Source organism: Ruditapes philippinarum, unplaced genomic scaffold (assembly GCF_026571515.1).
Source record: "Ruditapes philippinarum isolate M1 unplaced genomic scaffold, ASM2657151v2 ctg3813_1_1_1_1, whole genome shotgun sequence".
NCBI lineage: Eukaryota > Metazoa > Mollusca > Bivalvia > Venerida > Veneridae > Ruditapes > Ruditapes philippinarum.
The window spans coordinates 1-72,089 of NW_026857040.1; the positions used below are offsets into that span (position 1 = coordinate 1).

General features: G+C 32.2%; 4 protein-coding genes and 1 long non-coding RNA gene across 6 annotated transcripts in view; 4 read left to right on the forward strand and 1 right to left on the reverse strand.

Moving 5' to 3' along the window:
• Positions 1–822: 822 nt before the first annotated feature.
• LOC132748605 (tetranectin-like protein) lies at positions 823–8,957 on the forward strand (the record flags this gene model as incomplete). Its single annotated transcript, XM_060738219.1, is given in 6 exon segments — positions 823–867; positions 1,391–1,519; positions 3,151–3,242; positions 3,600–3,687; positions 7,046–7,262; positions 8,872–8,957. Coding segments are annotated over 6 exon segments (572 nt in total), but the record flags the coding sequence as incomplete, so codon positions are not given.
• A 12,393-nt stretch (positions 8,958–21,350) lies between these two features.
• Positions 21,351–25,509, forward strand: LOC132748606 (uncharacterized). The gene is made up of 3 exons (XR_009628287.1): positions 21,351–21,489; positions 22,429–22,486; positions 25,432–25,509. It is a non-coding gene; the product is annotated as an uncharacterized LOC132748606 (long non-coding RNA).
• A 27-nt stretch (positions 25,510–25,536) lies between these two features.
• Positions 25,537–29,213, forward strand: LOC132748608 (lithostathine-1-like). The gene is made up of 5 exons (XM_060738220.1): positions 25,537–25,541; positions 26,156–26,246; positions 27,361–27,490; positions 27,900–27,993; positions 28,956–29,213. The coding sequence occupies exons 2-5, from the start codon at positions 26,159–26,161 to the stop codon at positions 28,980–28,982; spliced, it is 339 nt and encodes a 112-aa protein (XP_060594203.1). The 5' UTR covers positions 25,537–25,541; positions 26,156–26,158; the 3' UTR covers positions 28,983–29,213.
• A 7,347-nt stretch (positions 29,214–36,560) lies between these two features.
• On the reverse strand, positions 36,561–41,834 carry LOC132748611 (uncharacterized). The gene has a single exon (XM_060738224.1). The coding sequence runs from the start codon at positions 41,832–41,834 to the stop codon at positions 36,561–36,563; it is 5,274 nt and encodes a 1,757-aa protein (XP_060594207.1).
• Positions 41,835–64,947: 23,113 nt separating this feature from the next.
• The window catches only part of LOC132748609 (fibropellin-1-like), an 8,703-nt gene continuing 1,561 nt past the window's right edge, over positions 64,948–72,089 (forward strand). Inside the window, exons 1-8 of one of the 2 annotated variants that reach the window (XM_060738222.1) lie at positions 64,948–65,099; positions 68,914–68,954; positions 69,299–69,376; positions 69,580–69,655; positions 70,109–70,210; positions 71,105–71,218; positions 71,402–71,476; positions 72,023–72,089. The exon at positions 72,023–72,089 is cut by the window's right edge and continues 1,559 nt beyond it. In XM_060738222.1, coding sequence (XP_060594205.1) covers positions 65,030–65,099; positions 68,914–68,954; positions 69,299–69,376; positions 69,580–69,655; positions 70,109–70,210; positions 71,105–71,218; positions 71,402–71,476; positions 72,023–72,089 — 623 coding nt within the window. In that variant the 5' untranslated portion in view covers positions 64,948–65,029. Of the gene's footprint in view, positions 65,100–67,625; positions 67,884–68,913; positions 68,955–69,298; positions 69,377–69,579; positions 69,656–70,108; positions 70,211–71,104; positions 71,219–71,401; positions 71,477–72,022 lie in introns of those variants that run through there. The other variant, XM_060738221.1, reaches the window with a different exon arrangement.

The window sequence follows — 72,089 nt, forward strand, 5'->3', positions numbered from 1 at the left end:
CCTTTTTTAGAATTTTATGGAAGAATGTGAGACAAATGTGCTTCGAGTGTCCTTTCTATTGTGTGTCGACCACATCTGTCTCATTTCCCATTTTTCGAAAACATGAATGTTTACGAACACATCGGTCACACCTCGTGAGACAAATGTGCTCCGAGACAAATGTGCTCCTACAAAGGCCATTACCAGCCGGCACAACCGTGTCACCTTCATATTGTGCATATTTTAAATTGCCCCAAAGATAAATGTTTTTTTTTTCCAGATTATGCGTGTATATTCAACAATATTTTTAAAATAATTAACGTGGTAAGGGTTAAAATTATCTTGTAAGATTTCAACCGTAGTTTAATTAAAGGTCCATATTGCCCCGAAAATGTTTTATTTTTTTATTTCTTAAAAGCTTTTTGGTGTTCTGTTAAAAATTCAAAAACGTTTCTCATTGGCCAATTATCTGGAAATATTTCTTTTGCTTTTTTTTGTTTCAGTACAGTATAGTTATAAGGAATTAAGTATATTGTATGGAAGTAAAAATGTTGTTATACTACCTTAATGGTATAAAGACTACTTTCCTCAGGTGACAGTCATCTTACATACTCTGAAACTTTTATTTAAACGTTATAAATATCCTATTTACCCATTCTAAAGAAGGAAAAGTCTATTCATTCCTGAGGCATAATGTACCTTCAAGGATTGTTACTAAGTTAATTATAAATTTTTTGTTATTTTTCATGCATGTAATCATGTATGTATTCATGTATGTACTAAGTTACTAAGGTTGCATGTATTATAAGCGTTAGTGACGTGCAATAAATATTCGTATTTCAGGTTGTCTGCTGGTCGCGGTTGTATGTCTCACCTTTACTAACGCTGGTAAGTTAGAACCTTCATGTATAAGATTTTAATTTATTTTCTTTTTTAAAGCTTAACTAAGTGAAACAATAAGACATATGAAAATTACAATAAAATCTATAATAAATTTTAAACTATGTGATTGAATTGACTGTTTTAGAAACAAACGCAACATTGTAAATGTTTCTTTATATCTATTCTCGTTGTGAATAGGAAACATATTAATCTAGTATTATGTTATGATATTCCAAATTCTATAAAGATTATACATTTAACAAGCATATATGTAGCAAAAATAATTAAGCAAACTAATAAATCGTCACATTGAAATAACTGCTAATAACCAATTCATAGCCTTGTCTACGAACATTGCGGACAACCCTCGTATATGTTAAACTCTAAAACTGTCATATGTGTCAGTAAACCGTCTTTATGTATGGCACTAATTAAATTTTCATCAAAATCTGAATCACTGTTCAGGACACATCATTATATAGTCATCTGTAAACAATAAATTATCGCAATAATTCTGGTTCAATTTTAGCGGAACCGGAGCTCCCAACGGGTACGACTGCATGGCCGGAGATTTGTCGTGTAATGGCACTGTACAAAACGTGTGAAGATGTAACCTTCCGCGTAGCCTGCAGCTATTTGTGTGCGGATGCTGCAGAAAGTAAGTGCTTCATTCCGATTGCAGGGAAAAAGATAATAAAATTAATTTTGTTTTAATACTCAATCATGTTTTGAATTAGCACACACACACATAAATCATTTAACGCCACATACTCCAAAACAAACGAAAAGCAAAATATGATCTCGGAAAGTAATCCGAAACTTTGTCGGAACAGACATGTAAAGCAATTCCACATTGACATTGCATTTATTTGCATATTCATTCATTCATTCATTCATTCATTCATTCATTCATTCATTCATTCATTCATTCATTCATTCATTCATTCATTCATTCATTCATTCATTCAGTCATTCATTCAGTCATTCATTCATTCATTCATTCATTCATTCATTCATTCATTCATAACTTCATAACTTCATTCATTCATTCATTCATTCATTCATTCATTCATTTACTCATTTATTCAGTCATTCACTCATTTATTCATTCATTCATTCGTGCATTCATTCATTCATTCATTTATTTATTTATTAATTAATTAATTAATTTATTTATTTTATTCGTTCATTCATTCATTCATTCATTCATTCATTCATTTATTTATTCATTATTTATTTATTTACTTATATATTCAATTATTAATTTATTTATTTTTTATTTATTCATTATTTATTTATTTATTTATTTATTTATTCATTCATTTATTCATTTCATTCATTCCATTTATTCATTCATTCTTGCATTCATTCATTCATTCATTCACTTATTTATTCATTCATTCATTCATTCATTTATTTATTTAATTATTATTTATTTATTTATCTATCTATTTAATTATTCATTTATTTTTTTATTTATTCATTATTTATTTATTTTTTTTTTATTTATTCATTCATTTATTTATTTATTTATTTATTTATTTATTTATTCATTTATTTATTTATTTATTCATTCATTCATTCATTCATTCATTCATTTATTTATTTATTTACTCAATATTTAATTATTTATTTCATAAATTATAAATTTATTTATTCATTTTTTATTTATTTATTTAATCATTTATTTATTTATGTATTTTTTTATTCATTCATTCATTCATTTTTTTATTTATTAAATTATTTATTTATTTATGTATTCATTCATTATTCATTTATTTAATTATTTATTTATTTATTCATTATTTATTTATTTATTTTTTTGTTTATTTATTTATCTAATTATTATTTATTTATTTATTTATTTATTTATTTATTCATTCATGCATTCATTCATTTATTTATTTATTTAATTAATTATTTATTTATTTATTTATTTATTCATTATTTATTTATTTATTAATTTATTTATTCATTATTTATTTATCTATTTATTTATTTAGGAGGATACTATTACTGTACAGATGCGGATGTCTGTAAAACCTTTTTGAAAATGTTTTAATTTGAAGCAACATTTAAGAAAAAATACAAAGTTTGAAATATGTACATTAACATAAGTATATGGTCTTTTTTAACAACTCATACAATTACGATCTAACTATAATTGTGATAATTCATTCGCAGATTCAGTGTTTTTTTTTCTGTTGTAATTTTCTACATACATGATGCGCTAAGAAATCTGAGTGATATATGACAAAAATATAATCAAAATATTTATTGATATTACAGGTTGTATAAGCAAGAATATGATATATATACCGTCTAAGGGAAAATGTTATGGAATGACAGTGACAGCCCAAAACTTATGGGCATTTGCTTGGGTAAGATGTTTGTAAAATACTTTTTAAATTACTTAATAAAAATACATAGACAATACTGTTTCCAATGAAATAACATTAACAATTTTCACGGACATTAAATATGTATATATGTATATATTTATATCTTGAATTTTTGGTTAGTATACAAACATTTATTCAAGAGCAAATCATATTTAAGACTCGTCTTGCGAATAATCCAAGACACTTTATAAAAATTAAATTTGTTTGTGGTACCAACATGAGCAGAATATGTTTCATGATTTTTTATTATTATCATAAATTATCATAATAAATTGCAGTTGAGGTATAAAACCTTTAATGGTACTAATTGATGAATTTTTACATATTTTATTTAAGGATTCCTGTGAATGGTATGGAGCAACTTTGGCCACGCTTAAGGACGCTAAAGACGCAGAAGTGTTGGCGTATTTGAAGACTAAAGTCGGTAAGTAAAGACAGTGATTCTAGAATGTCAGTTTAAAGGCGGACCACTAAGGGTAAAATTCTCAAAAGAAAAAGTTGAAGTTCTTTCATAGATTTTAATGCAAATCATTTGAGCCGCGTCACAACAAAACCAACATAGTGCGTTTGCGACCAGCATGGATCCAGACCAGGCTGCGCATCCGTGCAGTCTGATCAGGATCCATGCTGTTCGCTATCAGTTTCTCTACTTGTAATAGAGTTGGTAAGCGAACAGCATGGATCCTGATCAGACTGCGCGGATGCACAGGCTGGTCTGGATCCATGCTGGTCGCAAACGCACAATGTTGGTTTTGTCGTGACGCGGCTCATTTATTGAAAGGAATATATCTGTTAAGGATAATGAAACAAATATGTTCAGAATTATAATTAAAAAAATCGATTTTTGTGTCATTTTTAGCCAAAATGAAACGAAAAGCGATCCCACGCTTTACATTTTTGGGTCATTTTGCACAACATGAGTGATGTTCTTGGGACATTCGGATTACGAAATATTCTGAAAATATGCACACAAGTTATTGATCAATGTACTTTAATCTTGGAAAAATATATCTAGTTCGTCATGTTGAAAAAAATACCGAAAAAAGTGCAGTCATATTAACGACCAATCAAGGGCATTACTCTCGATGTATAGAATCTTTGATAAAACTCGTGTCTGCTTCAACTTTGATTAAGTTTCGTTACTTTTTACGTATGAAAATAAAAGTAAAATATTGAAATTATGTAAATTTCTTGAAAAAGCATTCGCATTTAGAGTTTCTGTTTAAGAAAAAATTCAAGAATATAAATTGTATATGTTTTTAGCATTTAATTGAAACATTTTTGTGTGATTTGTGTGAACTGATTATTTCAGAGAATTATGGACGATGTACATATATTGCCAAAGGCATAGGTTTTGCCGACAAATACATAAAAATTTGAATGAAAAGAAAATGAATTGAATTCGATTGTAATAATTTTTAATGACGTCTATTATGCCATCATCAGGCAATATGAGGTCAACATGTAACAAACCACGAAATACAAGGCTTGTCCTTTGTTTGTCAACTCCTATCACATTGAGCTTGTTACAATTCAAATAAATAATGTTTTAAATAATCTTAGGACATGCTATACAAGGATTTTAATTTTCCTTTTCTTTCTTTTTTTCGTCCTTTTTTAAAAATAACTGTCAACATCTAGTCAATATTTTCAAATTTAATTTGAAAAGACAGTTATTAAATGGGTACATTTTTGTTAAATTTTAAACGTATAACTATGACGCATGTATTCATGTTACACATATTCAACGTATTGAATAAATATTGTGATTTTTGACGCCTTTGGCATGCCATAAAGGTTGCACACGAAATACACACATTACTTTGCAATATCACATTTTCTTAGATATTAAAACTCTTATCTTATCTGGAACACCATTGACTTTATTATTTCCTTTTCATTTTACTTGCATATGTTTATATATATTGTATATATTCGGGAAATAGGTTTTATCTATTCGAATAAGCTAATGATTCGACTTAGATTTTTTGAAGTTTATTTGTTTATTTGTGATGTACTGCATTATGATTCGTTATAACTTAAGGATGTACATTGTAAATCAAAAGTTTCTGTACATAGCAGAGAAGAACAGCAAATCAAGATCCACCATTTGATGTACACAAGTATAATTTTTTTATGTAGCTCTGAATTAGTAATAGATATACCATTGCTGCGTTGACAATTTCTGGGTTTGCGTAAATTATACCCTAATCACGTGACCTTTCTTATGCCTTAACCTCACGAGACGAAGTCGAGTGAGGTCGCATAAGAAAGGTCACGTGATTATGGTATAATTTACGCAAACCCAGAAATCGCCAACGCACCAATGGTGTATCTGTTTTAACCTATTGCTCCGCCCAGAAACACTTACTCCTTCGATCTTCAAAACTGAAAATTATACCATAGTCTGGGTATGGTATAATTTTCGGTTATTGGAAATTATACTTGGAAGAATTTTACATAAGAAGCGCTGAAGAGCTATAGGTTAACTAACTGTAATGTTTCAGATTTTAAGTAATAGTTAACCTATAGCTCTTCAGCGCTTCTTATGTAAAATTCTTCCACGTATAATTTCCAATAACCGTAAATTATACCATACCCAGACTATGGTATAATTTTCAGTTTTGAAGATCGAAGGAGTAAGTGTTTCTGGGCGGAGCTATAGGTTAAAACAGATACACCATTGGTGCGTTGACGATTTCTGGGTTTGCGTAAATTATACCATAATCACGTGACCTTTCTTATGCAACCTCACTCGACTTCGTCTCGTGAAGTTAAGGCATAAGAAAGGTCACGTGATTATGGTATAATTTACACAAACCCAGAAATCGTCAACGCAGCAATGGTATATCTATTACATATAGCATTGCTACGTTGACGATTTCTGGGTTTGCGTAAATTATACCATAATCACGTGACCTTTCTTATGCCTTAACCTCACGAGACATAATCACGTGACCTTTCTTATGCCTTAACCTCACGAGACGAAGTCGAGTGAGGTTGCATAAGAAAGTTCACGTGATTATGGTATAATTTACGCAAACCCAGAAATCGTCAACGCACCAATGGTGTATCTGTTTTAACCTATAGCTCCGCCCAGAAACACTTACTCCTTCGATCTTCAAAACTGAAAATTATACCATAGTCTGGGTATGGTATAATTTACGGTTATTGGAAATTATACGTGGAAGAATTTTACATAAGAAGCGCTGAAGAGCTATAGGTTAATATCTTTATACCCAATACATGTTTCTTTCATAAAGAATTGATATATACATTTATCAAATTGGGCAATTTTCACTGAAAATCATTCTCAATACATTTAGCTCAAGTGAATTATTTTATACTGCGGGCGGGGGATACCAAGATTCAAGATTCAAAATATTATATTTGGTGACGTAATCATGACGTTTCTTGCTCTATACCAACCCATATATACAATGATACAATATAACTTGTCAACAGTTTTATAGATAAATATATCAACAGAAAATATGATACATATAGTCGAAACAATACAGAAAAAGGAAGATAAAAAAAATGATGAACTTGTATCAATTTTGAAATTGTATACTTTTGGACATACTAAATCACTGCCATAAGAGATCAAATATTGTTCGCTATCAGTTTTTCTACTTGTAATAGAGTTGGTGAGCGAACAGCATGGATCCTGATCAGACTGCGCGGATGCGCAGGCTAGTTCGGATCGATGCTGGTCGCAAACCCATTGTATTGGTTTTGTCATGACACGGCTCATATATAAAGTTTTATTTTAACCACAGGTAATTCGCAATCAAAGATTATAGTTGGAGCAATAAATGCTGGAAAAAGTGACGAATGGGTACATGTAGATGGTACGTTGGTGGACGATTCGTTTTGGGTTTCCAGTAAACCTACTGGTCAATCAAAAGTTAATTGCATGTATTCCGACACTGGGAGCCAATATAAACAAGGAAGTGACGATTGTGGTCAGAACAGAGGTTTTGTATGCGAATTTTGGTAGGCATTTTGTGTTTTATAAACATTTTATGTATTATTATGTACTGACAAGCGTCATTTTATGTATTATCATGTACTGACAAGCGTCATTTTATACATTATCATGTACTGACAAGCGTCATTTTATATATTATCATGAACTGACAAGCGTCATATTATATATTATCATGTAATGACAAGCGTCATTTTATATATTATCATGTATTGATTAGCGCCATTATATATATTATCATGTACTGACAAGCGTCATATTATATATTATCATGTACTGACAAGCGTCATTTAATATGTTATCATGTATTGACAGGCGCCATTATATATATTAGCATGTACTGACAAGCGTCATTTTTCATATCATCATGTACTGACAAGCGTCATTTTATACATTATCATGAACTGACAAGCCTCATTTTATATATTATCATGTACTGACAAGTCATTTTATACATTATCATGAACTGACAAGCGCCATTTTATATATTATCATGTATTTACAAGCGTCATTTTATACATTATCATGAACTGACAAGCGTCATATTATATGTTATCATGTATTGACAGGCGCCATTATATATATTATCATATACTGACAAGCGTCATTTTATACATTATCATGAACTGACAAGCGTCATTTTATATATCATCATGTACTGACAAGCGTCATTTTATACATTATCATGAACTGACAAGCGTCATATTATATATTATCATGTACTGACAAGCGTCATTTTATATGTTATCATGTATTGACAGGTGCCATTATATATATTATCATGTACTGAAAAGCGTCATTTTATATATTATCATGTACTGACAAGCGTCATTTTATATATTATCATGTACTGACAAGCGTCATTTTATATATTATCATGTATTGACAAGCGTCATTTTATACATTATCATGTACCCACAAGCGTCATTTTATATATTATCATGTATTGACAAGCGCCATTTTATATATTATCATGTACTGACAAACGTCATTATATACCTTATCATGTACTGACAAGCGTCGAGTAATATATTATCATGTACTGACAAGCGCCATTATATATGCTATCATGTACTGACAAGCGTCATTATATACATTATCAAACAATGACAAACTTCATTATGTAGATTATCAGGCACTGACAAGCGCCATTATGTATATTATCATGTACTGACAAGCGTCATTTTGTACATTATCAAACAATGACAAACTTCATTATATAGATTATCAGGCACTGACAAGCGTCATTATATACATTATCAAACAATGACAAACTTCATTATATAGATTATCAGGCACTGACAAGCGCCATTATATATATTATCAGGCACTGACAAGCGCCATTATATATATTATCATGTACTGACAAGTGTCATTTTATATACATGTGTATTAACATGTTCTGAAAAACGTCTTTAATAAATTGATATTTCTTATAATCAGAACATTTTGATTTTTGTTCACAAAAGTAAAGATGTCACTTTCTTCAATTTTTTTGGACAATTTCAACCAGTCTAAGATTTGAACTATCCCTTTTTTCTGTTGTCATTTTGACATTGCTTTCAGATACATAAAGAGACAATGGTGAACTTATGCACATCTTATTTTACATTTCAGATTTGATTATCTTTAGAAACCACCAATATAGCAATGCTTACAGTTTCATGTAATAATGTATAAATAAAATCTGATCAAAAACATTATTCCTTTGTAGTCTTCTTTATATATAATATACTATATATATATAAATGTAAAAGTTTATTTGCATCTCATGATTAGATTTCAGAGTCAAATATGCATACTTGTGTAATATAGATACATTTTGGTAAATTTCGGTGCACTATCGGTTATAAACGATAAGCTGCGAATGGTACATGCCGTTAAAATATGTATCCCGAGACTAGATGGGAAAAACTCACATTTGCCGCTTTCAGGATAACATATTCTATTCTCCCATGTATTCTCCATTCCCTAAAAAGAAACTTTCAGAAAAAAACAAACAAAAAAAAAAAAAACAAATACTTTCAGAAAAAAAAACCAAAACAAAAACAGATACTTTCAGAAAGAAAAACAGATACTTTCAGAAAAAACAAAAACAGATACTTTCAGAAAAAAAAACAACAAAAAACAAAAAAACACAGATACTTTCAGAAAAAAAACCCAAAAAAAAACCAGATACTTTCAGAAAAAAACAACACATACTTTCAGAAAAAAAAAACAACAACAAAAAAAACAACAGATATTTCAGAAAAGAAACAAAAACAGATACTTTCAGAAAAGAAACAAAAATAGATACTTTCAGAAAAAAAAACCAAAAACAGTTACTTTCAGAAAAAAACCAAAAACAGATAATTTCAGGAAAAAAAAAGAAAACAAAAACAAATAACACATTGGGCATAAAATTTTAAATCTCCAAAAAAATATATCGCTAGACTCAGTTCTGTTCTGCAGTGTATTTATACCATTCTTATGTACTCTAGAGTGTTCATTATATTTACTGATGTACAACAAATCATGGTCTACTAACACAACGTTAAGATAACCAGATGCTGATTTTCACAGAAATAATCAGATTTCCTTTCTTTCTTTTGGATTGTCTGGTTAATTATAACGCTATAATAAACAAATAAAATAGAGAAAAACAGACTCCCCAAAGAAAGTCCAATACGACAAAATTGAAAATGTTGCAGACAAGGTTTGATTGAGACTGTTCAGATACGGTACTGGAAGGCACAATTTACCGTCCATGCTTTTCAGTGTCCCATCTTTCATCATAGTGAGTGTATTGCATTTCTGGTCGTTTTGTTCAATGATTAAATAACATTATTTCCGATGACTCGATCCTTATATTTTCTTTTTTTCTCTGAATGCGTTTTTAAAAATTCAGATACCTTATTTGAAACAATTTTGTTAACGATCATATAAATAGCCGTGTATATATCGGGAATTCTGTGAACATTATGAAGTACTGGACTGTGCCATATAGATAGATGTGCGAATTTATAGGTTCAATTTCCGATTTGGTGTCATATAAATGCAAAGAATTTCATTTTAACAACGATAAAACCAATGACTTTTTAAATATTTAGAGACGTGCCCTGTAACACCGCAGTTTTGGGTCACTACCTCAAAGAGCTTTACGTTCTTTGGGAACTGACCTCAAAGTGCGTTACACAGGTACAAATGCAATTTTTAAGTTCGAACATAATCGACCGCACTTTGAGGTTAGCAAAAATAGTGCAATCAAATCATGATTTTTTTTCTCAAGCTATATTTAAGGGAGATATCATTTTATATTAATAAATCTTAGTTCGTTCTCTTTTGAACTTTGGTGAATGAATTCAGCCGGAGCTAACTGCCTTCACTAGGAAAAAAAAAACAACATTCAAGATGGCTGCCTAAATGGACACAAAATTATTAGTTAAATTATTTTATTGCACAGTGATGTATCTAAGAATTGATCCGCGCAGTGTGATCAGGATCGATGCTGTTCGCTTACCAACTCTATCACAAGTAGAGAAACTGATAGTGAACAGCATGGATCCTGATCAGACTGCGCGGATCAATTCTTAGATACATCACTGTGCAATAAAATAATTTAACTAATAATTTTGTGTCCATTTAGGCAGCCATCTTGAATGTTGTTTTTGGTCTGGATCCATGCTGGTCGCAAACCCAATATGTTGGTTTTGTCGTGACGCGGCTCATATTGATAATTGAATAGTTAAAAGTTAACAACTGATACAGAAGTCTATCAATTTCATCTAAAGAAAGTCTCTATTAACTAAATAAACTGCTTTTTCATAATCTATGATTTATATGCAATATAATTTTCCATTTATATTCCAAAGCTTTTTTTTTTAAATAAAAGAATGCAGCATAAAAATGCATCAGTGGTAGACCGTTCCTAGAGTATCATACAACACACTTCTGAAGCATTTTTTTTTATGATAAAACATCAAATGAACTTACTAAAAATTTTAAAATCTTAAAATCGTTTTTGAAAAAAAAATATAAGAAATTAGTTGGGAAAAACAACAAATCAAAATAACTATTTCTAATTATAGCATAAAATCGGCTATTTTTCCCTCTTTTGCCCATGTTATAACGGGATCAAAACCATGTGTTAACATGGTCACGCGCTGTAGGAGCACATTTGTCTCGGAACACATTTGTCTCACGATGTGTGACCGATGTGGTCGTTAACATTCATGTTTACGACAAATTGGAAATGAGACAGATGTGTTCGACCAGCAATAGAAAGGACACTCAAAGCACATTTGTCTCACAGTCTTTCATAAAATTCTAAAAAGGTAATACTTAATTATGCTCGTCCATATACCGACTATCAGCAATTGTCCTGTGTTTTCTGTATTTATAATACCGTTTTTAGGTCACTTCCGGTCAATCAAACATTTCCTGCCTCTGCATAGGAGTCACATATAGAATATCCCTGTTCTGTATGTCACAATGAAAATTTCTTCCAGTACAGTATCCAGAGCCCAAACACATATACAGAGTGTCATTTCTTATCGTTATTGATTGTGGATGCTTTAAGCTTTATAAATGATTTAAAAATAGTCTAAGCAATCTACGGTTGCATAAACGGGACATAGTATTGTCTTATTTATTACGTGCGCAAGCGATAGCTATAACGTGGCCATCCGATACTAATACTATTACGTGCGAAGCGATAGCTATTACTTTCTAAAGGGATAGTTATTGCGTGTGCACGAGGATAAGTACATATTCCGCATTTGGGCTTCCTCGCATGAATAGTTAGACGCCCCAAAGGAGTGTCAAACCTACAGCGGTAAGGGTGAAGTGGTTTTTTGAAATCACTCGGACACGGAGGCCACTTCATGATCTCAGGAAGAAAAGGAGAAAATCATCCCATACATATTTTGTTTTCGTCAGATAAATATATCGCTATTTTCCGACAGATCTGCCATTGAAAAACCTCTTACAACAACGTGTTAGAGTCCCTAAAATAATCCGGGTAATGCAATAATTATGGAATATCGGCATCGCATAATCGGGCGAGACGGGAAATTCCGACGAGACACGAATCGATGCACGATATTGTAACACGAGATCTCGCAATGTCGAAGTATCCCGTACCACGAGATGTCAAAGTAGAATATCGTGCCTCACGTCATGTTTTGTCGAACTTTCGCTCTCCATGTCGTGTCTCTCGGTAGAATATCGCGCATCGCTTCGTGTCTGTGCTTCTCAAAGGTTTGACTATGGAAAAGGAACCAGCGCGGAGCCATCTGGCCTTGTCGTAATGGACACAATTTTTTCTCTTAGCATGGCCACAGACGTCTAAATTTAAGCTATTTTCTGTTTAAATTTCATCATTGATATCTTTTTGACATTTTGGTAAAATTGTACTTGATAAAGTGAATTTCAATTTTAATATTGGAGGTTCTTCCACGTCATAGGAGATTATGTAAGTGATTTCATGTTAACAAATTTGACGCTAGACATTTTCTTAAGAGATGCATGACTCCTACTTTTATCAGTTTTATCATAACTCATGATTTGTTCTCTAAAATGAGTCTAGCTATGTTTTGTAGATCTTCGAAAAACGTCCGTTTTATATAGATTATAAAGGGAATACTATTTAGCGGTATTTGGCCTCGAATGATTTTCTTGTCTCACGTCGAAGTACGAGATGCAAAGAGAGGCGCGAGATTCCAGCGAGATGCGAAACGAGTCACGATATTGTATCGTTTAAACATCGCCTGATTACGTTGTTTCGTTTGGACATAAGCAACAACTTTTGTCTCTCTGATCCACTATGCACGAGGGTACAATTTTGAAAACGCGATGGTGCGATGATGAAAACACCACGGTACTATGATGAAACAACGATGGCAGGATGGTGAAAATACGATGATTCGTTGACTTGATGGTGTAAATAATATCGCATTTTCATCATAATGTCATTGCAGTTTCATCATCTTACTAACGTATTTTCAACATCGTAGCATCGTGTTTACACCATCGTACCATCACGTTTTACCATCGTACCATTGTTGTTTCACCATCATACAATCGTTGTTTCACGTTCGTATCATCGTGTTTTCTCCATCGTACCATCGCGTTTTCATCATCGTACCATCGTGCCATCGCACTTTAACCATTGTACCAAGGAATGTCGTGCTTAGGTTTAGCCAATCAAATTTCTTGAATTAGAGGTATTAAAATACATTGTATATATAGTTCCACTGTAGGTTTTAGGTTTAAGATTTTATATTAAAACATTTGCAAACCTATTTATGATGAAGTAAAACGGCGAACCTCGATTCTAAAACAAAATCTACCGTGGGAAAATATGTGACAAATAATTCATAACAAATGACATGAGACAAATGTGCTTTCTTGTCCCCTAAAAAAAATGAGACAAATGACAAATGTGCTTTTTGTTCCCTTAAAAAACTTGATCGGAGCACATTTGTCACACAAATGAGTGTTTTGGGGTAGACATTTGAGGTCCCATTTGTCTCACGTGGGACAAAATTAATGTGAACGCATCGGTCTTACGTAAGACAAATGTGTTCCGAGACAAATTTGCTCCTACAACGCGCTCTTGTTATAGCCCTGTTTCACCTATGCGCAATACATACAGGGCCCAGTAAACAAACAAACAAAAAATGACGATTTGGCCTGTTTGCCAAAGAGTCATGCGCTCTTTTTATATTGAAATTTATTGATTCGAGGGCCCAGTCGTAAGTAACTATGCCGGAAAAACGGCGTATAGACATCCGTGCTAATCTTGGTAGTCGCCCTTTCTAAGAAACGGACAGTTGTCAATGTAAACAAATACAGTAGAATCTACCTGTCACTCAGTTTAACACTCCGATTTACTTATAAAACTAGATAACACAAAATTAATATGAGAAAATGTTTTTTATTTATGTTAATGTTGATAAATGCTCATTATATTTCTTTGAGAGAATAATGCTTAGTGCCTGATTTTTTTTATAAACTTGTTTGCTTGAAATTCTGATGTCACTGATCTTTTTTCTACCGTCAATCTGAAATCATTCTAAGAATTTCTGAGGGTCGGGCACCAACCGTTCCTCGGGACTCTGCAGACGTTATAACACATAAAAACGTGCGTTAACCCTATATAAATGGATAAATTTTCAGAAATGGTTTACGTTAATTAACACTGTTCAGTCACTTCCTGAAAAAAACAGAAATTTAAGTGACTGTAATGATTGGATGAATTTATCATTTTGCACCTCAGTTACCGTACTAAGAAGTGACACCTTTAACTGCCTTTTTATACACATAAACATTAGTCATACCAATGCATTGTACTGTACATATGTTATAACATTTAGTGAAAGTTTTTGTTTAAATCTTGAAAAAAATCTGTTGAAAATCGTTAAATAGACTGCTGTGAAATTTTCTACTATTTTTAGTAACCCTGATTTATCTAGAACAAATTCTTCAGGGGTGATTACACTGCTGTTTGAATTTACGATAAAATTTTCCTGGCAGTGAGCCCAGTGGGTCACGCATATCCTTTTTATTATTTTTCTCAGAAAGATCAAGACAGGTTGAAAATGTACCAACCGTAAAATGAATAAATGTTGATATCTGAATTTTTAGCTAAAAAAAAGTTAAGGCAAAATTTTCCCTTACATTTATTATTGCCTAAAACAGCTTAACTAATTGAATATTGGTTGTTCCGGAATATTTCATGAAATGATTTAAATATTAAAAAAGGCAGAAACATATATGAAGAGAGATATGACCGTATATGTAACATATGTGAGGTTCCAGTAGAAACAGAATATGAGCCGTGTCATGACAAAACCTACAGAGTCGGTTTGCGACCAAGATCCATGCTGTTCGTTTACAAACCCTATAATAAGTAGATAAACTGATAGCGAACAGCAAGGATCCTGATCAGACTGCGCGGATTCGCAAGTTGGTCTGGATCCATGCTTTTCGCAAACCCATTATGTTGGTTTTGTCGTGACACGGCTCATATCATTTACAGCCTATGAAAAAAAAAGAGAATAAAATACTTACCAAGCAACATTTTGTACATAACTTTAATATCTTAATGATCTGTCAAGCTGAAAATATAATAAATAATTTGGCATACTTTGTGTTTAGTGCTTTTCAACAACAACAACAACAGCAACAACAAAAAAGATTTTTAAGTGTTATAACTTAAAATTGTGCAATGACTTAATATCATGAGGTCTGCCATGGTATAGATAGTAACAATATTTTACTTAAACATAATTTTACTTGTACAATATTTCACTCCATGAAAATGTTTTAATATGTATATGTTGTTTTGAACTATAGGTCTTGTATCAATAAACGTTTTGTCATTGTCAATGATGTACTGGTGATACATATGATGATGATGTACTGTTGATGGTGATGATGATGATGATAATGATTAAAATAATGATATGCTGATAATAATCATGATAATTACGAACTAGTGGTGATGATGATGATGCTTTTTTTTCAGATGATGACGATTTATGATATATTGGTATTGTTGTTGATGAAAATAGGGATTATGTATTGATGTTGATGATCCGTTGATAATAATGATGATGATGATCTGATGATGGTGATGATGATGAAGATGCCCCATAATAATTAGCAATTTGCAATTTGAACTTGTGTCGCGCCTAGGCTAATTTATCATTTGCCGTAGACTTTACAATATTCAACTTATTTTTGGCGAAACTCAAAAGATGTTTAACATGGAGTCATATAACTTTACAGGACTGTTGGCCAGCTTGTGTGTCTTGGATTTTGCTTGTTTTCGTTTACTTTTAAGCATTGTAACACTGCACTTTGGGGTCAAACTCACTTTGGGGTCTGACCCCAAAGTGCGTTACGTACTTTGGGGTCCGACCCCAGAGTGCGTTACGCACTTTGGGGTCCAATTTCGACCCCAAAGTGCGTTAAACAGGTACATATGCATTTTTTAACATCAGGCAAACGACCGCACTTTGGGGTCATAGAAAATAAATGTTCATTATGTTTTAAATAATATATTGTAGTCGAAGCCAATGGTAAACAAAAAATCAAGATATTAAATAGACACAAACATGTGCTCTCATCAATAGGGATTTAGATAGTCTTGATTAGTCATGTTAGTAAGTGAAGAACTTTCACCAAATTAATCACCAAATAAAGAATTTGTATCAATTATTAAGCTTAAAATTATTTTTTCTCAAATTTTCCATTTATTTTAAAAGAATGTACACCTTTCATTAAATCCATTGTTTTTAGCTATATGCATTATTTTCCCGTTTTTATTTACACATTTTATAGAAATATGATAGTCTTAGCAAAGACAAAGGTATAAATTCTGAGAAATCTTAGTAAGACATTTCAGTAAAAAATGTGCCTGATAATATGTTGAAAGAGCCATTAATTCAGCTAAATTTGACATATAAGAAACTTGACTAGGTGTAGATGCGGCTTTAAATAGTAGTCCGTACTGGCAGTACTAAAAATATCAACTATTTAAGTAGACGCACATTAAGAGCGGAGCTTTAGAATAATGTAAAATTCTCACTGGGGTATAGAGGGGATTGTGGGGTATCGATCCCCCCGAGTGTTAAAAATAACGTTTTAAAGGCCCATTATGCTTTTATTTGATTTTCTTTAAAGCTTTTTCATTTTGATGTTCCTCTATATTATCCAAAAAATACACATTGGCCAATTACCTGAACCATCTTTTTTCATCTGTTGTTTTTTGGCAATGATGAGTACAGTTATAGTGAATTAGTATTTTATATGGAAGTTAAATACTACAGTGTTTTGACTTCTTTATGACAAATAATTTCACATTTATCGCTACTTTTATTCAGGTGACAAGCATCTTGCATTTCTCCAGATGCCATTATTTTAACATTATAAAAATCATGTTTGCTCTTTCTAAAGAAGTATGTAAGATTTCCCATAATAAAAGCCCTCTGGCGAACGGTTGTTACGGAGCTTACAAAAACCCTTAAGTTTGTTGATAAGCCTAATAATGTATTTGTAAAAAAATCACTACATGTATTTATAGTCCGATCGAAAAAAACTTGATGTTTCACCAAAACATTGCAATAGAGTATATTTATAGTTCTTTGGAAAAAAATATTAACTGCATTTTATTTCATTCCCAACATATTTAAAATGGGGCTCAATATGGCACCAAAAGTTATCAAGTAAATGACCGACAGAAAGGGATATTTTTCGCAGCATCTTTTAATTCTAGGAATACACAATTTCTGTACTAGAGTATTTTGAACGGTGGCATAAAAGTGACATTTGTAATTTTTTTGGATACTTTTTTTGTTTTTGTACATATTTTTTGTTTGTTTGTCGTACATATTTTTTTAGTTTTGAATACATACTTTTTTTAGTTTTGCATACAAATTCTTTTTTAGTTTGCATACATATTTTATTTTAGTTTTGCATACATATTCTTTTTTAGTTTGCATACATATTTTATTTAAGTTTTTTTGTACATATTTTTTTTGTTCGTACATATTTTTACATGACGCCATTTGCAAAGTAGAGGTTATGATAATTACACCATTTGTAAAACACCATTTTCAAACACTTCGCCATCTGTAAATTACAGTACCCCATTTGCAAATACCAACATTTTCATTTTTGGAGGTATCAAAAAATAACAACACTTTAGTATATATATATAAATATATAGTTCGCGGTAACCCAAAGAAAGGTTCTACATATGGTCAGGATGTGGTTAACATTTCTCAAAAGGTGCCTCAAAATCCTTCATGGGGTTTCGGAGATGAGGAGCGGACATGAAACCCAAGTCTTTATCCTTTGGACTGAAGATGTGACCCGACCTTGAGCCGGCACACCTGGCATATAAGTTCTGCACATTATCTAGATGTGCTAAAGAACTGACCTAAGTTTCATAATTCTCAATTCTCAGGGGGTGGGTTGAGTGGTGCATATTCATGGAATAATAACTGATCACCAATCAACAGCCCTTTCAAAATAGACACTTATATTATAGTATATAATAATAAAAAACAATAATTATATAAAATCAAATAATATAAAAAAATCGGCCGAAAAGGGTCGGCCGAATCCAGACTTGCACGACCGAAAACGACTGGGCCGATTCCAAAAATGGGCCGAAATGTGACCAAACCTCTGTGCTAGTTTTATACTCACCTGTGGGCTGTTATGAGATTTGAAGGCTGTTTTGATTGGCTAAAATATGTATGAAAAACAAAAATAAAATATGAATGCAAAACTAAACAAGAGGGCCATGATGGCCCAAATGGTCGCTCACCTGTATATAGGCCCCCCAACCCTCCCCTCCCACCCCCCCAATGTTGCAGGGCCAATTTAACCCAAGGGCTTTTATTTGCACAAACTTGGTAGACACCCATAAGAAGTTGTTTCATGCTAAACATCTAAGCTCTAGCTCATTGGGCTTTTTAAAAGAAAATTTTTTTTAAGTTTTTACTATACACATTATAGTTGAAAACAATGACACCCCTGGGGCCGGGCCAGTTTTGACCCTAGGTCTTTTATTTGAAAAAACTTTGTAGACACTCACTAAAAGATGTTCCATGCTTAATATCTTAACTCTAGCTATTTGGGTTTTTTCAAAGAAGATTTTTTAAGTTTTTGCTATACACATATAAGGAAAATCAATGACCCACGGGGCGGTGCCAATTTTGACCCCAGGGCTTTTATTTGAACAAACTTGGTAGACACCTATTAGAACATGTTTGATGCTAAATATCTTAGCCATAGCTCTTTGAGTTCTTTAAAAGAAGATTTTTTAAGTTTTTACTATATGCATATAGGGAAAATCAATGACCCCCGGGGCGGGGCCAATTTTGACCCCAGGGCTTTTATTTGAACAAACTTGGTAGACACTTATTAGAAAATGTGTCATGCTAAATATCTTAGCTCTAACTCTTTTGGTTCTTTAAAAAGAAGATTTTTTTAAGTTTTTACTATATGCATATAGGGAAAATCAATGACCCCCTGGGGCCGGGCCAATTTTGACCCCAGGGCTTTTATTTGAACAAACTTGGTAGACACCTATTAGAACATGTTTGATGCTCAATATCTTAGCCATAGCTCCTTTGAGTTCTTTAAAAGAAGATTTTTAAGTTTTTACTATATGCATATAGGGAAAATCAATGACCCCCGGGGCGGGGCCAATTTTGACCCCAGGGCTTTTATTTGAACAAACTTGGTAGACACTTATTAGAAAATGTGTCATGCTAAATATCTTAGCTCTAACTCTTTTGGTTCTTTAAAAGAAGATTTTTTAAGTTTTTACTATATGCATATAGGGAAAATCAATGACCCCCTGGGGCCGGGCCAATTTTGACCCCAGGGCTTTTATTTGAACAAACTTTGTAGACACCTATTAGAACATGTTTGATGCTCAATATCTTAGCCATAGCTCTTTGAGTTCTTTAAAAGAAGATTTTTTAAGTTTTTACTATATGCATATAGGAAAATCAATGACCCCCCGGGGCGAGGCCAATTTTGACCCCAGGGCTTTTATTTGAACAAACTTTGTAGATATCCATTAGAACATGTTTCATGCTAAATATCTTAGCTCTAGCTCTTTGGGTTCTTTAAAAGAAGATTTTTTAAGTTTTTACTATATGCATATAGGGAAAATCAATGACCCCCCGGGGCGGGGCCAATTTTGACCCCAGGGCTTTTATTTGAACAAACTTGGTAGACACCCATTAGAACATGTTTCATGCTAAATATCTTAGCTCTAGCTCTTTGGGTTCTTTAAAAGAAGATTTTTTAAGTTTTTACTATATGCATATAGGGAAAAATCAATGACCCCCGGGGGCGGGGCCAATTTTGACCCGAGGGCTTTTATTTAAACAAACTAGATAGACACTCACTAGAAGATGTTTCATGCCAAATATCTAAGCTCTAGCTCTTAGGGTTTTTTAAAAGAAGATATTTAAAGTTTTTTCTTTCGGTTGCCATGGCAACCAGAGTTCTGCATGGAATTAAATTCTTTGAACAATTTTTAAAGGTGACAACCAAAGGAACATTCCTGTGAAGTTTGGATGAAATTGGCTTAGTGGTTTATGAGGAGATGTCATATAAAGTAAAAGTTTACGGACGGACGGACGGACGGACAACGGACGGACGGGCGGACGACGGACGAAAAGCGATCACAAAAGCTCACCCTGTCACTTTGTGACAGGTGAGCTAAATAATATGTATGCAAAACTGAAAAAATATGTATGCAAAACTAAAATAAGATAAGTATACAAAACTAAAAACAAAAAAAATTGCAAATGTCACTTTTATGCCACCGTAATTTTGTTATATGAACACAAATTTTAGATATTTCAAGTGGTAAAATTAGTGAAACTTTTATCACTTAAGCATCATACAGTATTGACCGTCATCTTGAACTTCACCTCAAATATTCCAATGTCGCAGATAGAAAATAGGTCAGTACTCAGTATTTAAGCAGAACTCAGATGACACCTTTAGACCTCTTGAACCCAAAGTGCGTTGATATGTAGCATATTAACGCACTTTGGGGTCAATTTCTCGATTTTAACCCCAAAGTGCGTTGGGCCCCAAAGTGCGGTGCGAAGTTTAACGCACTTTGGGGTTGGACCCAAAGTGCGGTGTTACAAAGCATACTTTGGAATATTAAATTGAAAATTGAAATTTTATTTATATTGAGGAACATTGGAATATAATTCGATGTCGTATTTATGTCCCAACCACTTTGAGTAAGGGTATATGTAGAATCTCCTTTGTCCCCCTGCCATGGTGTCATGATGTACGTCATTAGACTGACATAACAGCTGGTGTTTGGGCATTCGTGTTGACACATTTATAGTTTATGTAATAAAATTATGCTTTCGTTGGTAACATACAAATAGCTACATAACTGATAAGAAAACTTCATACATGTCTACAAACGTGTTTTATTTTTCAATACTTTATTAACGTTACTGTTTTGATGTTATCTGTTCATCAGACATATACAAAAAAAATGTAATTACTTTCTCTGATAAATCAAGAATGACATCACTTTAATTAAATTTTCAAACGTAGATAAACAATAAAGATATTGCCTCTGGCATAACCATTTTGTTTGATAACTTGTGAATCGTCCATAACAAAATAAAGTTCAGATTTAACAGTAAATTATATTTTTGAATTATACGAAAGGTTCCGGCGATTGAAAAGGTACTGTTTATTTTAACCTAACTATATTGTTATACATTTCTTTTTACCAGAATACGCTTGCATATTGATTGTTGATTTGAGTATTTTATTTTTTTTTTACTGCTGGTAAAATTTTTTTGATGACAATCATAAATTATCAATGTACACAGAGATTTAGATCTAAAAAATCAACAACACAGAATTGAGATATTGTTTATTATAGTGACAACATTAAACTCGTCGAGAAGTAATCTATTTCTTACAAGAAGTAATAATCGTGTTAATGAAAAAAACGTTAATCATGCTTTCAAAGGGCTTCTCGGAAAATACAAAACATTGTGCACTGTAACCAATTGTTCGCTATATCAAATGTTTTTTTTTTCAATTGATAGTATTTACACTTTTTCCTATTATTCTATTTACGAGTTAATGTTTAAGTTGGTCATTAAGAAAATGTTGATTATAATTCAAAACTTCCATTTACAAATTCTTATTGATACAATAAATACTCCTGCTTTTTGTATACGGTGATTTTCATAATTTTTTATGCCGCCAAAATTGTAACAGGTCCAACCACCACAATCGTACTCTTCGTTGTTGAATGGTGACTCATAGAATAACATATGAGCTGTCTCACGACAAAACCAACATTATTGACTTGCGACCAGCATGGATCCAGACAAGCCTGCGCATCCGCGCAGTCTGATCAGGATCCATGCTAGAGAAACTGATAGCGAACAGCATGGATCTTTATCAGACTGCGAAGATGCACATTATGTTGGTTTTACTTATGACACGGCTTATGTGTTCATAGCGGGAGAATAGTTAATTGTTAGACACTATTCTGATTCAAATATTAAACATAAAGCATTAAACATAATACAATGCTTATTGACAAATATACCAGTTTTATTGTTTTCCTTCATCTATTTGATACATGTATATTCTTTTGTTTTACAGCAGAAGATGAATACCAAGGTTACAGTTCTAGCATTTACATTGGTACTATTGTTCCAAGGTAAACATCTTTTTTTTAATTATTGTTCTTTTAACATCAAATAAATAACAAAAAAAAAGCGTTTGCATTTGTTAATTGTCATAGGTAATAATTTTTACGGCCCATTTTACTTTTCATAAACGTTCTTTCACGTCCTGTTATTAAAGGGTATACAAATGAATTTTTTTTATAAGATTAATAAACGGTAAAATTATGCTTCCATAATTATATCCTTGATTGTCAGAATGTCACTGCCTTTTAACACACATGAATATTGTACTTAAACAGAATAAAATATTCTTGATTGTATTGTAATGATGTCCTTAATATAATATTTGTTTTTAAGGAAATATACAAAGTATGTTTTGTACATGCATTTTGGAAGTATCCTTTTTTTTAAAGTTAAAAAAAAATATTTTTCTAAAAAAAGTTATAAAGCAATAAACATTTTAAAGCATATATTTTATAGCCCTTACTTAAATATTGGATCATTTTTTAGAAGTGATTGATAATAAGGATAATTAAGAATATGCTGTGCTCAGTTTGATAACATTTGTAATTGCTTCGCAGTCTCTTTGTAAATATAGAATAAACATGTTTTAACTTTACACAAAGTAGATATGTTATGTTTTAAATTCTGCATTCTATAGGTGGCCACAATATGATATGAATACGTAGTGTTATAAAAAACTAGCATATATTTTTTAGAAAGGACCAACTTTACTTGTTCCGTAATAGGGAACATAGCTTCCCATACATAGTTATATACTCTTTATTTCCACATTTGAGTGATTTATTATTTTTGTTGTTGTTGTTGTTGATTTACATAGATTAGAACTATTTGATAAACTTATAATGCCTATTTTGAATTATGGTAGCGAGGTTTGGGGGTTTATTCAAGGTAATAGTGTAGAACGAGTACATATGCAATTTTGTAAACGGATTCTTGGTGTCAAAAAAGTTACTCAAAACGATTTTGTATTTGGTGAACTAGGTAGAATATCATTAAAATCATTACGTTATTACAATATTGTAAAATTTTGGTTAAAGATATTGCATACAAATGAAAATAAATATGTGAAGAAAGTTTATACATTACTGAAAAACGATTTTGAAAATTTTCCCAACAAAACTAATTGGTGTTCACTTGTAAAACATCTTCTGTGTGATTTAGGTTTTTATGATGCTTGGTTAATGCAAAGTGTGGGAAACTCTGATTACTTTTTATGTATTGTAAAACAAAGATTAACAGATCAATTCGTACAGAATTGGTCGAGTAGATTAGATAACTCGAGTAGAGCTCTGTTTTATAAACAAATATCTGACTTTAAATTTCAACCATACCTTAATTTTATTCATGTGAAAAGATTCTGTAGTAGTGTAACAAGATTAAGAGTATCATCTCATAGGCTTCATATTGAGACTGGTAGATGGACTAAACCCCATAGTACACCATTTAATGAAAGAACTTGTTTTTGTTGTAACGTCCTAGAGGACGAATTTCATTTTGTATTGGAATGTAAATTATATAGTGATATAAGAAAACGTTTAATACCTACTTACTATTGGAAAAGACCAAATATGTTGTTAAAACTCATAGGCTTATTAAATACGGAAAACATTTTGTGTAGCACGTAAGTTTGGTAAATATGTGCATAGCGCTTTTGAAATTAGAAAAAGAGAAGTTGTATACAAATCGTAATCAATCTTCGTGATGTCCATAAGTGTAATTTTTATAGTATATTTATTTTGTATGTATATATGTGTATGTATGTATATGTATGTGTATATGTATATGATTACATATATGCATGATAGCAAATTTTAAAGTTTTTTCTAAAAATTACTCCACGAACTCTTCTTCCGAATAATCACGATGTAACGTTCATACGACTATACATTACAGAATAATATTGTTGTATTTTTAACTGAGCATTAGATTTCGAGCATTTAAAGAATATCTCTCTTCAAGCTGTATGTTGATCTTGTGTTTTGTTTTCGATAAGATCAGGATACTTACAGTATGCAAATTCCTATCTAAAATATTAAAAACTCATAATTTTATGTTGGTCTTGTGTTTCGTTTTGACAAGATCAGGATATGACTAAGTATGTAAGGACTCATATATCTAACACACATAGTTATTTTGTTGACAAGGAAGAGCAGGGGTAGTTTTTAGAAATACACCACATACATAATTTTTGTAAACATTTAGATATTATTAGAAATGGATTATTAAATACTAAGAAATTTCAACATGCAAATGAATGTAAACCTTCTCCGTTGTGTTGTTTAAAACTTGTTTTGAAATTTATTTTTCTACACTGTCTTGCCATATATATATTGTATTGTGTATCCTCACTGGCCATGTGGCCCTTATGGAATTTGGAAAAATAAAACATTATCAAACTTATTCAAACATAATAATACAATGTTATAAAGTGAAACTAAACAATTAAACATATATAAATTTTGCATAATTATGACAAACATTGGTGTTAATAACATGCATAACATATTGGTTAAGTACAGATCAAATTTTATACTTAAACTAGAAGTTATCAACAATATATATATAGATTATATGAGTACATAAGTATTTACATTTTCATTATACATATTTTTCTTGTGGTATACTTAAGATGCTTATACAGCTATCACAAAAATGCTCGCTTGTGTATTTGATTATTGATATTTTCTAATATTTTGAAGTTAAAAAAATTATCTAAAATGGAATGATTTACATAAATGGATGAAAATAAGGTCATTTCCAACAGCGAACATCATGCCTTCACCAATAAAAAAAGATGTGGGCAGAATGGCTACATTAAGGTGGTGCCGAGTTCGATTAGCATATGATATATTTTAAATCTCCGTTATTGTTTCCTTTTTTCAAAATTGATCTGAGTATGCTTTAAATGAACAGTAATTGATTTCTTCTTTATCCTAGATTTTCTACATTTTAGGATACGTAGCACTTGATTCATGTGCGACGCCTGGGTTCTACCTGTCCAGTGATAATAACTATTGTTTCGCCTACTCTGGCTCTTAGGCAGAGAAGCACAATACGCACTCAGTAAGTTCATTTATTTTCAAGGTATAAAATTGTATATTTTCCCTATAAGTTTATTTTTAACTTGGAAATGAATTTTTTTTGTTTTTTTTGTTTTTTTTTTTTTATTTTTTTTTTTTTCTAACCGTTCTTTTCACCTGACATCGTTACGAAGCCAGCAAGCGCAATAATGGCATTTTTATAAGGGAATTACTTAACCAAATAATATTCACTGTATTTTTTAGTTTATCGTTTTTATTAAAATACAAAGAACAGCAACTCACAGTGAAGCGAAATATTTTGTTCATATACTCAGTTGCTAAAAGAAGGATGTACTTGGTAACAGGGAGAATTATATTATACTTATCTAAAGGTACATCATTGTCTAAAAAGCCTGACAATTTTAATATTTTAAGAAATTTAAAACATGGGTCTTTAATAATGGTTTTAATAATAAATTAAGGCAATTAAAATTAAAACAAAGTAGTATTTTTGACTTTCATACAAAATACTTATTCAGGTTTTCCCAAGCTATTTGTTTTTACCAGGCAAATCCGTAATAGCGATAGATTAAATTCCTAAGTATTTGGTGTTTATTATAACTTTAACAAATTAACTTGCTTTTTAATTCATACCAGACTATGTGTCACGCATATGGCAGCAAATTGGTCAACATAGAAGATGCTGATAAACTGTCAAAAGTAGCGGCATTTTTGAGTGGTATAGGCGGTGAGTTGTAACAGTAATTTAATTGAGCCGCGTCACGACAAAATCAACATAATGGGGTTGCGACCAGCATGGATCCAGACTAGCCTGCGAATCCGCGCAGTCAGATCAGGATCCATGCTGTTCGCTTACTAACTATTTACAAGTAGAGAAACTGATAGCGAACAGCACGGATCCTGATCAGACCGCGCGGATGCGTAGGCTGGTCTAGATTCATGCTGGTCGCAAACCCATTATGTTGGTTTTTCTTATGACACGGCTTATATGTTCTAATTAATCCCACATCGTGACGCGGCTCATATATTTTCCGGCCGAAAGGCGTCTTAAATCAGTTTGACTTCCTGTAAAATTTACTGAAGAACTGAATGAAGGGAGAATTTTCATTGGTCATTTTTACATTTGCAAACTATTATCGGGCATTCTATAATAAAATGTAAAGGATATTTATTTAAAATAAATCTATAATGATATTTCAGAAATACAATGTTTAAATTTTACAGAAGTTATGTGGTGAGTGGGGTTGTGGACCTCAGTTAGATCTACCTCTAGTTTTCACTATTGTTTTTAACCAAAGCTGATAAACGAAGATTTTTTGCGGTTTATCACCTAAATAAATACTGTAAAATAAAAGTTACCCATATCATTTTGAACAAATTATAGTTCCTTTTTTGATAATATTCTCGTTCCAAACAGTTGTTTTGACAACGACAAATACTTTGTTGAGCTCGTTAAATAAAAAAATTCAGATTCACTGTATAACATATTTAAATACTAGAAGTTCACGTAAAATGTAGGGTGATTTTCAATAACAAACTAAGGTTGATATCCAGTCTCAGAGGGTTTTCATATACAAGCTTAATCCCGTGGTGGGAGGATATCCGAGGGGTGTTAGGGTCATGACCTCCACGTTTACCTTTATATCGATCAAGTTTATTATACACACATGAATCTACATCGAATCATTATATATTGTAATTATGTTTTAGAGAGAAAATACAAGACATGTAAATACACACTTTTCTATTTACAAAACTAAAGCAAAAATAAGAGTTCCCTATTGTTTTAGGTTAATAATGATAATTCATAACTATATAATATAGCTACATTTCCTTTGTAGTGACCGACACAGCAAACGTGTTCATTGGTTTGACAAATATGTTAAATGATCCTAAAGTATGGGTATGGTATGGCGGAAACAAAACCGAATACACTAATTGGGCATCTGGCCAGCCAGCAATTGCTAACAGGTAAGTTTTACAACGTTATCAGCGCATTCGAGTGGCAACCCCTTCTCCAGATTTTTTATTTAGTTTTCTTGAATTCAACCTTAAAATATTTCAAAGTAGCTGATCAAAAATAAGACAGTGCAAAAGCTCTGTAGACAACTTCGTAACTTTACAGCCCGAAGTACGTTAATATGTAGCATATTAACGCACTTTGGTATTTCTTTCTCGAAGCGTTTGACTCCAAAGCGCAGTGTTACAAGCGTCTGCCGAAATGTCTCGTCAATCTCCTTAGCTGAAAGGCAAGACTCTTTTTAAATTTTTCTATAAATTCTGAATCTTAATGCGCACCATAATAAGCAATGTACATACAAATATATTCATTAATGACCTTATATCAAATAAATTTATGGTCATACGTCTTGTTTTGCAGAGATAATTGTGTCTTAATGACAGCAGGAAATCCCGACAATAAGTGGAAAGCGTCTTCGTGTTTATCTGGAGCATTTGCTGTGTGTGAACGAGAGGTAACTATGTTAATGTTTTTATAATTACTTATAGATTAAGCCTACATTAATTCTTACATGAATAAGAACACTTTTAAAGTGAGAACAATGTATTTTTATTAAATCTTAATTTTTAATCCTAATCTTTTAAACTGCTGACAGAAATACATGTATATGAATGCAATAAGCATCACCCCTCATACCAAAAAGCGGATACATAATATCCTTACAGAAGGGTTAAATATTCGAATTCTTAGAAATAACTAATTAGAAAAGACATTCAACGACAACACCTGAATGTAAATTGAATTTTTTATTCTTCTGGAACCTAAAGTTTATAAATTATGCTTTGAAGATTGATATTGAAATACCCTTATCACCAAACGGAATGTTTCAAAACTTTAAATATCAGGGATAAGCAGTTTGAGGCCACTAGTACATGTTTTTAGCGCTAACAAGACGTTGATGAGTTTCCGCTAACAGTTACCCGAGTGATTGATATTAACGTCTGTGACGACAACCGGTGTTTTATTCTTTTATGTAGATAATATAGTGGAAGGAATATCAAAAATCTTAATTCATAAAATTAATCATGTCTGATATACAAGACTGTTTATTTTACTCCTGTTATTATTTATTTATCATGTTTGAATATCTTGCCTTAAGATGTAGTGAAATGGTGAAACAATAGTCCTTTATATTGTAGATAACAATACCTCATATCATGCTCATATCAATCAAGAGTTAAATGTACAGCATCCTTCTTAAAAAGTGACAGATTTTCAAAGTTGTTTATAGATATACCATTTAAACACAAACAAAAACAAAGTTAACGTCTATTTGAAAAAACTAAACTAACACGCATTCACAGTAGGATATGACGTCATTGTAGAGAGCAATCAGTTAAAAATTGCTGTTGAAGAAGAAAACATGTACTATAACATTCACCAATATTAACTGTTTTTCTTTTTACTTCTTTGCAGGCAGAAATTGCAGACTTGCCGGCATAAACGCCCCAGTGTTTGTCAATGAATTATAAAATAAAGGTTTTCCGTTTTTAGATTTTAAAGTTTGTCTTTCTCTATCTTGTGTAAATACGAACATGTACACACACACATGCTATACATAATATTTTATATAGTTCATAAAGGTTGTTAGAGTCCTTAACAGTGATGGGATGTGATACGTTAAGAACTCGTCCATAACATCATCTATACCATACCTTCTACTGTTATATAGTGTCTGAATATTCTAATGAAGAAAAAAAAGACTTTCATCTTCTTTGTCTTTATTATAAAATAGATACACAAAGTGTACACAAACTTGGAAATAGCAAAATGAAAAATATAAAAACTCAGTGATCATTGATTCCTCCACTTTTAAACGTTAAATAATAAGTTCCGCTCAAGCCGGTGCTAGGAGGGCATAAGAGATGTTGCATTTTCCATTTTACATCATGTACAGACTGAATCAGTCTAAGTCTGCAATTTTAGTGTAATTTGGTTGTGATGAATCAGAGGGATCGCATTTCCAAGATTTTGATAAACCGTATGTTAAACATTAGTTAAAATCCACTATTTTAGACGAAATATTTACACAAACAAAAACAATGTTGATTCAGGGCGGACGTGCATTCATTTTATATGTATACGTGTATCTAATTGCGTATGTAAAACATATTATGCTCTTCAAGTTATAAAGATCAACCTATGTTTCTTATCTGTAGCAAATTACTAAAAAACCATGAAGTTTGTGAAATAACAATATTAGTAATCAATATATTGTAGTAGGATTGTATATGTCTGACAAAATTTGACATTTCAATAATCAGCATTAAATCAGCATTAACAAAACTGGTGTGTTAATAAACAATCAAATTGAAACATTTCTTCATGAAGAACAACCAACATATAACACAGACAAGTATTGCAAATGGAACTGGAGATGACACCAAAGTCAATTGGTATTTAACCTGTAAAAAGGTTTCAACGCTAAGCCTTGTTGGTACCCGGCAACCTCTTCGAAGATTTACATATTCGGCAATTTTCTATAACGTCTTACAATCGATTGGAACTTAAATACCGTAGACACGCCTCTAAAGTCGAAGTGGAAGGCACGATAATATGCTCACTTATCGAGTCTTCGACTTCAAATTTATGGGAGTGCCGACACAAAGACACCATATATTGTAGGCGAAATAACGATATTGTAATAGGCGAAAACTTCATCTGTAGAAATATCGTGATGACGGGTGAAAATCTTCGTTTCGGCGACGCCCTATATTTGTCGTGTTCGCCTTCCCCTCAATTGAGGCAAAGACACAATAAATGGCCATCATACTCATCAGAAGTAGTTCAATAAAGCCTATGTTGAATCAGGATTTCTTTAGGAATGAAGATATTAACAAAACACAGCTCACGTTAACAAGTTATGTAAACATCTATATGATAAAATCTAATATATCATATCTTCTAAATTGATCAACTGAACTATAGTCTTATTCCCTCTACGTCTGTAAGAAAAAATAAAAAATTAAAAAAAAAACTGTTTCCATAAGGGCTTATAGAGAACAATAACGGATTGGAATAAACTGTCTCTGATAGGTACATGATGTTTCAAGTAACAACATGTAATCATGGTTTCTATTTAAAATACCACTATACGATACAAACCGTACTGGAAATCCTGATTTTTTTTATAGAGATTTGCAATGCAAACAAGAAAAGTAAGTTTAAAACTAATACATGGTTTGGTTAATTGTTTTCATGAGAAGGGCAAAAAAGAACTGCAGTATCTGTAATACCCACTACCTTAAATTACGACATTTTTAAACCTTGCACCCTACAGTCCGCTTTTGTAAAGCAGGATCCGTTTAACAATACAATCAGGCTTTCGTAAATTGTTCAAGCATTTCTTAATCACGTTCAAGGTGCATCGTAGGAGCACATTTGTCTCGGAGCACATTTGTCTCACGAGATGTGAGCGACGTGCTCGTAAACATACATATTTGCGACAAGTTGGAAGTAAGACAGATGTGTTCGACACACAATTGGAAGGACAATAGGAGCACATTTGTCTCACATTCTATCATGTCTAACTAAAATTAGACTTAATCATCTTAGTATATTGTAATTATCCTATAAGTTGGCTGCTAGTCTGTCTGTTTTCTGCCCGCTTGTCTGTCCATATTTACAACCTAAAACTAAATTCCCGATAGCAGACCTACTTGAATGTATTTTGAATTACTTCAAGATCTTTACTTGAAGTCCAATTATTAAGAAACTTCTGTTATCGATGTCAGTCTTACGGTTCGGTTTATTATCATGCTAGTAAAAAGTATTTTATTTCTTTTAAGAGGGGGAGAGTGTTAGGGACTGTGAATGATTACAAACTAATTTTTTTTGGACCTTTTAATGAATATATTAGTTTAAAACAAATGATGTTGAAGGACAATATTAGCATCAAACATCAAATATGGAATCTTCAAATAACTGAAAAAAAATTCCTATGGTAACTCATGAGTTTATTTTAAATACATTAGTTAAGCATGTAATCCACGTGTTCATTTACATTTTGTAAATGACTCCTGACAAGATGGCTGCCATTTTAAGAATTTTCTTTTCATTATTAAATTCATCATCATCACATTTATTCTTGTCAAAATCATCATCACCTCATTCATAAAGATCTTAATTTAATTATCATTATCTCCTTCACCATCTTCATTATCATCATCATATTCATCATAATCATCATCATAATCATCACAATTTTATCACCTCTATCACCACTTAAATCATCATCATCATCGTAATAATTATCATCATTATCATATCAGCATTACCATGATCATCATCACGATAACAATTTTAATTTTTATTATCATTACAATCAGCGTAAGTACTCCAAATGATGATAAGCATTGCATCAAATGTTTCATCATCATCACTTTCATCATCATCGTAGACAAAATCCTATGTCCGTTATACTGTGTTCCTTAAATGTAAACAGAGGAATTGATAGGACCTTCACTTAATATATTTTTCAGTATCGCATCAAAATTATGAGATATGTTAACTAAATTATGCTCAAATAAAGGACCATTCTAGTAGGAATAAGTATTTTTGTTCAATTTCAATTTGATGCCGGTAATTATGAACTTCTTGCAATGATGATTTACAAATGGTGATAATGATAATGATGATAATTTACTGATGACGATTATTACGAAAATGGTACAGATAATGATGATGATGATGATTGTGATGATGTACTGGTTATGCTTATCATTTTTATGATGTGTCGATAATTACAATAATGATTATGTTGTTGATGATGATGTTGTACTGATAATGTTGATGAAATACTGATAAAAACGATGATAATAATGAGCATGTAATGTCATGTTGATGATAATGATGATAATGTTCTGACAACGCTTATAATGTTGATTATGAGGATGATAATGTACTGCTGATTATGACGATGATGATACTGATGATAATTCTTATGTGTGGGTGATGATCAAGCTGCTGATGCTACTGATGATAAAGTTTTCTAAATTATTTTGATGATGATTGTTAATAATGATAATGGTGATGATAATGATGAACTAGCGATGAAAACGACGATGATGACATAGTGATGTTGTTGTTCGTTTTTGTTGTTGATGTTGATGATCATGTACTTATAATGTTGATGAATTATTCATAATGATGATGATAATAATGTAATGGTGATGATGAAAATGATGCTGCTGTTCTGGTGGTCATAGGTGGTTCGAAAACAACAATATAAATCACGTGGTTATGGACGTGGAACAGACAGAGACAATAAACATTTTGTTCATAAAACGTTTGGAGAATATGAATATCAGAGAGCTAAGTTCCCTAACAGATTGGTCACGAGTGATTTAAAGTCAACAAAATGAAACACGTTGCAATAAGTGGCTAAAATTTCTACTATAAGTTACGGCTGATAATTTAATCCACGCAAAAAAACGCTTTTAAGCGTATTACACAAACAGTAGTGAAATATTATATACATGTGAAAAGATTTTCATTATGTCCATATAGTGAAAACTTTCAAAATCTCTTGTCTGAAGGATTAAGACTTAGAGCTTTGATTTTTGTATATTGTCAATATATAGGTCCTCAAATTTTGCCTTTAGTGTCAGAAATGGCCGCGCGGGGGGGGGGGGGAGGTTAGGGACATTATTTTTCCTTATGTGTATACATAAAGAAAATCTTCTCCTCTAAATTAACAAAGGCTACATATTAGATATTTGGAATGAAACATTGCATAGTAGACCTCTACCTAGATTGTTCAAATTAAAGCCTTGAGGTCATAATTTTCCCCGCCCTGGGAGGGGGTCATTGAATTTTACTATGTAAATATAAAGCAAGATCTTCTTGTGTGAAGGTACAAAGGTAAAGGGTAAATGTAAAACTGGCTATGCCCGGAGGGTCATAGGTTTTCCATTTATGTATATAATTAAAATTGAAAATATCTTTTTCTCTAAATTGAGGCTAGTGGTTAGATATTTTCTATGAAACATTGTGTAATAAACTCTTCCAAAATTGTTCAAATTACAGCCTGGGGTCAAAATTGGAAAATGATATATAATAATCTTTTTACTTATGTTGCTATACTATAAATAGCATATCAGAAGGAGCTAAGTAGCAACGTAACACGTACAGGTACCTCTTTTTCGAAACAAAATAAAAAGAGTACCATTACATGATAATCAAGTATATATTTAGATAGCTACAAGAGTAATTGACGTCAAGTTATCACTTGTAAGACAATTTGCTAGAATGACCATTTTATCAGTTTCGTTGCTGTTACCCAGCACCAGTTCAGTTTACATTAACAAGCTATATACATACGCTTAATTCATGACAATAATTTTGTTAAAGTGTATAAAGCTACACATCCGTTACAACAATTTAAGATTATATCTGAAAAAAGGAGAATACTTCCAAAAAGTTTGTATGAAAGAAATATTCTAGTAAATGATACATGTTGTAAGTTTATGGCTTTATACCCTTTAAGTAAACGCACATGTTTGTTATCCTATTGTTAAAAATAAAAATTATATTTATTACAGAGCACGTATTTTATCAGCACAAAAGGTTGGGGCAAAATAAATTCTTGATAAAAATAAAAAGGTGTTATCGTTTTTATAAACTTATTTTGTATTGTATTGGCAATTTATGTCCATGGCTGCTTGAAATATATGTTTTATATGAAATCAAAAACAATGAGGCACAACTAAAAAAACAACAAAACAAAGTCTATCAACTGAAAAAACATGAAAACAGCCTGGTGATCAGATACTGCATCATGAAATATAAAAAGTTCCTTGCCCATATATGCAGGACAGTCTGGTGATAGCAAACATTTTGCTAAACAAAAAACAACAGTGAGGCGCCGAATTTCGCTATCAACGGGCAGCCTGCAAAACACAACATATCAAGTTTATCCCCTCAAATCTAAAATTTGACAATTTAGAAAAACACATCACCATGACTTGTTTGTGTTACTGACAGCCTGGTGTACAAATACTGCCTACTTAATCAGGGCTGGGAATCAAAACTGCGTCGTATCCTACAAAATGTAAACAAACGCCGCCATCTTGGACGAAAAATGTATGTTTTTGTTTATAACTCTTTTCGTTGGAAATGACTGAAAACCAGATATATGTATTAACACGCTACACTATTTTCCGCTTCGTTCGGTATATGTTGCTTAGACAACTATTTTGTAAAACAAAAGTTATAGCGAACTTGCAACTCGAAGCGGAGCGGAATTTTTATGAAATTGTGTGGATACGACGAAGTTCATATTGCTTTATCTATCGTTTCTCCTTCAAATAAATTATATACTCGTTTTCAGAGTTCACCATAAACTTCAAAACATGATTTTGCATCATTTACTAAATTTTCATTAAAAAGAGGTGTTTATTTTCCAAGAAAATAATGATTTTACGAAATGATACGACGCAGTTGAAAATAAAATATGATACGACGCAGTTGTATTTTCATTGCAGGCTGCATATTTGTTTTAAACTGTTTAAATTATGTGCTAGGTATGTTAATAACGTCCAACAACATTTCTTGTTTACAACTTAATTCAAAAGCAGAGGTCACTCATTGGTTCCATAAAAATGGAAATGCAATACAATTCTATTAAGGCTACGTTTTTCGGTCGCATTTTGTAGCGACCCGTGATATATTATCTGTTTTTCCGCCACATTAAAATTAACACAATTCAACTTTTCTCAGTTTTTATTTTTTCTACCTTTTAAACAGTTTTTAACAGTTCTATATTTTCAATTATCCAAAATTTTAACATTATTTTTCTGCTCTTTTATTCTTATTACTTTTTAGATGTTACTTCTACAAAAGTTTCTTTTTCACTCCCAAAAATTCAAGGCAACGCCCAAAGTAAATATCTTTAGAGCCGTGTGCAAATTACAACAAAAAGCTACATCCAAAAATGGTGATGAGATTTCCTCAATTAACCAATGAAATGTCCTGGTAAAAATAACTATTTTTCTGGATATTAACAAAATGTAAACATCTAAAGCTTGATAATAAAACTATTAAATGTTAGGACAATGCCCTGTAAAGAATTTCTCTCGCGATTAGCGACACTCCCCACCAGGACAAAATTGACAAAATGTTACATTATAGCTAAATTGATAAAGTTCCCCAAATTTGTTTAAAATTAAAAGTTCAAAATATTTTATAATTCGGCTCTTTACAATGATTTTTAAGTTGTAATATGAAATATGTAAGTATGATACAGTGAATATACATTGAATTATATAATGCATATAACGCTCTAAGGTACAATGATATAATAATATGAAATATGAATAAAATTTATCGAAACATATTATCTCTGTCATTTAAAACAGTTCAAATTTTGTATTTTATCACCATATGTGAACTCCAAAATAATTGTCACTTGTGAGATGGCGTAATGATAAAGTCCTAGATTCAAGTACTAAACATCCAGTTCTTTTTATATAAATCCAAACGTTTTGAATTGTAACATCCACTATCATGTAAATTAATCATGTACTATAATATAAGCACAATATAAGTATTATAAAGTAAGTGAATATAGTAATTCCAATAAAATTCTTCATAAACATAATTTACACTTTACAGAAAGCATTAATTACAAATTTTGTCACTATTTGTTTCATCTTTTCATTTATACTAAATCCTTTTTATAAAAATCTTTTATTTTAGCATTAGCTTTTACTGCAGCTGTTCGTTTTGTACGTTTCTCTGTCTCTAGAACTGGCTGTTCGGACCTATATTTTTGAATGTTTGTATCCTTTTTTTGTTCGTTTGTTCTCTCCCCAGAGACCTCGACAGGATAAAGTTGATTAAGAGGTCTCCCAATTGTATTTCCACTCGCTAATTTCACCTTAGCAGAACGACATTCGCCATCCTTTGAAATTACCAGTTTAGAAATGTGCCCTAGTTTCCACGATCCCCTTGGTATCTCATCTTTTATTAAAACAATATCACCAACATTTGGTTGAAACATAGATTGTATGCGATGAGACTTCAACATTGTTTTTGTTTTTGTGCCTTTTTCCATATTTTTAACATTCTTTTGGCTGAACTTTCATACGGATCATATTCAGGATCACTTTCATCAACATCAACTTCAAATATTCCAGTTTTAGGATTAAGTGTTAAAAAATGTCCAGGTGTTAATGTAATTGTTGAATTTATATCGCTGTCAACATAAACAAGTGGTCTTGAATTAAGCACACTTTCTACTTCTTTGATTACCGTTTGTAACTGAATATTCGTCAACAACTTGTTACATAATGTTTTTCTCAATGACCTTTTTACTAGTCCAACTAATCGTTCATAAAACCCTCCAAACCATGGTGCCCTTTCTACTATAAAAGTCCATTTTATTCCACAATTTGATACATAACTTTGAACTTCATCACATTTTATTGTTTTCTGCCAAATTAATTCTAGCGTATTTTTAGCCAATTTGAACTGACTTGCATTGTCACTAATTATTTCCTTTGGAGCCCCTCGTTGTGCAATAAATCGACGCAATGCTAATAAAAACTCTTCTGTTGAAAAGTCCATTACGATTTCTAGATGTACCGCACGTGTAACAAGGCACGTAAACAAACAAATCCAAACCTTTTTAGGTTCCCCATTAGTTTTTATCATGATAGGCCCTAAGTAATCTAACCCAGTTCTCGTGAAAGCTGTAGCCTCTGTCACACGTCCTTTCGGCAAGGCTGACATTTGCGGCATTTTAAATGCACCGCCTTCCGTTTTGCGACATAATATACACTTTTGTAACACCCCGCGTACAGTAGCGCGACCTCTTGGAATCCAATACTTGTATCTCAATTCACTTAACGTTTGAGATAATCCACTGTGAAGCTGCTTTTTATGGACCCTCTCAATGATTAAACGAGTAACATGATCCTTTTCTGGCAGTAGATATGGATATCTCGCTGTTTCACTAAGGTTTATGTTTTCAAGTCTGCCTTGACATCTAAGTAAGCCATTTTTATCTATGTAAACTCCAAGCTGTTGTTTTATATTTAAACTCGACCCTGTTTGAATCGATTCAAATACATGTTTATACCATTTTTTCTGAATGTGTAAAATCCACTGTTTTTCTGCACAGTCTAATTCATCTATTTTTATTGAACCATTTTCAATTTTTTCACATTTCTTCAACCTTTTGATGAATCTTTGTGCATATGCAGTCACCCGAAACAATTTTGAAGCTGTTGAATAATTTTCACTGTTTATTCCAAACGGCGTACTACAATCAATATCACATTCATTTTTTGTTTGTGATATCATCATAGATTCTTTATTCTTTATTTCTGACATACATTCTTTTTCTGTACAGTCGTGCATCATTTCATTCACTTTGTTGCTTTTCCACAGATTGATTGGTTGTGATAGCCACTTAGGTCCATGCCACCATAACTTGCAATATTCTAGCTGATTTGCTGTAATTCCTCTACTTCCAATGTCAGCTGGATTTTCTTTCGTAGATATGAAACCAAATACAATGTCTCTATGACTTTTTATTTCTGTTACTCTGTTTTTTACAAACACATTAAGTCCTTTTTCTGTTTTAATCCATTTTAACACACATTGTGAGTCTGAAAACAAATACCTTCCGTGTAAATTAATTTTCAACCCTTTTGTAACGTATTCCATGCATCTTACTCCAATCAATACAGCCATAAGTTCCAGTCGTGGTATTGATATCTCCTTGTTTGGTGCTAATCGAGTTTTTGCAAATATCAAATTAGACTCCCTCGTATTTTCAGTTTCTTGTATCAGGTATATTGCCGCAGCATAAGCTTTCTTCGATGCATCTGTAAAACACACCAAATAGTTTTTTACATCCTTTTGTTTGTTTTGTGTTGAAAGACATCTCTTTACTTTCACTGACTCTAGTTTTTCTAAGTTTTGTTGTATTATACTCCATTCTTTTAATTCCTTTTCGTTAACATTTTCATCCCAGTCAAGCTTTCTGTTCCATAGTTTTTGAATAAATATCTTTCCTTGCATTGTAACCGGTGAAAACAGACCTAACGGATCAAATATTGACGCAACTTGCTTTAATACATTCCTTTTTGTAACATTTAGTTTCTTGCTAAACACTTTTGAAGTGCCTAATCCAAGTGTGTCATTTTCAATGTCCCACATGTGTCCAAGTACCTTGCTGATTCTAGAATTTGACTTATCTTCTGAACGTATATAGTTTTTTACATTTTCGTTATTTGTTGACCATTCCCTCAAATTCATTGACGCTTCATTGAACATTTTTTTCGAATTATTGTACAAATGTATTGCTTCCCCCTCTGTGCTTGTACTTGTGATAAGATTATCAACGTAAATATCATTTTTCAGTTTTGATGCAATTTCGTTTTCATAAGAGTCAAGATGACATTCAATTGTAGCACCTAATAGAAATGGACTAGATATAACTCCAAAAGGCACTCTGCAAAATCGATATTCTTCTACATTTGACATGTCTGACATTCCCTTTTCAATATCTTTTAACCATAAGAATCTTGTGACATCTCTAGCTTCTGATTGTAATCCTACTTGATGAAATGCTTTTTCAATATCTGCAACTATACCTATATGATGTAATCTGAATCTCAATAACATTTGACATAAATCATGTATCATAACTGTTCCACGGTAAAGGCAGTCATTCAAACTTTTATTTGTTGATTTTGTCTTTGCCGATGCATCATAAACGACCCTCAATTTTGTAGTTGTTTTCTCGGGAGTAAGAACAGCATGGTGTGGCAGATAATGTTTAATACTGTGTTCTGATGTATTATCAATTTTTTCGATTACACCTTTTTGTAACTGGTCTTTTATAACGTTATCATACCTTTCCATCAAATCATGTCGTTTGTGTAGTCTTGTTACTGTTGATTTAAGCCTCCCTAATGCAAGTTCACGGTTGGTAGGTAGATCATTCTTGTTTTCTTTCCATGGCCAATTCACATAATACCGTCCGTCATGATATTGTAATGTTTCCTTAAAATTTGACATGACTATCTCATCTTCGGAATTTTCAACAGGTTTTATTCCAAGTGACTCAATACTCCATAAATCCTCTAATTCATGTTTTGTTGGCAAAGCTTCATCTACGCTGGTAAATAGATTTGATTCAGAGCTTCCATATTGTAGAATCAACATGTTCACATCAGTGTGATTTGACATTTCATCTTCATCTACTTTTGTTCTGCCAGTTAATATCCATCCTAAACATGATGACAATAGATAGAGTCCAGACTGCACTTCAATTTTATCTGATTTTACAATGTCCAAATAATAATCATTTCCAATTAGCAAGTCTAATCTGTCAGTTTCACTTTCAGCTGGTAAACAATCTGCCATTGTAAGGTTTTGAGTCAATTGTTCATAATTTTTCTGTGACGTCAAGTTTATAGTTTTTCTACTGATATTTCCTGTAATATTTGGTACAATGTTTGCAGTAATTGACATATATTGTCCATTTGTCTTTTTTAATTGTAATGTTGTGGTTTTTGTCTTGATAGGCTTTGGATTTTTACTCCCAAAAGTTATCACCTGTATGTTTTGTTCTCCTGTAGATTTAAGGTTTAATCTAGTTGCCAAGTCTTCTGAAACATATGTCCTGTGACTTCCAGAATCTAACAATAATCTGACGTTTTCATATTTTCCATTTTCCTTATTTCGTATTTGTGTTGTTGCTGTTTGCATCAAAACTGTTTCATTTGATGAAAGAAGACCTGGCTCAATATTTGGGTAAGCATGGTTTACGTTCTCTTTTTCTTCGACCATTTGGACGTTTTCATAAGATTTGAATAGCGGTGGAAATTTTTGCGGACATAAACTGCTGTGATGTACATTGACTATCTTGCAATGATAGCATTTATTTCTTGTTTTGCATTCTCTTGCTTGATGACCGACCCTCAAACACTTGAAGCATGAATTTTTTAATAATTTCTTTCTATCAGCTACGGTAGCATATTTTTTACATTCATCACTCCAATGAATATTTGAGCAGTAGCGGCATTTTTTCAGTGGTTGATATCTGGAATCAGTTTTCTCTCTTGCTGTAAGTGCTGCAGCAGATGTGTTTTTTAGATGAGATAATTCATTTGATTTTTGTTCTTTGCTTTGTTTCATTCTATCATTTAATTCATGTGACGTACGACTCCCTCTGAAGTTGTTTCCTCCATAAACTGTACTGTTAATGACACTTCGATTTTTGATATCTGACTCTTTCATAGCTCTTTCTTTTGCAACAATAAAGTCATTAAGTTGTTGGCTCAAAGTTTCAACTGTCCATTTTTCATGAACACCTTTCTGCACTTCCAAGTGCAACAAGACATCTTCCGGTAGTTTTGACCTGACGATTGATACTATAATTTCTTGATTAATACTTTGATCTAATACTTTTAAACTTCTAAAATGTTGGTCTACTTCATCTATGAAAATCCTCAAATTGCTGACTTTGTTTGTAACTGGTGGAATGTTGATTAATCTTTTGTAGTGAATTTCTATGATTTCTTCAATATTTCCAAATCTTTTTCTTAAAATATCAATAGCTTGTTGGTAATTGTCATTCGTCATTGCTAATCCACTGATAGAACTTCTTGCTTCCCCATATAACTTTCCTTTCAAGTAGGTAAATTTTTCAACATCTGATAATTTTTTGTTTTTGTGAACAGCACTTTGAAAATAGTCCCAAAATTCAATCCATTTTGTTTTATCTCCTGCGAAAGATATCATATCTATTTTCGGTAGTTTTACTGCTGACAATTTTTCGTATTCTGCCCTTTTTGCAAGTTCTTGCTGATTCATTTGTGAAGATATCAATTCTTGCATATTTTGTTGTAGTTGTATTAACATATGGGTGTCTGTATCTTCCTGTGGTTTTTCTTCTATTTTTTCTTTTGCATGATACAGCTTACTCAAGAAATATTTCAATTCTACATATATGTCCATTGCACTGGAACACAAACTGCAGTCATCATCCACAATCGTGTCGATTTCATCGCTATCTCCCATTGATAATACTAGTTTTTCACTTTGCTTCTCTACCTTTTCTCGATATAAATTAATTTTGTCCATGAATGACGAAGCACTGTCTATTTTTCCGTTCAAATCACATTCCTCAGATTCTCCGTTTAACAATTCTGATGCTTTTTCAATTTCCTCTTTCAGTTTATTTCTAAAACGTGTCCATACGCCTTTAACATACCGCAAATTTAAATGTGAGTCCATTTCACTAATAGGTTCTGTGCTGTCAATTTGTTTTTCTGCCATTTTTTTTTTATCTAGACTTTTCTTTTACGCTTAATTTTTTGAACAACCCTTTCGTTAATGAAGAGCTGATGCCGAATATATTTTTACTTAGGCCTTTTTTTCTTTTAACTCTTTTAATTTCATATAATTCCTTTTTCTTTTTTTTACACCTTTTGGCTACTTTTTGACCAACCCCTATTTTTTTTCTCTCTCTCTCTTTTTCTTGCAATCTCATAATAACAACAAAACTATCATTATTTCCTCCCACAATTTTCTGGTAATTACAGTTTAAATGGGAATTTTATCACGGCCTTGTCCAGTTAATGACATCAAATTTCAACGCCCAATTAACAACTGATCCTAACCCGTGTTTCAACTCTCATGATAACACTGGAATTTCATTCATGAAATCTACACCACTTTTATTACTGTATCTTTGTAGAAATATGATCTTGGAAAATCCCCAGTCTTTTCACCTGATTTTTTTATTTTTTTATAAATGCTGTTTATTTTTCTTTGCTGTAGTTATTTGTCGTAGTAGTTATTGTTGTTTTATACACTTCACTGCTTTTGTTCTGTGATTTTTTAAAACTATTTATGACTGTTTATGACTATCACGAATAATCTTCCAATAAATTCCATATATTTTTTCCAGTCGTACTATAATATTTTTTAACCTTTTTTTATATAATCTGTTTATTTACATTTTACTTTACAGTAATCCAGAACAATCCTCTATCCTCTATCCGGTTCGCGGGACCAATTAATGTAGCGACCCGTGATATATTATCTGTTTTTCCGCCACATTAAAATTAACACAGTTCAACTTTTTACAGTTTTTATTTTTCTACCTTTTAAACAGTTTTTAACAGTTCTATATTTTAATTATCCAAAATTTTAACATTATTTTTCTTCTCTTTTATTCTTATTACTTTTTAGATGTTACTTCTACAAAAGTTTCTTTTTCACTCCCAAAAAATCAAGGCAACGCCCAAAGTAAATATCTTTAGAGCCGTGTGCAAATTACACCAAAAAGCTACATCCAAAAATGGTGATGAGATTTCCTCAATTAACCAATGAAATGTCCTGGTAAAAATAACTATTTTTCTGGATATTAACAAAATGTAAACATCTAAAGCTTGATAATAAAACTATTAAATGTTAGGACAATGCCCTGTAAAGAATTTCTCTCGCGATTAGCGACACATTTATAAGTACCCATCATAAGCATCTACAAATTCCGAAAAGCTGTATCAAATGCAATATACATTGAAACACGTGATCGCACTCCCATATGTCAACGTGTTCCAGTGTTGCCTTAGCATGCTTCTAAAATTGTTCCCGTGAGTTTGAAATGGGAGTGATTACTATTTTTGATACAAAAATCAATATTTCAGTGTAACCTCTCCTGGACCATGTACAAGTATTAATCAGGAATGATCTTGTTTTGTTTTTTTTTAAAGAGAAAGAATTACAAATTTTGAAAAGGTCTCTTGCTATCGGAAGAGAGCTATGCGCAAATTGCATGGTTACCTTTGTTACTTGTAATTAGCAATAATTTTCGTCAATTCCGTTATTACTTATGTCTTTTACGTGCCGATTTTATTGTATTCATTTTCTTATAATAATCGGTGAGAACAGATGAGCTTTATTATTTGAAACTGAACATTGAATTTTTAAAATTATATTATAAATGGTTAAGCTACAAGATATTTTTGCAAGTAGGTTATGCGTTCCGTTTAGTCATTTTATGTTCAGCGCCGCGGAACTTTACCTCTAATTTTGTCGTATTGCATTTCTTTATCGCCGATGAGGAAAGGTCTACGGAATGTATTTTCTATATTTGTATCATTCTTCTTCATTAAAAACCTTAAATTTTCAAAATCGAGTTACATAATTATGATACGACTACAGATTATTTTGTTAAGACGAATATGTCCGTTTTGCAAAGGTATTTTTCGCCGATAAATTTGATACAGATAAAGGCAAACATGATCTTTCAACAGTATTGAAGAAGTTTCCACAATATTGAACAGAAAATTTAGGTCAGATTATCGCATCGAATTTTCAATAGACTAGAGACATGGCATCTTAGCATACCTTCATACTAAAGTGTGATTTTTATTTGAGAAAACTTAAACAAAGGTTTTCAGAAAATGACTTTACAGAGGATTACCCCCTGTTTACATTGAAAATTTCTCTACTAGTCAAACAGAAATAAGAAATTTAAATGTTATTCTCTTTATAATTAATTCAAATATTTATAATCTTAAAACTTTACGCCAGAAGTTAATAAAAAAGCTGCTTATTTGTACAGATGACGTTAACAAATTTTGTTGAAAAAACAAATCGGACCGTGGCCGAGCTGTTTATGTTTACTGAATTCAAATCACTTGAATTGACCTGCTATGAATTCGAAAACTACCAGGGACTTTTTATTCTTTCGTGTGGAAAAACCTATCAAGCTAGTTTCAAAATGTCGATGGTTCTCTGCAGGTGCAACATTTTGCCTGAAACAATGCACAAAGGAGCACCTGAGGTCCTCGCCCCTAGTAAAGCTAATGTATAGAGTGAAAGTTTGAAAAGAAACCACAAAAAAGCAGTCATTACCAAGAACATGCAGAACCACAGTTAACTTAGAGCGTAGCTAGCCAACATGAATTCAAGTTAATAGATTTCTATATTTTTTTGCGAAAAAGAATTAGGGATAATATTGAACATACCGGAAAATATAAGAAATTATTTCAGATATTATAATGATCAATTTGGTAACATGTTCATGCTTAACTGATAAGTAGCAATGTAAACTTTCAAATTAAATGTTATATTGGACATGACACAATTTATTCTAAATAATCAAAAGCAACAGATCATTGCAGTACACCGCAAATGATCTGGGTTTTTTTATCTAGCGCAAGTAAAATAGAAATATATTGCCAAAATTATCCCTGTTGAAAAGACTGCCAAAAATACAAATGCGTCGTATCATATTTTATTTTCAAATGCGTCGTATCATTTCGTAAAAATCATTATTTTCTAAGAAAATAAACATCTCTTTTTAGTGAAATTTTAGTAAATGATGCAAAATTATATTTCGAAGTTTATGGTGAACTCTGAAACAAATAAATAATTGATTTGAAGGAAAAAACGATAGATAAAGCAATATGAACTGCGTCGTATCCACACATTTTCATAAAAATTCTGCCCCGCTTCGAGATGCAAGTTCGCTATAACTTTTGTTTTATAAAAAATAGTTGTGCAAGCAACATATACCGAACGAAGCGGAAAATAGTGTAGCATGTTAATACATATATCTGGTTTTCAGTCATTTCCAACAAAAAGAGTTATAAACAAAAACATACGTTTTCGTTCCAAGATGGCGGCGTTTGTTTACATTTTGTAGGATACGACGCAGTTTTGATTCCCAGCCCTGTTAATAAATATCTGTCTCTGAATAAACCATGCCCGTATTCTGCCAAATGGACTATCGGCAGTAGTCCACCGCTACAAAGCGTACGGGCAAAGGGGAATTACATAGCAATCCATGGACCAACCTCAGAGACATCAGGAAAAGAAACAACATCATTATTATGACAAAATTTATATAGTGCCCCTTGCAAAGTGTGCAGAAAGATGTCATTGCCCAAACTCGACAAATGGTCTTGGTCACGGCGAAACAAGGCCGGTGATTCTTCAACTATTTCTAGATACTTAATCAAAGCTCTACCTTTTCTGACTATTTTTGTCGAAATGGAATTATTGATGCGTTTACGAACTAGTTCTTAAGAGTTGTGATTGCGTTCATAACGCCATTCTAATCTTGGTAAAATTTGTGAAAATACTATAAGAGCAAATGAATATTTTTAAAAAGGTTATTCAGTAGTGATCTTAGTGAAAACATTAGTTGACCTAATGGAGTTGAACCGACATTGTTACCTCCACAATGAATGACAATTATGTCTGGGCTATTATGTTGAACAAGTTCTTCAATGGCTGATAGTGCATTTTCAACCTTCAAAGAAGAAAGAAACACCTTTCCAATTTAGAAAAAAATTATACCTGTTTAAGCCCAGGTGTTGACCTACAGTATTCTTTGCATGTTGCTCAGCATATTTTATTATTGACGAGCCAACTATATACACTTGTAATGGAACTGGAAATTGAAAAAAAGATCTCAGCATCGTGTAAAACTAAATACATGTAACTAAATGCGAATGTAATTCTGATATGCCGAACTTTTCCACCTTCCAAGATTTTTTATTTGCTCGTCTGAAAAACCTTGTAAGTATAAATCAGTTGCAGAACCTATACGAAAAGAGTGTGATATATAATATTTGATGTTGTAGTTACTGAATTCAAGAACTTTCCTCATAACAAAGTTAAATTGGTATGAAGTAAGGTTTGTTCAATCAAAATGACAGAGAAATTGGGAAGAAATATTAGGTCTAACTGCAAGATACTGCAAGAGAGTAGAGTTAACTGTTGTTCCCTGACCAGAATGTGGGATGATTAATCTAGTGCCCTTACTTAACTGATCAGTTTTGGAGTGCCTAACTTTTATTGAAACTTGCATTTGATTTACTTCAACATCTGTCAGTCGGATGACCTTATTTGACTCTCTTGGATTTGATGGAACAAACTCACTGATTCGTAACAATGCAAAATTTGCCAAACAAAATGTGGCTTGAAAAAGTTTAGCCTCATAACTTGAAGTACAACAAAATGAAGATTTTTAACAAAGTAATTAATATTGACTAAGAAATTGGTAATCTGATATCTGTTACCCTGTTGACCTTCATGCAACATTTTAAGACTTTTCTCACAAGGAAGTACTGTGTAGAATCAATGAAGTCATTAAGTTTACACTGAAAACTTAAAGCAGATGTGTAACTATTGACAGTTTTAAATGAGTAACCCGCCAAAAACATATACGCAATGAATTCTAACACACTTTCCACAGAAGGTGGCCATGCAGGATTTTTGCTTAGCTCTTATGTGAAATGCTTATATAAAGAAAGCCCATTATTATATGTCTTCAGAGTATTATCATACATAGATGACATAGCTAATTTATCATTTTCTGTTTGAAAATGTTTAGAAACGAAACCGGGATTTCTTCCGCTGCCAATGACGCTCCAACTGGTAGAACTTTGCCTAGACGATTCCACTGTAAACGAGATATTGCGTCAGTTATAACATTTTTTGAATTCGAAATATGCAGAGCTCTGAACTGAATATCTCAAAGTAAAAAGCACAAGCTGACGTACCAGATTCATGACCTTGTTATTTTTTGATGACCTATTATTTATAATAGCTACTAAGGCATTATTATCAGTTCTGAAAAGATTTTTTTCCTTTGAAAAAGGTGTCCCCAAACAGAGAGAGCCAACATGATGGGAATAAGCTCTAGATAAGTTATATCCCTTAAAACCTCAGGTTATAGATCAGATGGCCACTTTAAAAAACACCACTTCCCTTGAAAATAAGCCCCGCATCCACATTCTTTATTGCCACAGGCATCCGTGAATAATTCCAGATTGTCTGAACTGGTCCATTCAAGGTCACTAAAGTAACAAATACCATTAAAATCTTTTAAAAACATAAACCATACTTCCATATCATAGCGCATTCCAGCAAAGACTCTAATAAAATGATGGGGTAAACGTGCTTGGGACATAGCATTATAAAAACGTCTATTAAATGCTCTACCAGAAGGAATGGCTCTGCAGATGAAATTAAGAGAGCCAACTAATGATTGTAACTGCTTCAGTTTAATTTTCTTTTTATCCATAAATGTTTCCAAAAGATGTATTAACGCTATAATCTTTTCATGTGGAATTCTAATAATTTCATTTTCTGAATCAATTTCCAAGCCTAGATATCAGGACCTACAGTTTTATTTTCATTTAGTGGCACCCCAATATCACCACAAATAAAATCAAAAGTATCAAATATAGCAGATAAGTCGGGTAATGTCATGGCCGCAAACAAAAAATCATCTAAATAATGGTCAATAATAGTGGACTAGGAATAGTTAGCTACTATCCATTGTAAGCAAGTTGAAAATTATTTCAACGGTTGCACAGCTTAGAGAACATCCTTGTGGCATGGTTTTCTGAATTAAGATCGCCGATGTAAAATCGTTGTAAATACCCAATAGTGGGAAATCAGATGGGTAAACGGGAAGTAAATCAAACACTGACTTTATATCTTTTTTCATGAGTAGTGCCCCTTTACCAAGACCTTGTACCATTTTTATAACACTGTCAAATTTTGAATATTGCACCGAGGTTAACTCTGGATCTATAAACTCATTTATGCTTAACGATGGAGGGAATGACAATTGAGTGATAAGTCGCCACCCTCTGGATGGATTTTTTTGGTACCAAACCACAAGGATTTATTCTCTAATTGGAAAAAGGTGGCTGTTCAAATGGACCATAAAGGTGACCCAACATTATTTCTTTAGTTAGCTTTTCTTGAAATATTTCTGGGTACATTATGGCAGATTTTACATGTTTTAGAAAAAGAGGGATGCGCGGCCCAGTATATCTTAATTTGAAACCATTTTGAAAGGCATTTAAAAGATAATTGGTGATGTCTTGATCTGGATAATCATTAAACTAAAAAGATAACCTCTCAACTTTAATAGCTGTTGAAGCGAGGTCCCATAAGCCTTGGTGTGTTCTGCTGGGCTTTTCCGCTAACTGGCATTCGATTTTGTCGATTTGGCCTGAAATTTCTTACATTTTGAGAAGCTTGATTATTATCAGAAAACCTGCATTTGCAAACTGGATGATTCAGTGTACATTTCAAACATTTGTGCTGATAACTACAGTACTGCTTCTGACATAAACCTTTGGAATTATAATCATAGCATGGGCGGTTATCACTAAATACTTGATTATTACCACTAGTGCTAAGAAGTCATAATTCAGTATCAACAACAGCCCAGCTACTGGTTGGATTAACTGCCTTACGCAAACGAAACTGACTGTCATAATAAACCCAGTTTGCATTACGTGCTGCAAGCCTTCTGATTACTGACATATACTTTAAAAGACCCTGAGTTGCCTCAGGGTGTCTCAAAACATATATTGATATAAAAAAAAACTATGAATGCATCTGACCATTTTTCTATATTTGTAATACTTTTATGCTGTTTTTCCTTAGCAACAATGTTGCCATTCTGGAGAATAAGCATTTTAGCACTTGGTTCAGCTTGATTTTCAGGTAATAAAGCGCTCATTTCAATATACTCATTATTAAAAATTTTATTTTTTGTGCAAGTGGGTACATGAAAATGTACATTTTCGACCGTAAGAGGAACAAGAATGTTATGATCAAATGGGTTGGTTGTTAAGTTAACATTTTGTTGTATGTTATTATTACTATCATCATTTGAAAAAGAAATACTGTTACTTGTAGCGTCTGACAGCTGTTGCCTTTCCACTGACTGAGGCTGTTCATGCTGAGGCTGTCCATGCTAGTGCAAAGGTGGCTGTACATTGAGAAGTTGATGCTGAACAACAGGTTGCTGTACGTCAACAAGAAAAGGCTGGACAGCAGGTTGCTGTACAATCACAGGAGGCTGTATGTTTACTGATAGAGGCTGATGTGCAAGAGGCTGACTGAATGGTGGTTGAACTGTACGTCAACAAGAAAAGGCTGGACAGCAGGTTGCTTAACAATCACAGGAGGCTGTATGTTTACTGATGGAGGCTGGTGTGCAAGAGCCTGACTGACAGGTGGTTAGACATCAGGGGGTGACTGATATGCCCTACGCTGCAAGACCTGCTGATGCAGGGGCTGGACACCTTTTTGATCATTTTCTCTTAATTCCGACCTAGTCCTCCTTGACCTTGGTTTTGCTTTTGGCAATTTTTTTTTCATGATGTTTTCCATAAAGATTTTTCTTTTTTCTTTTCTTTCTTCTTTCTCTCTTTCTTCTTTTTTTTCTTTTTTTTCTTTCTTCTTTCTTTTTCTTTTCTTTTTTTTTCTTTTAAAAATTAACAAGTATACACAGTTACTAAGTTTACAATGGGATTCGAACCCACAGCGGTGAGGGGCAAGTGGTTTGAAGTCAACCACCCTAACCACTCGGCCACGGACGCCCCTTAAGTTAAAAGACATAATAGAAAAAGATATAATGGTACATTCATTAAATATTTGAATTTATTCATAGTAGGCCAAACACAATAATAGCTTAGTAAACATTCCCTTCTAAGATTTCTATACTTAGGACATACTAACAGAAAGTGGTATTCATTATCTACTATTGGAAGGTGTTTATACATATTATGCAATATTTCAATGAAACTATTCAATAGCTGAGAGTATGTCTTAAGGTCGTGACCACTGGCTTTTCAGAGATATATATGAAATGATAAGAAGTCATGAACTCTAGCAAGGGAGTTGTTAGCCTTTAAGGGATATTAAATAAAACAGTTTTAGCCTATTATAAGGGCATTACATATTAAATTTTTGATAAAAATACATATAAAGATGTTTTTAAAAATTGGTTATTATTTAATGAGAATATATAGAATTTTAGAAAAAGTAACTGTACCTGCATTTCAAAATTTTATTCAACTATGTAATACAGTAAATAACTATTTTTTGTCAAAAGAAAATTATTTTATTTTTTGAACTTGACCCCTAAATTCACTAAACACTACTGCATTATCGCAAAGTTGAACCGTACAGTAACACAAAAAATACCCCTGTTATTTTTTTCGCAAACGCATTCTTGATCAGTTTTAATTCATAGAAAATTGAAAAATATATATATAAAATGAAAAAAACACAAAAGAGTTCTCCTCAGAACCTACGATGCCAGGAAGAGCTTAGATATTTCATGCAGCATTACCTACCATGCGGACTTCTGTAACATTTATATGAATCCATTAGTCTTAAAAAGCACACATTGAATTTTAAAGAAAACCTGATTTTCAGGAAAATGATCCTGATATACATGTACTACAATTCTGATAGAGCACAGATATTTGGTATTCATGATAACCTTCTGGTCCTATACAGAATATTTTTATTATTCCCCTTTGGTAACAGTGATTAATACTTATTTGGTGAATACATTAAGATACACTTATTTGAAGTTATATATGGCCTAGCTCGTAAATTTGTGCCTTAATGTAGGTACATATTTCATAATTCCCACCTTGAGTTTATCAGATACCCGACTTTAATCATTTAATTTATCATTAAATATTTCATCCAAAGTTAGGTGAATATTATGGATATCATGAATCATAATTTTTTTATTTTGAATGCAATATGTTGATAAAACGCTTGAATTTATTGTTTTTGTGAATATATGATAAGCAAAATATGTTTACTTTGCCTGACAAACGGCCATATGCTGCTCTACAGTGATCAATCAATGCTGGCATGTCAGAGTCAGAGCGTCCGTGTCAGGGTTATATTCATGCATTAATATTTTCAAAACGTGGTTAAGTACAATTACAAATGTCGAGTGTTTAGCTTATTTTTTTTCTTATTTTCAAAAAGTTTCGAATGAGTGGGAAAGAACACTTTGTTCACAGTTGATATGCACACTGCGTAAAAAGTTTACGAAAACGTCGCATTATTAGAAATGTAAACAAGATTGCATTTGAGAAAAATGCTATGCCACCGCATGGCTCAAATTTAATAGCTGTACATCAAAGGACAAGAAAGTAGGTCACATCATCATAATCTAGGTCAAAGTTCAATTTTACAACTAAAACTGTGCACATGGTCAAAATGTCATTGCTGTACATCAAAGGACAAGAAAGTAGGTCACTGTCCCCTTGGGCAAAGCATAATTTTGACCCAAGGGTTTAATAAAAATCTTGATACAGGTCCACCAAACAACAGTTTAAGTCAAATATCTAAGCTATAGCTTTCTCCCATTCAGAAAATATTTGTTTTATTGTCTGTTTTTACTACGTGTACATAATGAGAATCACTGCCCCCGGGACATTTGAACAACTTTGGTAGAGGACCTATAGATGATATCATATATCAAACATCAAAGCTCTATGCCTTGAACCTTCAGACAAATTTTTCTTTTCACTATATGTACATAATGAAAATCAATGACCCCCGGGGCGGAACCAATTTTGACCCAAGGGCTATAATTTGAACAATCTTGCAAGAGGTTCACAATGTTTCATGCAAAATATCTTAACTCCTTTGTAAATTTAGAGAAGATGATTTTTTAAGTTTTAACTATATACATATAAGATATACCTATGGCTCCCAAGGGCGGGGCTAATTTTGACACAAGAGGCAAAATTTGAACAACTTTGGTAGAGTACCTTTAGATGATATTATTTAACAAATATTAAAGCTCTAAGCCTTGTACCGTCAAATAATAACATTTTTTTTATTTTTTACTATATGTATATATTGAAATCAATGACCCCCAGGGCGTGGGGCAATTTCGACCCCAATGCTTTAATTTGAACAATCTTGCTAGAGGTTTACAACACAATGTTTCATGCAAAATATCTAACCTCTAGCATTTGTCAATTGCTAGAAGAATTTTTTTTAAGTTTTTACTATATACATATAAGGAAAATCAATGACCCCTGGGGCGGGGCCGATTTTGACCCCAGGGCTATAATTTGAATAATCTGGGTAGAGGTCTACCAGACAATGCCTTATGCAAAATATCTAAGCTCTAGGCCTTTTGGGTCTTTACAAGAAGGTGTTTTAAGTTTTTACTATATGTACATATAGTGAAAATCAATGACCCCGGGGCGGGGTCGATTTTGACCCAAGGGCTATAATTTGAACAATCTTGGTAAGGGTCTACCAGATGATGCCTTATGCAAAATATCTAAGCTCTAGGCCTTTTTGGTTTTTACAAGAAGATATTTTAAGTTTTTACTATATGTACATATAGTGAAAATCAATGACCCCCGGGGCGGGGCCGATTTTAACCCCAGGGCTATAATTTGTACAATCTGGGTAAAGGTCTACCAGACAATGCCTTATGCAAAATATCTAAGCTCTAGGCCTTTTGGGTCTTTACAAGAAGGTGTTTTAAGGTTTTACTATATGTACATATAGTGAAAATCAATGACCCCCGGGGCGGGGCCGATTTTAACCCCAGGGCTGTAATTTGAACAATCTTGGTAGATGTCTACCAGACAATGCCTTATGCAAAAGATTTAAGCTCTAGGCCTTTTGCTTCTTTACAAGAAGGTATTTTAAGTTTTTACTATATGTACATATAGTGAAAATCAATGACCCCCGGGGCGGGGTCGATTTTGACCCCAGGGCTGTTATTTGAACAATCTTGGTAAGGGTCTACAAGACAATGCCCTATGCAAAATATCTAAGCTCTAGGCCTTTTTGGTTTTTACAAGAAGATATTTTAAGTTTTTACTATATGTACATATAGTGAAAAATCAATGACCCCCGGGCGGGGCCGATTTTAACCCCAGGGCTATAATTTGTACAATCTGGGGTAAAGGTCTACCAGACAATGCCTTATGCAAAATATCTAAGCTCTAGGCCTTTTGGGTCTTTACAAGAAGGTGTTTTAAGGTTTTACTATATGTACATATAGTGAAAATCAATGACCCCCGGGGCGGGGCCGATTTTAACCCCAGGGCTATAATTTGAACAATTTGGGTAAAGGTCTACCAGACAATGCCTTATGCAAAATATCTAAGCTCTAGGCCTTTTGGGTCTTTACAAGAAGGTGTTTTAAGTTTTTACTATATGTACATATAGTGAAAATCAATGACCCCGGGGTGGGGCCGATTTTGACCCAAGGGCTATAATTTGAACAATCTTAGTAAGCTCTACCAGATGATGCCTTTTGCAAAATATCTAAGCTCTATGCCTTTTTGGTTTTTTACAAGAAGGTATTTTAAGTTTTTACTATATGTACATATAGTGAAAATCAATGACCCCGGGGCGGGGCCAATTTTGACCCCAGGGCTATAATTTGAACAATCTTGTTAGAGGTCTACCAGACAATGCCTTATGCAAAATATCTTAGCTCTAGGCCTTTTGGGTCTTTACAACAAGATTTTTTAAATTCATTCTTATAATTCCTTTTGGTTGCCATGGCAACCAGATTTCTGCATGGAATGAAATTCTTTGAACAACTTTGGAAGCCCTTCACCCAAGGAACAATCCAGCCAAGTTTGGTTGAAATTGGACTAATGGTTTTTCACAAGAAGATTTTTTAAGTTCACTATATAATCTATATAACACACACACACACACACCGACACACACACCGACACACACACACACACACACACACACACACACACACACACACACACACACATACACACAGGTGAATCGCTATATGCCACCGCATCGCAGATGCTGCGGTGGCATAAAAAAAATATCATGAAATGAAATTTGTTTAAATTGATCCATATATATTAAAAGTATTAATATTTATTATTGTTTCGTAATCGCAGTGTGTTTAAAAGAACAACTAAATAGAAAGAAAAACAAGAATATCGTCATAAAAATAACATGGCAGAGCGAACCTATGATTCCACCCTAGCCATTACAACGGTACAAATTCTTCTTAGAATTAATTTTTTACATGTTTATAGTTGTAGACACTTCCAATCTCGTATAATATGCAGACAGACCCATTAAAATGGACTTTCCCATGTACCGTTAAGACCAAATTATCATCCTGGGAAAATATGACATTTAAGACCTCCTAATTATCGATTTTCATATATTATTTCATGCTGTCCAGTGTTTTACTGTAATATATCAGGATTATATCCTGATTAACCTCCAATGAAATCTGTAAAATATAGTTTTTTCACTATTGCTGGACTGTATCTGATTGCAGATGGTATAACAAAGAATATCAAAACTAAATGAAATAACAAGGAAAAATAATTGCCGTCATATGTAAACATTGCTTCTTTAGGAAAAGATAGACGGCGTCATGATACATATCATGTTAAAATATAACACAAATAGAGGATATTGAATGAGTGTAAGTTTAATACTGAATTTATTGCACGAGTTGAATAAAATTATATCATGCGAGCCTCTGGCGATTTAAATTAATATCTCCAATACTTATCAAGACAAAAGTTATGCAAGGAAATGTACAAAAGGAAAACAACCCACAAATTATGCAATTCAATATTTTCAATTCAATATTTTATTAGGTATATAAACATTATATACAGTTTTTTGCCTAAATGAATATATTAGGCGGCAACACATATCATGAGAAGAGTATGTTATATACAAAGAATGATGATAAATTTCAATTATAATATTTATGTATATGGAAACACTCATATTTATACATTTCAATTCGATAGCACATAAATTTATTTGCAAGTGATTTCATTGTCCGATAAGATATTCCGATTACTGGGTCGTATAATTATAAACATGTATAATAGACGATCGGTACGGACAGCAATAAAGAGTTATGGATCCTAGACATGGAGCTAGTCATAAATGAGATTAACTTATATGTGGAGTTTAAAATTATTCTCTCTTACAGTTTAACGTTTCGCATTGCAAACAAAAACTTATAACAATCACTCCGTAACTTTGCAGGAGAGAGTTATGTATTTTTAAGAAAAAAAAAATGAATCAAACTTATTATCAATATTTACAGGCATGCTGATAACACAGTTATGATTTCCCTCTTATCTAATCATGGAGGTTAATAGTTTCATCATGCTGATCATACTGTCCCATTTGATAATTTTGGGAGAGACAAGATTAAACATTTTAAATGTATCTTTCAAAAATATATTTCTGCACTATCTATTTAGGTATTAAACAGAGTTTATACATTCAAATGAATATAAAAAATGAAATTATGATAGAACTGTCTAGTAATACAGTAACTGTTGTAAAGATTGAATTCAAAGGAATGTAGGTCAGTAAGCGTGCAAACACAAAGGAAATGATGATATTTTTTTGTTCAAAATGTTAGGGTGCATATTTTTAAATTCTCAAGGAGAACATTAAAAGTTTTAATAATATGATTAATAGAAGAAATATTCAACTGGAGTGTGAAAGCGAGTTAATAAGATAAACAGCAGAATCATAATATGTCAAAGTTTCAAGAACAGAACTTTCATATACATTTATGCAGAAATGGGTTTTTTTAAAAAATGAGAAATTCAGGTGTTATTGTATTAAATTTAGTTTTGCTTTTCTTTAAACAAGTCTTAAACGGAAATCTGCATGTACATATCAAAATGTAAAAAGATTATTATTTCTTAAATGCGATATGTTAGATATCTTACGTTTGAGCAAAAATTTTAGAAATTCATCAGCAAGATTGGAACTCCATTATGTACTTCGAGGATATTCAATACGGGTAGGTTAAATACTAAATTTATAAAATGAGTTGAAAAAAATAATACATTGACATATGGCTTTGAAACTTTGCACACTTGTTCACTATCATATCCCCTACGTGTACACAGGATCAAGCATTTTGACAGAATTTCACTCCTTTTCGACATAGAATTTATGTTAAAGTGTCCGAACCACAACAAATATTGTTCCAATTCCATTGACATTTGGCCTTGAGGCTTTACTCTCTTGTTCACGATAGTCTTATACATATTTCACTTTTTCATCATGTTACACATTTGTGTTATTTCAAAAACTTTTAATGCAGGACAGAGTTGTTGGTTTGACATGATTTTCTTACACTTTGACCTTTAACTGTGACCTACTTAAGTGCAAGACACACCATCTAACCATGTTTCAAATTAATACCAAGTTATCTTTAAATCCCTTGATACATGACAAAATTATGGACTGGACAAAGTTTTCTAATCTTTGACCTCTATGAGTGACCTTGACCTTGGAGCTTGTGGTATGCTCTTGAGAATGATACACTTTTGAATATCCTATACATATTTTCCAAGCTATTTTTAAATTCCTTGATGCATGACGCAGTTATTGGCCAGACAAGGGTTTCGTACAGATAGACACGCTCTAATGTACGCACACACAGACAGCCGGAAAGATGTATCCCAGTATTGCAACTTTCCGATCAGCTAACATATTTTTTAACAATAACTGACAGTGAAATTATATAAAAAAATTTCTTTTGCAATTCTGCAAATATTATCATTTCAGCTAATAAATGCAACAACTTTTTTGAATATTACATGAATAATCATCATACATCGTAGTCAAACCATTGTTAACCTATTCTTCAATATTTCTATGCCACTTTCAGTTAACAAAATCCAAATTGTAACACATAAATGAGTAAGATACAATCTGGAACGCACATAATGTAGATCTTCTGTAGATCTCTTGTATGTGGTGCTTCTAGATTGCTGATCGACCTCCATCATCAGCATTGTGCTCGCCGTCATTGATATTTCGGCCCTTATCCATGTATATCTGCTGGCGGGTGGGCCCACCGTCCTACGGTGTAGAGGTCGATTGCTTCCAGCTCTTCTCCTTTCGTCTCAGCCACAGTCAGCTAGACGCGCGTTCGGCAGCTTGGCTCAGTCTCTGGATTGATCTACGTCTATCCCTCCCAGTAGTTCCTATTGCTGTCATCAGTCGGCACACAGATTGCGAACAGAACCCTCGCACACCTACTTCAATAGGAAACAGCCATGTATGCCAGCCTCTCTGTCTACATTGGTTGAGTAGCTCTGTATACTTTGCTTTTTCCTTCGTAGGCCTCTTCACATCTTGTCTCCCAAGGTACTGTTAACTCGATCATGATGAGTTTCTTTCCTTTTTCTGACCACAGTATAATTTCTGGTCTTGAGTTGATCTGGACAATACTTGGGAAAACAAGCTATTTACCAAGATCCGCCTCTATGTTCCAACCTGTTGCGCCATCTAGAATTGATGGTTGGTGTGGCGAATGTGTCTTAGCAGTTTCACCCGGTTTCACAAAGTTGATGTGACAAAGCTTGGGGTTACTCCTGCGTTCCTGCGGCATAATATCACGGTGAAAGGGCGTTTACCACAACTTTTCCGCGCAACGTCAAAATATCATTCTTCTGACCGAGACACCGTATATTTCTTGACAAAATATTAATGGCGGGCTAACCAAATTGCAGGTAATAGCTTACAAAATATCTTACTGCTGGACATTGCCAAATCATTCCAACTGTAGAAGTACTCCATCGAATGTTTGAAACAATTTATTGTTAATCAAGTACAACACAATTCACAAAAAATACATACTTCGAAGAAATACTGTTTACAAAAGATCGTGTCTACCTCAACATGACTCGTACTTGTCAAAAAAACATGTGTTAAAACGACGATGTATTTGTTCTATGACCTTACGAGATCTCGTATATATTATGGTTAGGCATAAATTCAAGTTCCATACAAAATTGTGTGTTTCTATTGCAAAGTTTAGGGAATATATGCTGTAAAAAGGCATATTGACTCGAAAATTTCAGCAACGTACAACACTGAACTTAAACACCGCATTCTTTTTCCGTTTGACCAATTGATACTGCAACCGTTTTCGGATACGCATCATTATATCACTCGGTCTACGCCCTCGTGATATAATTCCCCGCATCCGAACTCAAAACAGTGATGTTATATTGTAATAAAATCATAGTATGGGATATATTATTTCTTAATTATACAATGCTTGATATGGCTGATATTTTACAGGAAGTTGGAATAACGTTACAAATGTTGCATTGAGACACATGATTTTTGAAAGGTCAGACAAAAAAAAGAGAGGCTGCAACTGCAACTCAATTGAACAGACATTGAATAACATCACCTCATTTCATGAATTTGTATTAAAGAAAATGTCATTTTTTAACAATGTAGATGTGAAACAAAATTGATTACATAAACATAAAAGAACAAGCAATTTTTTGGTTATATGGCCAGGTTTTGTGATAGTGACCATTTGTTGTTTGTTACTGTTCCAGGTTTCAAAAAAAATAGATTCTATCAAACATTTGATAATTAAACAAGTATGACAAGCTTATTTATTTAGATGCAAAAATTCAAAGCAATTTTACCAGGCATATATTTTAGTTTTGAATTACTGCTCATACAAATATTAGGTGCTATTTGTAAGCCGGTAATTCAAGCCATTTACGGCTGTTTTCCAAATGCGTAAGACTTTGATCCAGGCGTAATTAATTCTATAACATTGGAAAAAGCGTAAGACATATTTTTATCTGTACTGGCATAAAATTTAAACATATTCCGTCTATTCTGTGGCTGGAAAATTCCATACAGGATTATTTCAGGCATAAACCGGCACCTTAGTTGAACCACTGACGTTCCGTAAGCTAGTTGGAAAGCTTCCTCACATGAAAGAATCCAAAGTCTCTGTCGTGATTATGACATGTTTACACTTAAGATGTAAAAATAATCATTTGAGAATCTAAAATAATTTATATAAAATGTTAATGCTATTTGAAATTCTTTTAATGATTGTAAAAATGTAAAAATGAATCAATTTGGCACTGTTATTGTTTTTCATAATAGATATACTAAAAGCAATTTGCCAAGGAAATGCTATGTTACACTTGAAGGACACCGCAAAATTTGTAACAAATGAGCTTGAGTAGTTTTCCTAACATGCGTGAAATTTTCATCATATACAAAACAAGGATCAAAATCGATTGTAATATAATTGAAAAGTAACATCTGCAAGATTTGTCATACATTATTGTCAACTTTACTTGATGTTATATGAATACATACATACATGTATATACATTTATCTGTGTGGAGACATTGCGTTTAAAATTAACAATTCAACATCTGTATCATCTGTAGTTGATCAATAATCACATAAAACATAGATTTTAGTATATATATTATAGCACATAACCATTTATACCATAAATAACTAAATAAATAAAAACCTTCCTGGACCCATATATTAGTATTAAGCTAAGTAATATCAAAGCTACATCCATGCACTTCCTTCTTCACTGTTTGGGCTTTGTTCCATAAAAGACCAATACAACCAAAATTACTTTCACTCAAAGTCTTAGGAACATATTTCTTAGAAGCGTCAATCAAGTTATTTGTATCATACCGTGGCGATTATCTCAACTTTGCTTGTTATACCCCGTTAAAAGTGCTTGATTTCCACTGCAATTCTGCTGGATATTTTTTCTATAAAATGTTTGTACTATTTCTCCTCAGCTAGTTAAAAGTTATTTTTCTACGTCTTGAAATATTACTTTGCATAAAATTAGTGTATAGACAATACCGAGAATGTTGTCCCAAGTAGCATGATAAGATTCTGAATATAATATATTTTTAGCTGAGTTTACATCATACTGACTAGAATGCAAAAAAATAAATTTTTATCCATAGCATAATTCAAATAGCCTTTGAGATATCAACATTGAACTTCATAGGCTGATAGGTCTTATTAAGGAGCAGTGATGCACACAAGAATGATAATGCCACCGTGCATTATTTTTCAGTTATTGTCCTTTGTTAATCTCAGCCATCAGTATTCACATAGGTTTCACTTTAGCCATCAGTTTTCATTAACAAAAGACCTCTTAAAAATGAATTATTTTGCTCTACTACATATACATTCTTCCAATGAGCAAACACTTTCGTTGAGGGATGTTGACATGGCTCTTGTTCTACTTAAGCCGTTGCTGGTAGTTGGAGGTAGCCAACATTATACAACGCTGCCAATGAACAAGCTCAATCAGACCAAGTCTTCAGCATTTTAAATATGGCCGTTTTGGACATTTTTAGAGATTCTTTTTCCTCTGTTTTGATACGATTTTTAGTATTTTTGATAAATTTTAAATAAAATAAGTAAATTAGTAAATAAATCAGTTTCTTTTAAGCACACAAATTGCAGATTACAAAACAAATTGTTTCATTATAGTTTTTTTTAAAAAGTACTAATTCAAAATAATATTCTATTTTAAGATGATAAACAAGATCATATTATTATTTGCATGCTAAAGATTATGATATAGAATTAGGAAATTATAATCATATTGAAAGTAACAGACTGTGGAAACTATATTACCAAAATACCATAGAGTCAGAATATCATTTTATTTTGTGTTGCTCACGTGCACGTTACAGAAGTATAAGATCAAATTTTGTAGGCCAGTTTTCATGGCCAAATATACAAAAGTTTAATACATTGAAGTCAAATACAAGTAAAAACATACGTTAAATACAGCAACGTATATAAAAGAAGCATTATGTTTACATCAAAGTACCCTTGAATAGTTTCATTCAATTTAAAAGTTTACCTGTCTTCTGATCGTATATTATAATGTTTGCTATTTATGTATATGATAAATGTTTGCCATCAGTTTTTTGTTGTTGTATGCTCTTGCTTTTGGGAGGGGGCTTCTTTTTTGTAAGCTTCAATTTCTTGTAAATGATCAAAGACAAATGTATCGCTGACTGCCAATAAATAAAACTGTCACAGATTATAAATTGATTCTAATAACAAACGCCGGTAGAAGTTGCCCATCAATTCCAAATCAAACTACTGAAACTAGGAACACAAATATCAATGCAGATCTTTTCCTTGAAATGCATTTTAATTTTCTTATTAGTTTGTGATTGTAATCATTGTTTCATTTTTTTGTATATATTATGTGTATTGGTTTGTTATTAATATGTATGACTACATGCTTATATTTTTATTTGTATAAATTTGTATAAAATAAAGGGAATTACCCTTTAGGGACTTCAAAAACGATAGATAAATATCGAGTTGTTTTCAAAAGATTTTCCTTCAAGCAATACAAACTCAGTCACCTAAAATGGTTTAAAATGTATTTTAATTATTTTAAAGACTAATTAATGAAATGACTCACTAAAAATATTTTTTAAGTACTTAGCTTAAGGTTTACCTACGAATTAATCCTTATAATTAAATTCAGACTAGCAAATACATTATTGTGATTATAGTTGCAGTCCAAAATATCAAATTGTATCATAGACGACAAAGCTGAAGTATAAATATGCTGATTTTTAATAACTGTGTATTTATATTTTTTTGTATACATGTACTTAGATGACAAGTTTTCGACCTATCAATAACAAAATCTTAACTTTTAGAATTCCTCTGAATATGTTTCTGAATTAAATATTATTATGTATTTTAAATGATGAATTCAGCTATAATCGATGCTAGTAGACAGGACGTGGATGGTAGCTGAAAGCAATGTAAAAGTCAATGCAACAATTTCAATTATTCCATGTAATAATTAGACTCAAACTTTATCAATTTTATTGTCTTGTGGCGGCTGTAAAAATCTCCCTGCTAGGAACTTTCCTTTGTCTTATTGTACAAATAGGGGCCATTACAAACCTTACATCTTCCAATTTTAACAGTTTCCAATACCATGATGTTAATATCTTTTTTTCATACTGTAAATTACTTTTGCTTCATAACTGCGAGGAATCTATCAAGCTAGGGTGTGGCCATTGAAGGATGTAATTGAAGAAAATAATATGATAAATAAGATCAACACAAAGAAAGGCGGCGTTCAATAAACGCAGCCCCTACACCACCAAGCAACAATAACCAGAGATAAGGAGCCCAGGCGGACCCCAAACAAAGACAGGACAGGGCACAAGATTGAACAAGATTAGGCCCACAAAGTCAAAGGGCACAGGGGAAGGAGACAGTTGACCCAGGAAAGGAGGGGGGAGGGGGTAAATTAAAGGAATAAAACAAGGGGCAAAGGGGAACATACTTACCGTAGATGACAAGGGACATAAGCAAAAGTCTCACCAAATTAGTTTGAAACAACATAGACATACATCTGAGGAACACAGAGGGCGCAGCCTTGGAACGGTCAGCTGATCAAGTACTGCTTTGGAGTTAAAATCGGTTAATGGTGCACCGAGACAGTGTAAAGTGAATCCTCGCCAACAGTTGTTATGGTAAAAACAGAATAGACAAGTAAAACACCAAAATGAACATGTAGAAACATATAAAAGTAAACATAATGACCATAACAAAAGTACTCAATGTCCTAAAGGAAGACAGAGCACCAAAAAATCACCTACAAGGGCCCGACGAAGTAAGGCAAAAGGCGAACATTTAGCCAATTCAGACCCAAAGGGCTTTAAGAACTGACCATCATAGAGTTTCTCACTTGGTCCGTCAGATGTAATCAAGTGTCCAACTGTAAAAGGGTTGAACACTAAGCATGCAGTATGTCTTAAAATAGTAAGGTCATAACCTCTTTTAATAAAACGCTTAATGATTTTAGTAAAAACAGCAAAAAAATTAAAGTGACCCAAAATCATACGTAATTTGTAAATCACACCTCGGTAAAACCAAAGTTTTTAAATCACTTTTGAATTTTGAAATGAGATTAAAATCACGATTGTAAATTTTGTAAAATATTTCTGTAATTTATGATAGCGGTAGCCCTGTTTTAGAAGCTTGCTGGTAATGAAAATATTCCGCTCGTTAATATCCTTTACGTTGCTACAAGCTCTAGCGAATCTAATTTTAATCTAATTAATTTTAAAAACACTTTTATAATACCTTGAACAGTATAAAACGGTTGTTATTTTGTCCCAGATAAAATCCATTGTAAACAAGTTCTATACTGTTGCACTTAAACAAAAAAAACAAAAAAAAAACAAACCAAGTACAAATATGTTATTCTGTCCATTATAAAACCCATTGTAAACAAGTGCAGTACGGTTGCACTATTTGAAACATAAATCAAACATTAAGTACAAATAAAACGTACAAATGTAAGTGCAGCATATCGATTCAAAAGCTGTTGCAAATAATTACAATATTTTCCATAAAAGGAGTAATAGCTCGACAGTTTCAACGTTTTTCCTGATTAATGGTTAAATAAAACAATCCAAGAGTACAAACTTTCTGCGCAATAGCCACTCATAAACATCCGAATTGTATGACTAAGATTGGTGATATCAAATTACAATGTAAATAAACATTTTAAAGTAAAACAAAATGAGAAATGCATTTATGTGTCTGCTATTTAAGAAATAATATATCCCAAGGGTGATTTTATAGCTAAATAAATCACTGTTTCGAGTTCGGATGCAAGAAATTATAACACGAGTCCGGGTGATATAATGATGCGCATCCGAGCGACAAAGAGTGATTTTATCGAGCGATTAAATCACCGATTTGGATTTATAATTTCGATTCTAACACGACCTCAAAAAATAAAATGCTGACGTACCTGATGCGCCTGATTTGTTAACGCACTTATTTACAACGTGTCGCATGTTTGGTGAACACGTCGTGTGTCTAATGGTTACGTCACATGTCTAAATATAGAACGCCAACAGTGATTTAATTGCATAATAACACACATTTTCAGTCTTCAATAGGGAAAATGTGGGTCGTGTTAGAAAGCGCTTTACACTCTGCCTTAAATACTCAAATACATGGGGTTGTCAAATGCATTATTACAAAATAAACTTACAGCACAATAAACGATAGCTTATGTACGTCAAATATGACGTCATTAAATCAAATGATGTCAGTAAAATTACTTCTACTCTCTAAATGTACTTCAGCTCTCTCTTTAATTAACATGTTATAATTTTTATAGATGCCTTGTAATTATTTGCTCAGGCATTTCGGCGGCCTCGTGTGCATTTGAACTCGAACCGTGCATTATTCTACAATACTTTACTCAAAACTAAGATCTATTTCCTTAATATAATCACTGATGACGTTCTATATTTAGACATGTGGAGTAATCATTTAGACACGTGACGTAACAATAAAAAAGGATATCATGGATATTCTACTCAGATGCCCGTTCATGTCTTAGATAAGGCACGGGGGCACTTAAGATATTTAGCAGCAAAGCTTGAAAGTCGCCATATGACATAGAGTGTGTTGGTGTGACGTAAAACCGAAACAAACAAACAAAATAATTCCTCGCATCCTTACTTCAAAGAAGATCCGATGATAACTACCATGTGTAAATATCTGCGGATGTTACCAAATTAACATTTTTACTAGTTCATGCTAAATGTTGACTTAGGCTTAAGCCGTTTATAGGGGGCGTGGACGGTAGCTTGCAGTTACCACTATCGTCCCTGAACAGGTTTGATCAAACTGAAACTGCAACACTTTCCTTTTCGCCTTGTTGTACTTTCATAATGGATTTTTTTATCATTATTATTATGATCGATTAAATTACAAGTCCATATGAAATTATTTATCTAACGTGTCAGTTTTTGTCTTGCAATACTTCAAATAAATGTATATAAGCAGTCAGTGTAAGTTTACAGGTTTATCAATAATTTTGTATTTCTGGAGAAACATACAAGGTAAGATGTTTATTCTTTTTATTTGTAATTGTTTATATTTGAAAGCAATTAAGAAATTACGGAAATTGGCAATCGGCATTTAACTTAGGTTTGGTTTCACTTTTGATAATATTTCATTTCAGAATAACTTGAAATGCACATGTAATTACTGTTATTCAATTAAATCCTTTTTTATATTTATTAAAGATCCTGTAACACGATTTTACCATGGTTTTATTTCATTAATATGATGCTCAAATTAAGATTTGTCAATATAATAAGTTCCAATAAGCATTATTTTTAAAGATATTACCCAATAAACATTTCAAATAAATAAAGGGGTGTAATTAGAAATTTATTTTCCATTTATTTTCTATAAATTCTAAGTCAAACTTTCCAATAAGAAATGAATGCATGTAGTTTATTGATTGAATATAGTGCACAAATATATGCCGTACACTTTTTACATATTCTTTGATGTTTGAAAATTGTAACATTTGCATAACTATATACATTTATAATTTTTTGCAAGTGTAGTATACACAAAGTAACAGTATCAATCACAAAACATACAGGATCTTTAAGTCATTATATTTTCCAGCATGTATAAACTGAATCTTTTAGTATTCTGTTCCAGTTTAATTAATGCCATTCGTGACAAATGTTTATATGTATTTCTAGTAGTGAGATACATGTAAATGTCTAACTGAGACTAAGAGTCATTGGTTATTTGGTAAATAAGTTTGACCCATTTGAAACAAGAAGGAAAATTAGTTAACTTTTGACAAAATGAAAATCAAAATATACATAGTAACTTTATAAAGTATACTTTGGGGGGGGGAAGTATTGTAAATCTGAGCGTTTTAACTAGAAAGTTAAATATTTTTTCCGTACATTTCATTTAAGAACGATCTAACGACAAAAACTATACTTAATATTTCATAATTCATATCTCGCTTTTATTTTGGCGTTATGTGATGGTAATGTTATGGGTCAATCCCATTTGCAAAGGCTACAAGAATTGTGGCAGTTCGTGTACAGTACATAAATAACTATTTAAACTATTAAAATCACATTTAAAAAATCAAATAAATATACCAAGTGCGAGGAATCTATCCAGCTAGGGTGTGGCCATTGAAGGATGTAATTGCAGAAAATAATATGATAAATAAGATCAACATAGAAAAGCGGCGTTCCATGAACGCAGCCCCGACATAACCCAGCAACAAGAACTAGTGACAAATGGCCTAGGCGGACCCCAAACAAAAACAAGACAGGGCACAAGGCAGAACACAGATAGCCTAATCACTAAAATGATAAATAATTTGTAACTGATAAGGAATTCAAAGAAAACAAATAAATGATTGAATATTAGGCCCACAAAGTCAATGGCACAGGGGAAGGGGACAGGAGACCCCAGGAAGGGGTGTGGTAAATTAAAGAAATAAAACAAGGGCAAAGGGGAACATACTTACCGTAGATGAGAAAACAACAAGGGACAAAAGCAAAAGTGTCACCAAAATGGTATTAAACAACATAGACATACATCTGAGGAACACAGAGGGCGCCGCCTTGGAACGGTCAGCTGAACAAGTACTGCTTGGGAGATCGGTTAATGGTGCACCAAGACAGTGTAAAGTGAATCCCTACCAACATTTGTTATGGTTCAATCGGAATAGATAAGAAGTAACCAAAATAATCATGTAGAAACATATAAAAGTAAACACAATGACCATAACAAAAGTACTCAATGTCTTAGCCTAAAGGAAGACAGAGCAATAAAAATCACCTACAAGGACCCAACGAAGCAGGACAAAAGACGATCATTTAGCAAATTCAGACCCAAAAGGCTTTATGAACTGTCCATCAAAAGTCATCAAAGAGTCTCCCACTTGATCCGTCAGATGTAATCAAAAGAGGAAGCGTAGTGTCCAACTGTAAAAGGATTGAACACTAAGTATGCAGTATGTCTTAAAATGGTAGGGTCGTCACCTCTTTTAATAAAAGGCTTAATGATTTTAGTAAAAACAGCAGAAAAATTAAAGTGACTCAAAATCGTACGAAATTTGTAAATCACAGCTCCATTAAACCAGAGTTTTTAAATCTTTTTTGAATTTTGAAATTAAATCAAAATAACGATTGTAAATTTTGTAAAATATTTCTGTAATTTATGATAGCGGTAGCCCTGTTTTAGAAGCCTGCCGGTAATGAAAATATTCGGTTCGTTAATTTTTACGTTGCTACAAGCTGTAGCGAATCTAATTTTAATCTTATTAATTTTAGAAACACCTTTACAATACCTTGAACAGTATAAAACGGTTGTTATTGTGTCCCAGATAAAACCCATTGTAAACAAGTTCTATACTGTTGCACTAAAACAAACCAAAAATAAACCAAGTACAAATAAGTTATTCTATTCATTCATAAAACCCATTGTAAACAAGTCCAGTACGGTTGCACTATTGGATGTACAAATAAAAGTGCAGCATATTGATTCAAAAGCTGTTACAAATATTTACAATGTTTTCCATAAAAGGAGTAATAGCTTAACAGATTGAATCACATTTATAAATCAAATAAATATACCATTATACCATTTTGCAATCAAATAGATTTTGAATCTATTCATGTTTGTTTTAAAATTTGAAACTTCAATGGCATTGTGTACCTAACTTTTTGTTAAGGAAATATGTAAAGATTGTCTACCAATATGGAGTATGCTTTGTAATGAAATCTGGCGATACTATAAAAATTGGGAATTCCAGCATTTATTTTTAGTAACGGACGTACACATTTTTTTGAACGGTACTATTTACTATTTTAAATATTAAATACAAACAAAAAATCATTAATCAATCACTCAAATAAATATGATCACTCACATAATTATTTTTTTTGGTAAAAATATCTGTTTTTTTTTTTTTTTTTTTTTTTTTTTTTTTTTTTTTTTTTTTTTTTTTTAATAAATTCAACTTTATTCATAATTAAGGTACGTTTTCAATTAAAAATAGCATTTGGATCACGGTTCACTAAATGTCATGCAAAGGTATCCGAACCCAAATTTATATTGTCACGTGATGATTAGGGCAGCAATGGCGGCGAATTTTATGAAATGTGAATGCACTGATTAACTTTGATATTTAGTCAATATGACCTTCTTCGTTCAAAAACTTAGACTGGCGTTTGTAAAATATATTTAAAAACACCTTTATTAGAAAAGCTTATGTCCATATAAAGCAAATTGATTGAATTACATCATGACATAAATATGTCACAGTTCTGGTTGAATTTCGATACGAGATTTTGGAGAATTGATGTATTTCTGAAAGGTTGATTTATAACTGGAGATGTTAAAATATTAAATGATAGGTTTAGAAATATGAAATACTAAGTTTTAGATTGGTAAAAGGTGACAGTGATTTTTGAAAAATGAAGGTTTTTCTGATTATAAGCATGTATGTATTTTTAGATATTTTAAGAAATAGTTTAAGATTGTTCTCTTTTCCTTTAATTATTTCTGGATTTATTTTGTAACACAGAGAATGAAAGTTACCACTCTGCGCACGCTAAAATACGTGATTGTAATTATTTTCTGCTTATTTTCATTTGAAAAATACATTTCTGCCTATTTACGCCTTATTATTTATTTATTTCAGTCTAACAATGGTGAAGTTTAGTCTTTAAAGCATGCATACTTTCTGAGTCACTGATCCATCTGTTCGGCATAATTTAATAATGGACAAAATAACGTGGCTGTCTACTGAAAATGTTGGTTGATAAATTGTACGAAATAAAATTGTAAACAATAATAGTATAATTGTATATTGTGATTCAGATATCCACCTGATGATGCAGACAATGTCGGTTCTTGTCAGGGTAAGCAATATTTTAATTTCCTTGATTTAAACATTTTTGTTGCCAAATAAAAAAGAAAGGAAACATACACATATATGTAAAGACAATTACAATTACAATGGTTTACCAAATTTGATAAAAAGGATTGACTCAATAATCTTGTTAAAATTACCAAAAGTGATTTCCTGCTATGTATTGCCTTAATACGTAATATGATTATTAACTATTTAATATTGTTTTCCTCGTGAAAACTGACAAGAAAATATTCAAATTAAAATTGAATTGTGAACAAATAACATATATGTTAATATTGCAAATATGAGCAATGGTTCTCTAATGAAATAAGTGTAATAAAATGATTTCAGATTGTTTTGGCGATAACGATCATTCAGAATGCCGATTGTAAGGGTCCATACCTACAAAATTGTGAACCTGAGATACAGGTATTTATCATAAATGCTCAGGTATTCAAATCATAATTTTATATATCAAGATTATTTTCAATTCAATTCATATCTTATGAGGTAAACGTCAAATCCAGATAAATGCATCATATTTATTTCAAGAACCTTTGAAAGATTGTTATAAGTAATGTTAACTTTGTTAACAACATGTTACTTATTCGAAATTTGGTAAATCTAAATAGTGTCCAGAGGGCTACGCATGTCTTCGGCCAGGTTATGGTAGAGCGAGTGCAAAAGCACAGATGAAATGTTATCCATGTAAGTACATTGATATCGAATGATTAAATAAACAATGAAATAAGAACAAGATATATTTTGAAAAAAAAAAACACAAAAAAACTGATACTTATCTATGAAGTATTAAATATTTTGATAATAAAAATAATGCTGCGTCGTTTCTGAAAGGGTAATGTTCAACGTTCGAAACAATCTTATGGGCATGCCTTAAATATACTAGAACGAAATGCCATCAATATATAATATCAGCTGCTTTTTAAGGTTTAGATTGTTATGCATCCTTTATTGTTTTAATTTTTTGTCAAAGAGATGGCAATAGCGCCTACAGTATAGTCTTAACTGTACACCTATACGTTAGTGATCGACCTTCATGTACGACTGAAATACTCTCTCTGTCAATACACAATTTACCTAAATTTATTCTTTGAATTATTTTCTTTTTGCATTCTTAAAAAATCCCCTTTTTCCTAACAGGTTGCTGTCAAAACACAGCACAATGTTATATGAAAAGCAAATTAGATGGTATAAAGTGCGACTGTGGAGACTCGGGTTTTACAGGTGCTTGTTGCGAAACAAGTTAGTACATTTTATAACAGATCGTTATTGTATTACTATGATCTTAATTTCCTCCATAACTGAACAGTATTAATATAATATTGAATTATATCCTTATTAAAGTTTGCACAAATGATCATATATAGTTTATAAAAATACAAGATCTTTATGTATGATATGAATGAGTAAGGCAAATTCGTAATATGTACAAACACTCATATATTTACTCATATTGAAAGATAACTAATGCAATTAATCTGTAATATGTATCAACAATTATAAATTGAAAAAATGAAAACATGAAAATAATTTGAAGCTACGTAGATGCATAGAATTAACCCATTCATAGTGAATCTAGATTAATTATACGAGAAATATCAAGAACATCAGATCTGAGCTTGGTAAATATAACAAAATCACTAAGGTGAAGGCAGAAATAAAGTCGAAATCATTTAAGTAGTTTAAAGTTACAATAATTTCAATTTTGAGGTAAGAAGATGAACAAGTTAGGGAATAATGACATTTATAATATATAAATGACAAATTAAGTAATTAATCTTTACCTTAACCGAAACGAAATTAAGCCAGGCCAGTAAGATATAATTTAATTTGTATCTACTGAGTGCAATAGCGCCCTAAGGTTAACTACTTGAATGGACATTTTAAAGAGTCATTATAACATAACATAGAAGGGTAATTTGTTGTAATGCCTGAAAAAATTTATATCAAAAGACAGTACTTATAAAGTTATTGTTTATCTAAAAAATGGCATTATATCAAATTTCGAACAATAATTATCTTTTGCGCATATGGCAATGGGGCCAAATGATTCGTCCGGAATTTCGTATATGCTGGTTGTATAATGTTATATGAATTTTAAAATTAAAGATTTGATTTGTTATTTCACCTTTTAAGATGTAAATGACTGTTACAACGATTCCTGTCTTAATGACGGTACTTGTATTGACGGAGTCAACAATTATACCTGTATATGCCCAGAAGGATTCTCTGGAAGGAATTGTGAAACAGGTATCTTTGAATTCACAGAATATCAGCCATAATGATATCTCAAAATACAGTGTAAGATGTTTTATATCAAATTTAAAGATAAATACGATAAATTAAGTTATAAAATTAGTTTCATTTATCATCTTATCGCGGTATCAAGATTATTCTCTAAATATTTGTTATTCATTTCATTTTTCAAAAAAGCCTTATTACCAGCAACATGCACAGCAAACAATACCTGTTTTAAGAGTGCTGCAGAGTGTGGACAACCTGGAGCTGGTGAGTTATTTTACTGATCTAATGTCAGCTGTTCGAATCTTTGATTGTCTGTTAGGCGTATTTGATCAAACTTGCTGCATTTTGTATGTACTAAGCATAAAGTGCTATCGAGCTTGTTCAAATATTTGCGGTTCATTGCACATGTGGGTTACAGGGGATAAACAGGTGTTAACACATTAGCGGATGTTTCAAAATTTAAATGCTGTATACTGCCTGGATGTTAACGGTAACTTGAATTTTCCATTACCGTTCATGAACAGTCCATACCGAAGTGAGTCTACAACATTTTCTTTTATGTCATTTTGTTCGTTCTTAGGTATCCGTGATTACTTTTTATCTTCTTCCAAATGTTTAAAAATATTCATATAAAACATGTTCAGTTATAAAATGATATAATAGAGGATATAATCTTGTTCATAGGTTAATCCATCTATTCTTTTTATTACAACATACCTTTAAAATTCAATATGTCAAATATACATAATGAGAAAAAAGTGATAAAAATTTTCATTAACTTTCATTTCGTACTTTATGTATCTCTTTTAGGCTGTTATATAACGGATGGACATGAAACTATTGCGAATACAAGGTCAAATGATTATATGGAGATCAT

What these genes read in the sequence shown, in the direction of transcription:
- LOC132748608 (XM_060738220.1), top strand. Translation starts at nt 26,159, where the DNA reads ATGTGTCACGCATATGGCAGCAAATTGGTCAACATAGAAGATGCTGAT. An exon ending in CAGCCAGCAATTGCTAACAG is followed by an intron (nt 27,491 to 27,899) that starts GTAAGTTTTACA and finishes CTTGTTTTGCAG; the next exon opens with AGATAATTGTGTCTTAATGA. An exon ending in TTGCTGTGTGTGAACGAGAG is followed by an intron (nt 27,994 to 28,955) that starts GTAACTATGTTA and finishes ACTTCTTTGCAG; the next exon opens with GCAGAAATTGCAGACTTGCC.
- LOC132748611 (XM_060738224.1), bottom strand. Translation starts at nt 41,834, where the DNA reads ATGGCAGAAAAACAAATTGACAGCACAGAACCTATTAGTGAAATGGAC.